At 35.6% G+C, this 72,089-nt stretch overlaps 2 protein-coding genes across 5 annotated transcripts; both read right to left on the reverse strand.

Moving 5' to 3' along the window:
* Positions 1-15,584: 15,584 nt before the first annotated feature.
* LOC105033215 (WD repeat-containing protein 26 homolog) lies at positions 15,585-37,305 on the reverse strand. Of its 3 annotated transcripts, none has more exons than XM_010907917.4 (6): positions 36,905-37,305; positions 34,843-35,015; positions 33,612-34,480; positions 31,602-31,703; positions 18,146-18,775; positions 15,585-16,031 (listed from the first exon to the last, which is right to left on the reverse strand). In XM_010907917.4, the coding sequence occupies exons 3-6, from the start codon at positions 34,404-34,406 to the stop codon at positions 15,804-15,806; spliced, it is 1,755 nt and encodes a 584-aa protein (XP_010906219.1). In that variant the 5' UTR covers positions 34,407-34,480; positions 34,843-35,015; positions 36,905-37,305; the 3' UTR covers positions 15,585-15,803. The 3 variants fall into 3 exon arrangements, with proteins under 3 accessions (XP_010906219.1, XP_019702132.1, XP_010906218.1); XM_019846573.3 differs by lacking the exon at positions 36,905-37,305 and adding an exon at positions 35,139-35,171; XM_010907916.4 differs by lacking the exon at positions 34,843-35,015.
* Positions 37,306-56,170: 18,865 nt separating this feature from the next.
* Positions 56,171-66,051, reverse strand: LOC105033214 (uncharacterized). Of its 2 annotated transcripts, none has more exons than XM_010907915.4 (7): positions 65,941-66,051; positions 64,436-64,784; positions 60,154-60,381; positions 59,720-60,074; positions 59,507-59,634; positions 59,263-59,398; positions 56,171-56,785 (listed from the first exon to the last, which is right to left on the reverse strand). In XM_010907915.4, the coding sequence occupies exons 2-7, from the start codon at positions 64,777-64,779 to the stop codon at positions 56,546-56,548; spliced, it is 1,431 nt and encodes a 476-aa protein (XP_010906217.1). In that variant the 5' UTR covers positions 64,780-64,784; positions 65,941-66,051; the 3' UTR covers positions 56,171-56,545. The 2 variants fall into 2 exon arrangements, with proteins under 2 accessions (XP_010906217.1, XP_010906216.1); XM_010907914.4 differs by having other exon boundaries at positions 65,894-66,046.
* Between the last annotated feature and the right edge of the window lie 6,038 nt (positions 66,052-72,089).

Below are 72,089 nucleotides of genomic sequence, written 5' to 3' on the forward strand. Positions count from 1 at the left end.
TCAATTAGATTGATTGTAAGCCTGCTAAAACAATCGATTGGATTAATTGTAAGTCTGGTTAAAATAATCATGCTATAGTCAAGAGGATTATAGTAGAATTTTGAAGTAGAAAGATGGAGTATGGATATAGATACTGAATTTGGCACCGAACTACTATAAATTATTATATTTATATTACTTATGTTTATTTTTATTTTGTGACTTTATTTATCATTTGTTTTGCTACGCATATTTGTTGCTTCCATCATACACTTATTTAGTTTACTTTAGTTGAGCACATACTTATTTTAAGATTATAAGAGTCTTTGAAGAAACCAATTCACCTCATCTTTGGTTATCTATCTGGCTAACATAAATTTTGACGGCCTTTTCTCTATCCAACAGAGGGAGGGTGAAAGTCTGTGCAACTATGTGGCCAGATTCAACATGGTCATGCTGAAAGTTGACAAATTCAATGAGTCAGTCACAATGTCAGCCCTGAAGAGAGGCCTAAGAAGCAATCAGTTAATCTTCTCCTTGAACAAAAATATTTTCGAAGATTATACCGAGATGATCGTGGCAGTCCAAAAGTATGAGTAAGCATAGGATATGGCGAAGGGATAATGTCGAGAAGAGGGAAGAAATCCCCCCCCCACCAAGAACAAGAAGAGGGCTCAGGAGGAGCCCTAAGAAGCCCGACGAGGGTAGAGTCTTTCTCCCCATGGAAGAACTCAAGGCTGAGAAGCCTACCTCATTAGTTCAACACCTATACTCTATCTACTCCTCGAATTCAGATCTTCATGGAGATCGAAGGTGAGAGGTACCTTCGTCGGTCCAAATTGATGAAGGCTCTGACAATAAGGTACAGCTAGAGAAAGTACTATCGATTCCATCGAGACCATGACTACGACACCAAGGATATGCTCCAACTGAAACATGGAATCGAGGCTCTGATCCAAAGGGATACCTTAGAAAATATGTTTGGGACCAATAAAATTGAGAAGTTGAATAGCCTCCCCAACACTATCCCGAGGAGAAAAATAACAATAATTATCCCATGGCTAGCATTGTCAACATGATTTGAGATTCACCGATGATAGGGGTGCAAGAAGCCAAGCTAAAGATCCATCACCAAAGAGGCGGTGAACTAATGATATAATAACTTTGTCTTATGAGGATGTCCGAGGAGTTTGAACTCCTTATGATGATGCTATCACCATCTCCATGATGATAGCAAATTATCATATAAAAAAATGTTGATAATGAAAGCTTGGCCAATGTGTTAGTTTATGATGCTTTCCAAAGAATGAGCTATTAGCCGATCAACTGAAAAAGGTCAACACACCTCTAGTCAGATTCTCTAGAGACTCAATTGCAGTCGAAGGAGAAATCACTTTATCAATTACCATAGGACAAGAGCCTCAGCAAGCAACCATATAATTGACCTTTCTAATTGTTCAGATACCATCCACCTGCAACACCATCTCGAGCAGGCTTGAACTTAATGTATTCTAGGCAATAATGTTTACATATCAAATTTTGGTGAGCTTTCTAACAAAGCATGAGGTTGGAGAAATCCGAGGAGATCATGTGTTGGCTTGACAATGTTTCATAGCCTCACTAAAGGGAAAGAAGCCAATGAAGTCCCTCCCAATTGAAGGGCTTGACCACCAAGAGGAGCTTAAGGAGATCCACGGTGAGCCCGTAGAGCAACTGGTATCAGTACCATTGAAGGAGGAAGATCCAAACAAAGTCATTTAGATTGAGACAATGCTAATATCCGACTTGCGAGATTGGCTATTGGAGTTTTTATGAGCCGTTGGTGATATCTTTTTATGGTCAACCTCCAACATGTTAGGTATATCTTCTAACATCATTGTTCATAGATTAAATATCAACTCGAAGCACTGTCCAGTTTGGCAAAAGAAGAAGAGCTTCAATCTAGATCGGCAACAAGAAATAGATGAGAAGATGGATAAACTTTTAGCCATAGGTTCAATTCGAGAGGCTTGCTACCTTGAATGGTTGGCCAATGTTGTGATGATGAAGAAAGCCAATAACATATAGAGAATTTGCATCGACTATGCTATCCTTAATAAAACTTACTCAAAGGACAGCTTCCTACTACTAAAGATCGATCAACTCACAGACAACACCTCAGGACACTAGCTTTTGAGCTTCGTGAATCACTTCTCAAGATACAACCAGATCCAAATTGCATTCCAGGATGAGGAAAAGATGGCATTCATCATCGATAAAGGTTGGTACTACTATAAAGTCATTTCATTTAGTTTAAAAAATGTAAATGCAATCTATAAGTGCATAGTAAATAAGATGTTCAAAAATCAAATCAGCTGTAATATGGAGATCTACATCAATGATATGCTAGTCAAGAGCACCAGAGCTAATCATCACATAGCCGATCTTGAAGAGGCTTTTGGAGAGTTAAGACAACATCGGATGAAACTCCACCCAACGAAGTGCAACCTCGGAATCATCTCAGGAAAGTTTTTAGGGTTCATGGTGATGTAGCATGGGATCGAAGCAAATATAGAGAAAATCCATGCCATCCTAGAGCTGAAACATCCAAACTCAAAGAAGGATGTGCAATGCCTCATGGGGAGGATAGATACCTTCAACCAATTCATCTCATAGTCGGTTGAAAGGTGCCTCACTTTCTTCAAAGTCTTGCAGCAAATAAAGAGCTTCGACTGGATGGATGAATGCTGAACTGCATTCAAGAATCTCAAAAAATATCTCGAAACCCCTCCACTGCTATCTAAGCCAAGCACAAGTGAAATCCTATACCTGTACCTTGCAATTTCACCTCTTGCAGTCAGCTAGGTGCTGGCTGAGAAGAAAGAAGGGCCCAAAAACCAATCTACTATGCAAGCAAAGTGCTGTAAAATGCGAAGACTAGGTACTCCAATGCCTAAAAAAGATGATCCTCACCCTTGTCACTTTGGTGCGATGACTCCAACCATACTTCCAAACTCACACGATGGTTGTCTTGACCGATCAACCACTAAAAACTATTTTGTAGAGGCCTGATACTTTAGGAAGAATAGTGAAATAGGCAATCAAGCTTAGCAAGTTCGACATCAACTATCGATCTTGGCCGACTATGAAGCCTCAAGTCTTAGTAGACTTTTTCATCGAATGCACAATTCTTGAGAAAGAATCAACTCTGAAGAAGTTTCAGATGTAGGAGGATCGATCCCAATATATTTTTCATGTTGATGGAGCTTCCAATTCACAAGATAGCGGAGCCGGTCTCATTCTACAGCCTGAAAGGAGTCATTACTGAATATGCACTTCAGTTTGGCTTCAATGCCTTCAACAACAAAGCCAAGTATGAGGTATTGATTGCTAGACTCAACATCACCAAAGAGCTCAGAGTAGAAAGCTTAAACTTTTACCGACTCATAGCTAGTTGTCGACCACGCACGAGGAGAATATGAAGCTCGAGAGTCGATAATGATCAAATACCTACAAAAAATCAAGGAACTCTCCTTGATTTTCAAAGCTTTTGAAGTTTGAAAAATACCGAGGATAAAGAATGCCCAAGCAGATACACTATCTCATCTAGCCATCTCGGGTCATAATGAGCTCAATCGAAAAGCCTTCCAGGAGCATCTAGAAAAGCCTAGTATTAAGGAGCAACCTGTGGTCTTACAGGTTGATCATGAGCCAAGCTAGATAGACCTGCTTGTAAATTATCTCCTAAATGGTAATCTCCCTATCAACCCAGCTGAAGCTTGGAAGATTAAATGGCAAGCCCTTGGTATGTCCTCTTATACACCTTACCCCTTTTCAAATATCTTCGATCATCTGAAGCTGAATATACCCTTCGGGAGGTACATGAGGGCATCTATGAAAATCACTTGAGAGGCAAATCATTGGCTTATAAAGTACTCCAACAAGGATATTACCGGCTAACCTTGTAATAAGATATCGCCCAACTTGTCAGGAGATATGTTCAGTGCCAATGGTATACCAATTCCAATGCCAATTGACAATAGAGATCACATCAATCTCCGTGCCTTAGCCTGTTGTGCAGTGGGGGATTGACATCCCCGATCCTTTTCCACAAGCAATCAGACAAAGAAAGTTTCTCATTGTTGCAATCAACTACTTTACAAAATAGATCAAAATTGAGCCGCTGGCATAGATTACCAAGAAGAAGGTTCAAGACTTCGTCTGAAAGATAATCATTTGTCAATTCAAACTTGCCTGAGACATTGTCACTAACAATGGATGATAATTGGATAACCCAAAATTCAAAAAATTCTACTTGTGTGATGACCTGATCCATTAGACCAGCCCATCACTAGGATGGCCCAAACCCCACCCAAACAGTAGCCAAAAAAAAAAAGATGAAGGCTCCTAATGGGAGTCTTCTTTTCCATCGAGTCTAGCATGGAATCGGACTCCTAGGGCTGCCAAATTTCTAGGAGATCTTCTATAAAGCCATCTCCCCTCTCTCCAAAGTAGTCCACGATGAGCCCAATCCTCCTCTCTTCTTCCTCCTTATCTTTCTATTTTATCGACTTTCCTAGACCCATACTCACTAGAAATTGGAGTTGGAGATGCCGTTAGAGCCAAGATAAAAACCCCACTCCTTCCTCTATCTCTCTCTTTTTCTTCTTCTCATGACTTTGGGCACTGCTGCTCACCACCAGCTTTGTCAAAAATCAATGTAAATCAAAATCCCCCATTTTCCATCATTATTTTCTTCTTTGTCTCCCTTTCTCCAGCTACCTCCACCATCAACGATCATCACTAAGGGTTTTGACCTCCCCCTTGCACCAAGCCATGGCCAATGCTGGGGGTCTGACCGCCAGCGAGTGGTTTGGGACCCAAGGAAATTGAGCAAAGGCCCTCGAGTTGACCCTATCTTTGGCTCTTTTCATCGATCGACCACTTGCTTTCGGCCATCCCCTGCTCCAGCACCATCGGCCACCTATGTCGCCACTCGCTACTGATCTCCTAGCCACCAGCCACCACAAACCACCATCTCTTGTTTGGCCAAGAAAAGAAAAGAAGAATAAGAGAAGAAAAGAAAAAGAAAAAAAGAGAGAGAAGGGTTCTCTCTCTCTTATCTCTCTCTCCTTCTCAATAGGATTTCTATCTATCCTCTTTCTTTCTCTATCTGATCCCTGAATCTTAGTATAAACTTGAGATGATCTTTTCAAATAGATCCAAATTATCTCGATATTCATGCAATATGTCAGATCTCAATCTAATTCTTGTAAGATATTCATGAAATCAGATCATTGTTAACCCCTATTGAGTCATCCTAACGAAACTCTAGATGATTTTGATCATGGATTTCTCTTTTGAGGGATATGAAGACTTTCTCTATATTTTCTCTCTCTAGAAAGATATGCATCTTAACATAGAGTCCCATCTTCTTGCTCTAAAGATCTGAGTTGACCTCAGCAGGACGATCTTGAATCATATTTATAAAATTTCATGATTTATTCATACATGATTATTTTTATAATTTATTTTATAATATGCTCTATTAAATATTTTATTTTTATAATATTTATTATTTTTAAATATTATATTATCATAAAAAATTTATGCTAAGTCTGATAAGGAAGCATAGATTTTGCTTACTAAGCTAGTATAGCTTATATCTCTTTTTTTCTTTAATAAAGAAATAAGGTTAGAAATGATAAAAGATTCAGGCCTGAAGATTTGCATAGTAAGCTTGAGAATTTTGTAGCTGAACTTAATTTATTGGATTATTATATATTATAGTCGACTATTGATAAATTTTGAGACAAGGAGTTTAGTATTTGATTTTGCACTTAGATACTCTGAACTAATCTTGATTTAATTACTTGATGAATGATAGAATTAAATCTTTAATTATATTTTATTTATGATAGATTTTAGCTATTATGATTGATTTGCCTCATGTTATCGAGGGTGATACCTCTTGGTAGCATAGCTGTATTATATTCTAAATTTAGGGTATGATATTTTATGGTATTAGATAGATCTAATCATGGGTAGAACTTAAGCTCAGGATTATAATTTGTAGAGTTGGACAGAGGAAGAGTATAGAAGAATTGATCTAGATTAGAATTGTACAATAAAAATATGGTATAGTATTAGATGAAAATTAAGTAATCCTATTTATTTAGAGAATAATAATATGTTGTGTCAAGGATGAAATTCTTCTAAGGAGGGTAGAATGTGATGGCCTAGTCTATTGGACTAGTCCATCACTAAGATGGCCCAAACAAAACCAAAAAAAAAATGAGATGAAGACTCCCAATGGAGTCTTCTTTTCCATCGAATCTGGCATGAAATCGAACTCTTAGGGCTGCCAAATTCCTAAAAGATCCTTTATAAAGCCATCTCTCCTCCCTCCAAAGCATCAATGACAAGCCCAATCCTCCTCCTTTCTTCCTCCTTTTCTTCCTATTTTGCTTATTTTTCTAGACCCATGCTCGTTGAAAATTAGAGCCAGAGACACCACTGGAGCTAAGTAAAGCCCTACTCCTCCTTCCTCTCTCTCTCTCTTTCTTTCTTCTAATGGCTTTAGGCACTGCCACTGGCCATCGATTTTGTCAGAAATTGATGAAAATCAGAATCTCCTATTTCCATCAATATTTTCTTCTTTTTCTCCATTTCTCCAGCTATCTCCACGACCGACGATGATCACTGAGGGCTTCAGCCTCCCCCTTGCACCAAGCCAGGGCCAACACTGGGCCCCAACCATTGGCGTGTGGGCTGGGACAAGGGAAACCAAGTAAAGGGCCTCAATTTGGCCTTATTTCTTGCTCTTTTTGTTGGCCGGCCACTTGCCGTCGGCCCATCCCTGCTCCAGCACCGTCGACTCCCTGTGTTGCTGCCTGTTGCCAATCTCCTGGCCACCAGCCACCGCAAACCACCATCCCCTGTTTGGCAAAGAAAAGAAAAGAAAAGAAAAAAAGGAAGAACAAGAGAAGAAAAGAAAAGAAAAAAAAAAGAGAGAGAAGGGTTCTCTCTCTCCTATTTTTTAGGGTTTCTCCCTATCCTCTCTCTTCTCTCTCTATCTGATCCCTGAACCCTAGTATGAACTTGAGATGATCTTTTTAAAGAGATCCAAAATTATCTCGAATTCATGCAGTATATTGGATCTCAGTCTGATCCTTGCTAGATATTCATAGAATCTGTTCACTATTAACCTCTATTGAGCCATCCTGACATGACTTCTAATAATCTTGATTATAGATTTCTCTTTTGAGGGATATGAAGATTATCTCTCTATTTTCTCTCTCTACTTTCTCTCTCTAAAAGGACATACATTTTAGGATACAGTCCCATCTTTCTGCTCTAAGGATCTGAGTTGATCCTGATAAGATGACTTTGAATCACTTTAATGCTTGGGTGGTCTATCGAACCAATCATCTAGTCAACAGATTTTTTTATTATTATTTAATTAATTAAAAAATTAATTATGATTTAATATTTTAAATAAATTAACAGATTTGCCTAATGAAGTTGAAGATATAGGATAAACGATATAAGTAGATCTTATGCTCCTTATTTATTTTTAAATTATCATATTTTTCATGTAAATAATTATTATTAATAAAATTATATTTTTTATAGAATAAAAATCAACATATAAGATATGAAAAGTATATTTTATAATGACTATTGATTTCATGAATATATTTGATGAAAATAGCATTTTTATGAAACATAAATTTTATTATTTTTTTATCTATATATATGTATATTTTAAAAAAAAGATATAAAGATTTTAAAGATTCTCAGATAGCTATACATGGATCCGTAAAATTGAAAAGATCAACATTGAAAGTTAGCATCCACAAGAAATATGACCTTGTCAATAGATACAAAGTTGGCATACGAAATAAGAATTCTGTCGATTAAGAAATATGATCTTATAATAGACATAAAATGGCTATAGTATGAATATCTGTGAGCAATATTTTAAAAATAATATGAATATCTGATAAGAATAATTTATAAAATATGTTTACGAAATTTTATGATTTGTTCATGCATGATTATCTTTATGACTTATTTTGTAATATGTTATATAAAATATTTATTTTTATAATATATATTATTTTTAAATATTAATTATATAAAAAAACTTATGTTTGATTAGATAAGAAAGTATAGATTTTACTTACTAAGCTTGTATAGCTCATATCTTTTTATTTTTTTTTCTTTTATAGAGGAATAAGGTTAGAAATGATGGAGGATCTAGGCTTATGGATTTGCATAGCAAACTTAGAATTTTATAGCTGAACTTAGTTTATTAGATTATTACACATTGTAGTCAACTATTGATGAATTTTGAAACATGAAGTTTGGATTTGATTTTAGATTTTTTTTATAATAAATTTAATTTTAGATTTAGATGCTCTAAATCAATCTTGGTTTAATTACTTAATGAATGATAGAATTGAATATTTTATTATTTTTTATTTATGATGGATTTTAGCTATTATGATTGATTGGCTTTGCATTATTAAGGGTGGTACCTCTTAGTAGCATAGCTATATTTTATCTCGGATTTGGGATGTAACAGCTCGGAGCCAAGCAACGTAGGTTGAGATTAAACTAATTTCAGAATGGGTTCCTTTGGTTCCGATCAGGATCTCCAAATAAAAGAAAAGTAATTGAGATTGAGATTTCGATCTCCTAGAGACACCCCAATTATGACTGGGACCTCCAAGTAAATGCAAGAAAGCCCATCTATTTGAAGGTGATGCCGCCACATTATCATCGAGCCTATGATAAGGGTCTCGACTACTTTTACATAGACATCGATATTGACATCAGACTCCAAGGGTCCACCATTTCACTAGCTTCGATGCCTCAGTCAACGATAGTGCTACTACTTCTCTCCTGACTTCCTGTCAACTGCTATAGTAGCCTTCAAGACCTCCACTTCTTCTCCTCCATGTCCCTCCAGTGCATCCCCCGCTTCTCCTCTGGGCTTCACTCTGGCCCCTTGGCCCTACTGACTTAGGATTACCCTCGCCAGTTCATACATGTCTAGCCCCATCACCTCATTGCCAGCCTCCTCTCCGACCCCTTGACGTCGGCCCATTTGGCTTCCTCGCTCTTTCATGGCTTCATCAAGCCATTACATCATCTCTATTAAGAGGCAAAAAGACTTCTAGTTTTCTGCCAATGGTGATGATGGTGACACCCATTTGAGCTCTTGTAGCATCCAAAACAATATAGTGGTTGGCAAGTATTTCGATTTGTTCAGTGCTTAGAATGGCAGTCACCAATGGGCACAAGGAAAAAGTAGGGGTTCAGAGGAGTGAGTGCCTCTTTATCAAGATCTACGATGGCTTCAATGGCCCCAATGCCACTACTAATCTTCTCACTAAGCTTTAGGCTGCTGTGCAATGAGAACTCAAAAGGGCTTCTTTGGGAAGACAAAGTATAAAGGCAATCGAGCACCCTCCAATGATCCAGTCACCTCCATCCTCACCCAAGGAATGCAATCCATTGGTTGATATAGATAATATTGGAGATAAATTAGGATCATGATTGTGTAATCTATAAATTAGGAAGTCGTAATCTGTAAATTAGAAAGTCATGATTGTGTAATCTACAAATTAGAAATATTTAAATTTATATTTGATTCATGTAATCTCTTATAACTATAATTGTGCATATCACACCACTATATAATATGAGCAGACTCACCCTGATGAATATGATGAGATTTCTATAAATTCTTTCTCTAAAAACCTTTTATGGTATCAGATCCATCATCTGGGCAACTTTTCTCAATTTTTTTCTTATTTTCTTCTATAATTTTTAAATTCTTTATCTCACACATGACAGATCTACCCCCTACTCATCCATCCGAAACATTACAATGGTTCAATCCCCTTTGCTCATAAATCTACATCCACTCTTCCTTCAACAATCCCAAATCTAGCTATTAAACTTCACGAATCCAACTTTTACATGTGGAAAAATATCATGTCAGCTCTCCTCCATGCATATCGTCTTCTCGGATATGCTGATGGCTCCATCCCAGCACCACCAACCATGATTCATGACAAGGACGACAACCTAATCTCTAATCCAGCATATGAACAATGGGTGGTTCATGATAAGTTTACACTCACGGTCCTCCTCTTCATTGATCAGAATATCGGTGCCAACCTTGTTGAACTCTCCTCTATGCATGATGTCTGGTCGACTCTATCTAAGCTTTTCGACTCTCAAATGATGGCCCAAGCCAACTTCATCGACCACCAGTGGCGACAACTCAGCAAACCTGGTAAAATCATACTTGAATATCTGAAATCAATAAAGGACATCATGAATCAGTTTGCTCAAATCGACAAACCTATTTCTTCAGCCAACTTGAATCATCGAATCACCACTGGACTCTACTCAGAATGGGAACCTTTGGTCTTAGCCCTTGCCCCAACGCTGCGCACTATGACCACCAATGATTTACAGGCTCTTCTTCTTCAGGAGGAGGCATGGCGCAACTTCACCACCATAATCAAGCAACCAGCACCCCTTTCTAGGCTTCTCGGACCCATGCCACCACCAAGTGTGAACTACACTGACGGACACAGTGCCTCCATTTATAACAGCGGTCACTCTTCTCATGGATGGTGTGGCAACTATGGCGGATGCGATGGTTCTTCTCAACGTGGACAAGGATACTTTCGTATGCAGCCCACTTCTCACTTTACGGGCCCTTCTTCATTTTCACATAGGCCTACTCACTTAACTCGGCCTAACTTGTCTGGACCTGGTGACCGCACTGTGCAACCTTATTCTTTTGGGTCTGGCCGAAATAATTTGGCCTATCACAAGGAGTCTTCTGGGCCTAATAGCACTTCTAATGGATCTCAAGTTATTTGTCAGTTGTGTAACAAGCCTGGACACACCGTCCTATTTTGTCAGTAGGGCTTTTCTCCAACATAGGCCCACTCTCTTCATAGCTCTCTTTCTGGCACATATGACTTGGACTGGTACATTGACTCCAGCGTGACACACCATGTGACATCTAATCTTTCCAATTTGTGGATCAGAGATGATCGGTCCAACACAAATCATGTATTTATCGGTGATGGCTCAGATTTGCCTATCTTTGTCTCTGGTTTTTCCACTTTACATACATTTTCTCATCCTTTACATATGAAAAATATCCTTTGTGCTCCCAAAATTTTCAAAAATTTATTGTCTATCTCTAAATTTGTGCGTGATAATACCTATTATTTTAAACTTCACCCTAATTATTTCATTATTAAGGACCTCTGTACGCACCAGGAACTACTCCGGGGACCAGTTAAAGATGGCTTGTACTGCTTCCGCCTGAGTTCTAGATGCTCTCCTGACCCACAGGCTCTCTTATGCACCTCTACTTTAAGTATTTTATGGCACCAATATTTAGGTCATCTTGCTTTTTCCATTATTGAATGAACTTTAAACTCTAAAGTTTCATTGAATAAGGATCATGCTTCATATATTTGTTCAACATGCCAAATGGGCAAAATTGTTATTTATTCCTTTCCTATTACCATGAATGAAAGTACTGAATTATTTGAACTTATTCATACAGACATATGGGGTCCTGCATCAATTCTCTCACACTCTAGTCATTCATATTATATACACTTTGTCGATGATTTTAGTAAATATTCATGATTTTTTATCATGAAACAACGTTCCAATGTCACTCGTATATTCCACACTTTCCGTACACAAATTGAAATACTTTTTGGCTATAAAATTAAATACCTACAATCTGATGGCACCAAGAAATTTTTATCACATGCATTTCAAAATGAACTACAAAATCATGGCATTTTTTATTGCATTTCCTATCCTCATACACCTCACACTCTTCTTACTCATTCTCACTTACCTCCCAAATTCTGGGATTATGCCTTTGAAACTGTAGTATTTCTTATTAATCGTCTACCCACTAAATCTCTTGATTTTCAATCTCCATATCGACTTTTACATGGTCACTCTCCAGACTACTTTTCTCTTCATGTCTTTGGGTGTCTGTGTTTTCCTTATCTAAGACCCTACACTCAACATAAACTTGAACCGTGATCTCATCCGTGCATCTTCCTTGGCTATCCTCCACACTACCATGGGTATAGATGTTTAGATCTAGGCACTGGTCATATCTTTATGTGTCGCAGCATAGTTTTCAATGAACACTCATTTTTCTTTGAATCTCGATCATCTACCTCAGTCGATATTTGTACACTGCTCTCTGCTCCTACAAACACTCCTACTACAACTCCATCTACCTCACCCTCCATTCTCCCGATTCCACCATTGGGACTATCTACTGCTCCATCAATGACTGCTCATCTCCCTTAGGCTGGTTTAGCATCCGATATCCCTGGTGTGTTACCGCAATCTACTACTCAGTCCTCTAAACCACCAGTGCCTCCTGATCATGCACATGTGGATAATATGCCTTCTGGTTCCTCCTTTAGGACTCATCAGATGGTCACCCGATCCTATGATGGTTCTCTTCCTCTGCCTTGATTTGTTATATTTCAACATTCAGCTGTCTTCTCTGTATCTACTGATCTACAGGAGCCCAAATCTTATGCTCAGGCTCACAAAGTCCCAAAGTGGGTTCAGGTGATGAAGGAAGAATATCGTGTACTTCTTCATAATCAGACCTAAAAACTTGTTCCACCCTCTACTACCTAAAATATTATTGGCTGCAATGGATTTATAAGATCAAGTAGAAATCTAATAGTATGATTGATCGGTTCCAAGCTCAACTGGTTGCTAAGGGTTTTAATCAGTAGAAAGGTATTGACTATAAGAAAATATTTAGCCCGATTATCAAACCGGTTACTATTCGGGCCATCTTATCCATTGCAATCTCTCTAGGGTGGCCTATTTGATAGCTTGATGTGAAGAATGCCTTCTTACATGTATACTTGACAAAGGAAGTATATATGCAGTAACCTCCAGGATTTATTAATACCTCTCGACCTGACGTTGCCTACTGGTTGCGTCGATCTCTTTATGGCCTTAAATAGGGACCACGAGCTTGGTTCCAACGTCTCAGTGGTTTTCTTCAGCATCTCGATTTTTTGCAGTTCTCAAGCAGATTCTTCTTTATTCATCTTATGTGGCTCCGACTATATGATATTTCTTCTAGTTTATGTCGATGATATTATTTTCACTGGTACTCTCGGTGCACCATTTTCATCCCTTCTTACTGCCCTTGGTCATAAAGGACTTGAGACGACTTCATTTTTTCCCTAATATTGAGACTCATTCTAGTTCCATTGGCTTACATCTCATGCAGTCCAAGTATATTCATGACATGCTCACTCGCTGTGCTATGATTGACTACAAACCACTAAGCACTCCTACCATCACTAGTTCTTGTTCAATATGATGGTATTCCGTTCGATAATCATTCTCTCTATTAGAGTATAGTTGGTAGCCTATAATATCTCACACTCACAAGACCGGACATTACTTATGTAGTCAACCAAGTTTGTCAGTTTATGCACAAGCCCAGCATGACTTATTGGATAGCTGTGAAATATATTTTCCGCTATTTGAAGGGTACTCACACATGGACTACTTATTTGCCCATGCTTTATTGGTTTTTTGCTTAGATTTTCTTATACTGATTAGGCTAGTAATCCTGATAACAGATGCTCCATTAGTGGTTTTGCTATTTTTCTTGGATCAAATATCATTTTGTGGTCCTCTAAAAAGCAGCGTACTATAACTTATTCCAGTACAAAGTCAGAATACAAAAGCTTAGCTAATGCTACTGTTGAACTCATCTAGATCTAGTCTTTTCTTCAGGAGTTAGGTCTACGGATACATCATCTTCCTATCCTGTGAGATGATAATTTGTCTACTATCTATCTTACAGCTAATCCTGTATTTCATACACAAACCAAACACATTGAAATTGACTATCATTTTGTTCGAGAGCATGTTTTTCAGAAGCAATTGACTATTTGATTCATTGAATCTGTCGACCAACTTGCAGATGGTCTCACGAAAGGACTTTCTTCATCTTGCTTTATGCTTCTTCGGTCCAAGCTCAATGTAGTTGTCTCCTCATTGTGCTTGCAAGGGGATGATAGAGATAATATTGGAGATAAATTAAGGTCATTATTGTGTAATCTGTAAATTAAGAAGTCGCAATCTATAAATTAGAAAGTCATGATTGTGTAACTAGTCATGATTGTCTGTAAATTAAAAATATTTGAATTTGTATTCGATTCATGTAATCTCTTATAACTATAATTGTACATATCACACCATTATATAATATGAACAGGCTCACACCGATAAATATAGTGAAGTTTCTATAAATTTTTTCTCTAAAAACCTCTTAGGTTACAAAGAAGAAAAAGCCGATGAATATTGGAAAAAAGAAAGTAGAGGATGAGGAGAATTCGAGGGTTGGCTAAGAAGTATGTTTAGGGAACTAGAGCGGGTAGTAGGTGGAACATGAAAAAGTTGAAGCTTAATAGGAGATGAAGGATACATTTGTCCTACAAGTAGAGTTATAATCAAATTCGAAATTCGAATAGGTTGGAATGAGAATCAGAACGTTCACATTCGTCAATACATTTGATTCATGATTGAAATCAGAATCAAAATTGAAATATAATTTGCATACTAAATAAGAGTCTAGATTAGATTTTAGAAGATTGGAACATATTTTTATTTTCTCTTAAAATTAAAATAAAAGTAAAATTTCTTCCAACCAAACAGCTGAAATAAGAATCATCTATCCCATATCCATTCTAAAGCCCAACTCTCTCCAATCAAATATATGGACCACCAGAAGTGCTAAAAGCCGTGCGTGGGGAAGGGTTCAAGGGCGTTTGAGGCTGGCTTTTTGAAACAGGTACGGCTAATATCATTTAAATGCTCCTAACATCAATTGAATTCTAAATCATCCTCTTTTATTATAACTTGACAGGCACATTTACCAGAGGTATAAACAATTGGGGGTTAATCATTTTTTTCTTAGGCATGCAAGTCGAGAAAACCCACAGCCCTTCGAGCGGTTCATTGTGAAGGGCGACAGGTGGTCACCGTCGGCTTCAACAAGAAGTTCAGCAACGAGTGCTAGATCGGTGTCATCCTCCACAAGGTCTTCTAAACTAACACCAGTTCCGTCCATTCCGATCGTGACCTCATGCTTGATGCCCTCCTCAGCACCGATGAGGATGGCAGCCGAGGTGAACAGCTATTGTTAAGATTCAACTCTTATATAGCTTAGGAAGAAAAATACCCAACATTGTAGAGAAAAACCAAAAATGCAAACAGATGTGATTCAAAGAAATATCAAAGAGAACATAATTTTGCCATTTGGAATGGCCAACTAACAACATCGGATGGTGGATAAGCTATAGGATCACAGCACATCAATATGGTAAACCAAATTTAAAATTTCTAACCCAAGAAGTTATCACTGCAATTCGATCAAATAGTCAGGCAAAACTGTAATTTTCCCAGAAGGCAAAAACATGCAAAGCTTTAGATTTAAACGCCACTAATGAGGAAACCAAGAACAAAATATCGCCTAGAAAGAAGTGTGAAGACATCACTAAATATGCACGAAACAACCAAACTGATTCGATTAGGAAAATAAATGGAGGAACTGAAAAATAGTCAAAGTACACGATTTATTGGCAGAGACAGCGGCCTTATATTTACAGGCTTTGTCTGCTATTGTATGTCAACCCCAAAGAACAAGTAAAAGAATGTACATTCAATGAAGGAATGATCAAAAGAAATTCCTTTTAAGTTCTCAATGCTCCATATTTGCATGTTCATTTGCTGTTTCCATTGCACTGGTGGACCACTCCGTTGCAATAATAACCAGAGTCCTTCCGCTTCAGGTTAACCCTGTTTAACCCCCATACACGTATTGTATGGTCATCACTAGCCGATGCCAACATATGATGATTTGTTGGGTTCCAGCTGACACAGTTGACAGCACCAGCATGCCCAGGTAATGCCCGTACGAGATCCCCACCATCCCGGTGCCATATATACACCTGTATTGCAGATATTACATCACTGGTGAGAGGGGGAAAAAAATCCTACATCAAGTGACAAGTATGGAAAAGCAACCATCTGCAATCAAAAGAAAGATGAAAAGAGCATGGAAGATGCAAGAAAATTTATTTTCAGGATCAAATTTGTGCATCTCTTTTTTTTTTTCAGACTATCAAACAAGCCTGAAACATAAACATCCCAGCACCATCAATACAATGTTTTTGATAAGTCAAAAAAAAAAAGAGGGAATAAATCAACAAAAAGCACTGGACTTGTGTTAGATTGAAATGTCTTCAATGGCCAAATATCAAATACCAGACAAAAATAAATAAGTCCCAGCATTCAACACAAGCATGTTTTTGACTCAAAACCAACAGAAGTCGGATTCTCAAACTTTTCTCTGATCATTGGCATCTTGTGCCTCCTTTATAAAAAAGAGTTGCTTCAAGTAATATGATTAGATATAGAATTCAGGGTTCGACCACTAATATAGGGTAGCAGACAACCAACTTCAAATACTCCTAATGAAATTATGGATGCGAAGAAACCACACTTGATAAGAGAAACAAGAACAAAAACATACTGCCTTCTATAAAGGAAAGATTGTCGATGTGAATTGACTCAGAATTTGCCGGCGGAGATGAACCAATAGACGAATAACTTTGAAAGGCTTAAGAACTTTTCCAGCAAAACCCAGAGTATGGAATTTCTTATGCAAATTTGCTAGGAGTTCCAAACAGGGGATTATCCCACCAAAGGCACATCTCCTATACAAAGTACTGTTCAAGATATGGAACATCCCTTAAGAATGATAACAAGTTTATAGTAGATTGCACAGCAACACCGTAATCATGGAATCATATCTGGAAGTATTTACATTAAAGAAAAAAGAGCAGCCTAGTGCAAGAGGCTCCCACCATTGCAGGATCTCGAGGGGGTCAAATATATGCAGCCTTACGCCCCAACATATAAAAAGGTTGTTTCCGTATTTCAAACCTGTGATGGCCAAATCACAATAGACCAACCTTACCATTACCGAGGCTCGACCTCCCTGGAAGTATTTAGATCTCCCAACAAAAGAAGAAATAGGAATCTTCTTATTTCCATTTTCTATGTTAGTCGTCATTTAAAAAATAACACTGGAAAACATGTCCAAACCAAAAAGTTGTTTCTTCCCCAAAAACATATCGATGAAATTTAAAGATAGAACTAATATGCAGTGGTGGGAAAGTCGTTTCAGCTACATCCTAAAGGAAAATACAGAGTTGATGAAATGGGAAGCTCGACTCCTCAACAAAGTGATGTATATATGGGACATTTGCTGAAAACAATAAGGAAAGCAAGGTTTTAAATACAGTAGGGTGAAGACTCCCAATTTTTTTCGTGGAACAACATGTCCTATGTCTGAATCCCGCCATTTGAGATGGTTGATGTCCCATCCCTTCCCAGTCCATTTCCCAACTCATCACATCCAAGATGGTGGGACGCCATGCTCTCCCGTTGAACCTTAACGGAAATTCTTTGTGGCATTTAAGAGATGGAATAAGAATGCGCATTGGTAAAGTTTGCACGAGTGGAGAAGGTGCTCCTTCGCCTGATACAAGAGGAGTGCTACAGAGCATGGAGTTAGATACAAAGGCAGTCATGGTCACAGATGCAGTCAAGGTGTATCCAAAACCTGCCATTTTAGGCATGAGAAGAGATTAACAGGTCAAATTATAGACTACCGGCAAGGCAAGGAAGAAGAATGGAACTATATAATTCTGGTATCTCCATATCCGAGTCCAAGTACTTTATCGACTATTGAGTTCAGTTTCTCGACTAAAGCTGATATCTTTATGCCTACCAAAATTCATGAAAGCATATCGGTATTTCTACTCATTGAAGCAGAAACCAATTGATAAATAACCTCTTTCAGCTCAGGCATGAGGTATCCAAGCAACAGAAACCATAATAAGCCACCTCATTTAGCTCATTGGACAAATGCAAAACAAACTCAGGGCAATGCATAAGATTGACATATCGTGGAGTTCCAACCAAACAGGCATTGATAAAGTATCAAATAGAGATTAAAGGATCAGAAGACTATATAAATGTGCCATGTATTTCATACCTGTGAATCTTCACTTCCACTTGCGACAAATGCCTGCTCAAATCCCCCAAAGCAGGACCTTATTACAAGTCGGCTACGCTTGTGACCTTTATATTTGGTTATCAGCATAGGCTCATCAACTATACTCCACAAATGGATCTCTTGGTTTATAAGATTTACCAGCAAAAACTTATCATGTTTTGAGAGTGAGAATGTAGTAATTGTCTGCTCCTCCTCAATTAGCTTCTCTCGTTTTGCTTCCCTATCAAGCAATGATATAGCAGTCTCCCTACACAAGCTTATAATCCATTTGCCATCTTTTGTGACAGCAATATCTGATGTTCTAGTTGCTCGCAGGCCCTTCCAACTTTCCAATTCTTTTCCATCCAAATCCCACAAGGAGATGTTCTGGTCTGTTACACCACAAAGCAACTGCTTTCCATCTGGGAACCAAGCGCAAGAAATAAGACCAAGACCGCTTTTTTCATATACGTGGAGGCATTCTCCTGAGATAGCATCCCAGCGCCTGACGACCTCTTCCATGCCACAGGAGAGAAGTTGGCAGTCATCAGGGCTCCAGGCAACCATTATGACAGGTTTTTCATGACCAGTTAGTGTGTGCTTCAGTGAAACTCTTCCATCTTCATGAACCTAAAATTTTGCACAACATTAACCATTAAATAAGAGACTGCACCTTTGCCTCCAAAATAGATGAGATAAAATCAAATCATTCCTTTGAGCAAAGAAAAGCTTCCTTTCTGAATAAATACTAGCTCTCTTAAAGCCTATCAGGACATGCAAGACCTTGTCACTTAAGGAAATAGTTGACATAACACAAAAATTGAATTGGATCTGGTTATAAGCAAAAGCAAGTCCAGCAGCTATGGTGTATCAAGGAAAGCCAGCTACATTATCAGATTCTGGGCAAAATGGCCAAAATTAAGTGTCCAATGGCAAAGATGATTAGATCTAAGAATCCTGGTATCCTAAATAGTTAAGAATTTACTACTAGTTTTCTTAAACCGGATGAAATCATCAAACTCAAATTGAAGTTCAATATACCAATAACCCTGTGAAATAATTCCAGTTTCACATGGAGTCAGCAGCCAAGAAAGAGAAGACGGACTGCAGACAAAGGGAGGGGGAGTGAAGGGAAGGTGTATTGCTCCCACCTCCTAAAATTTAGTGCTTTTCCCAATCACACATTACCAAGTATTTAGCAAGATATATATAGAAAGTTCTTTCACTCCTTTGATATGGGTCTTGTGATAACTAATGGTGGTTGTTGGGTACCTATAGAAAGATCTTTAATTCCTTTGATACAAAATTTAAAATCCTGATCCTATAAGTTAGAGTCATATCAAACTTACAAATCTAATGCTTTACCAACACAGCCAGATCCAAGGAGATATGCAGAAACTAATCATCTCTCATCCACAACTCCTCAATTTATCCTATTTGATCATGAACTCTTCTTCTATGATAGATGTTTATCTCTACATTGTTTAGCCTTCTTCTTTTAGAATTATAAAGATTAGATAATTTACTTTTTTTTTTTTTTTTTCCTCTTTTTCTGTCTTTTAACTATGCCGTGCTTATAAATCCTATAATCTCATGTATCATATGGCATCTTATTGGATCTATATCTATGATATTTTTTAAAAAAATGACAGTTCCTAAATCAAACAATGTTCTCTCTGGGTTCTCTTTGTCGTTGTTTATGCCAAAAATACCCTTCCACTTTTCTACAATATATAAATTACCCTATCATTAATTACAACCGATAGAAAGGAAGAAACATGGAGATATTTTGGATTGCTTTTGAAAACCCAACCTGACAAAAATAGAGAGATTTCTTCCAAATCAAATTGTATTACTGAAAGTACATCGGATAAAAATACAGAAAGATTTTGGAGTTCCTTTGGGAACCTAGTCTAATTTATGGATACATTGCTTCCAAATCAAGAATTATTTTCCAAAATATAATATTACTTTTACAAATAAACTTGCGATGATGCAGTTGAAAGTTTTGTTTTATCTTTCATGCTAACATGCATTGCACATATCCAATTTCAAGTGTTTATTAGAGCAACAAGATATTTGAATTTTTTTTAATAATGATAAAAATTAGCAAGTCCAATTCGGACGGCACATATATGATGTGTTGCATGGACACCAACTTAAGAATTAGATTCAGGCACAGCAAGAGAGAAAAGAAATACATAGATACATAGAAAATTGATTCTAACTAAAATATATATTTAAATATTTTATATGAAAATGTCAAAACATATTATTTGTTAGGTATCGATATGCATGTTTCTATCCAAAATTCCCAATCAGCTTAAGGATTTTAGAGAAAATCACCATTTGCAAAATTATTTTGGAACCCACATCCTTAACATCTCAAAAAAGAACAAAAGCTTACTTTTTTAACATTATTATAGAAGGTTGAGCTCATCATTGAAAGAGTCCAACAATCTACCAATTTCCAAAAATTGCAATTAAACTTTGATTAGTGTTACTTTTCCAAGTGTCTAATGTATTTCCATTATGATATGTATCCAACACGGATTGTGGGAGCTGGACATGAATGTCCAAGTAACACAACATATATCTAGCTTCAAGAAACCACAACATATGCTTTTATTCAGATGGCACATATCATTGTTTTTCCATTTGAGTTTCTTTAAATTTTAACTATCTTAGCACGTGTCATATTCACTATGTTCTACATGGCAAGTAGGAAACCTTTATTATTATAAAAAGGATGAAAAACATGTTTAAGTGTTATATTTGCATTATGACAACTACAATATGGTTATCTAACAATCACAGCCCACACTAGTTGTTAGCAACATGAACTCAAGAATTTAAATGATGGTCATGATTTTCATGTTACAGCAATTATATTCTTTTGTAATTATCAATGGCGGTTGTTAGAACAAGTTAATAATCTAACATTAAAAAAATAATGCATATATCATGATACTAGTCCATATTAAAATTACAACTGTTTAGGCATGTTATTTATAAAGCCCCAGAGAAGTTACTATAATCATGTTATTTCATTTATGTTTCCCCTTCTTTGTTTCTGCCTCCCTTCCCCCAATCCCCGCGCCGCCCCCCCCCCCCCCCAAACAACAACTGCCCCACCAAAAAAAAAGAAAAGAAAAGGAGAGAATAAAAAAGGAAACAAAGAAAACAATAGATAAACACACAGACATGCACCCACAAAGAATATAATTCTGGCTCCATCCATGTGTGGAGTCATGGCTCTACTATAAAGGTGTACTGACAACAGGGATAATTCAATTATGTATTATTAGCATTATATATTATTTTTAAGTTACTAAACATTCAATATTATGTCCAATGAATACATTAAGCACCAAGAGAGAATTTATACTGTGACACTGAGCAAACTCCCCAAGACGAATCATCGGTCATCTAATGTGATCATTAAAACATAACATCTCACATGGCTAGGCATGTGAGACAAAGAAGCCCAAATTATTATATCACATGCAAAATGAAAAGTTGCTGACTCAAATACCCTTTGAACAAGGAGCATGTGAGAGAAGATAGGGGGATGCCAGATCAGCATGGGTGAGAAAACATGGAGGGCCATACCCTGAAAATCTGAAGAAGAAAATGAGAAAACCCAGAATGGAATAGAATTTGGAATGATATAAGATGTACTCTTATACATCAATCTAACAAGAAGTTGAACGGCCAGAAGGACCAATTATCTATCCATGTTTTCTCCCACATGCAATGCACATGCTAAAACTTAGTATGCTTTACCATAAGTGTCATTCCAGACTGTATCGTTTCTCTCTCTTCTTTTCCTTCCCTCCCCTTCTCTCTCATCCTTTCCTCTCTTTCCTTCTCTCCCCCTCTCTACAGTGTCAGATCGGGACAAGGCCCATCGCCTTGGCAGCAGCAACAGTCGCCTTGCCAGCCCTCCGGAGGCTATTTCTCCCTCTCCCTCTTTTCCTCTCTTTCCTACTCCCTCCCCAGGTTCCTCATCGATGTCTCATTTTGAAGGCCAGAACCATCCCAGTCTACTGCCGGTACAATTCAGCATGCCCAAAATAGGATGGTTTGGGACGATTCAGCCTTCCTTGATCTTAACAAGTAGAGCTGCAAAACCAGAACATCTTGCCAATATCGTCATTTGATTACATCATAATTTTTCACAGATGATGAATCGAGACACAACATCCTTTTTAACTACTAACACCTACAATCAACTAAAACCTTCTTATCTATTATGTTCTCATAGCTTTAGATTCAATATGACATCTACTAAACCTATTGCCACTAATCTAATGGAAAAAGTATAAGGAAAAAATTTGCACCAGAACATACAGTTAAGTAGCCCCTTTCTAAGCAGATTTGGTTAAAAAAAGTCTCCCAATGTAATTAATACTTCAAGAGACATGAAACTGCAAAGCCTCAATAAACAATATTACATGACTTAATGTACTTTTATCTAGATTCCTCATCCTTTTTCTTCTCTCTTGTCTCAAGTTATGTCAGTGATTCAAATCTTAGATGCATGATTTGGCATGGTTTCCACAGGGAGAGGGTTTGTTCTGAAAGGCACACAGTAAAGATTCATGTATACCATAAAACATTGTAACTAACCTACAGGATGGCCATGGAGCACCTTTTGCTGCATAGTACCTCTCTGCTCTCTCCCTGCTCCCTTGGCAGAACCCCAGAACCCCACTTGGAATATCATGCAGCAAAATAAGAAGTCGGCTGCCCCTCCTCTCTTTTGGCAACACAAGCTTCATATTCTTGCATTTATGGAATTCAATTTGATGTAGGGAGTACAAGAATGGATGGATATATCAATAAAGAACACAGATTTCAATTTATTTCTGATGACTGATGGCTAATTAGGAAAAAAAAGGAATTGCAAGATATCTGAAAGAAGTGAGAACAGTAGAACACATTGACTCTATAGGAAGCCAGAACTTCCAAAAATTTTAGAATGAAATCATAAAGGAAATCCAAGAGAAAGGGACAAAAATAAGCAACATAAATTAGAATCTACCCAGAAAAATGGGAGGGTAGAATGCCATAATGATGTATCTTACAGCAGTTTGGTAAAGGTTATATAAGTTTGTTCCAGTGAATTGACACACAGAGAACAACAGTGGCATTAACCAAACACAATTGGTCCATTAGGCTCAAACTCTACCATTTAGGTTGTGCATATGGCAGTTTAAAGAATTCATTTGAAAACCTAGGTGGAACCACATGAAAGGGTAACGGGATATGTATTGGGCCATTGCATAACAATTACCTATGTCAGAAGAGGCAATAGGTACAACAAAGGGCTGATAGAACTTATAATGAAATTGTAATTCAATTAAGGTAAGGTGCCTTTTCCTCCATGTTCATCCAGCATGCTTGGTACAAAGTGCTTTGAGTATCGTACCCAATTACCATGGAATTTAGCCAACAAACACATCTTGTACCAAACATCGGCAAAAGCTTGCTATAAAAAAAAATAATAATAATCATAATAATAATCATAAAGAAAATATTAAGTCCTACCTTCTTGCTATTGCTCCAAGTCATGTTCATAGAAAGAAATGATTATAGGCACCTACAGCAGCTCTTACTCAAGTCCCATTCTCTTTTCCAATATACATGATATATACGAGTCTTTACATCTGACTGTACCACAAATCATGTTCAAATCTGGCAATGAAGACTATTTTTTGTTGGTACAAGACATGAAGACTATCGCACACATAAGGTGCCTTCAATCTGACTAAGCTTTGAAATATTCTTCTATATGGATCACCCATCATAGAACATTGTCACAATTTGAACGGTCATACGATAACTTCTATCTATGAATTGGAGCCTTTTAGATGACTTTAGAATACCATCTATTTGGGAATGCATTAAAACTGGACTCTACATTCAATCTTAAATAATCAAACCCAATAATATTAGTATGATTTAGATATTATGATTAGAGCTCACTAGAATCAGGCCAGCGGAGGTACAAGAAGCTGGTCTCTCGAATTTTAAATAAGAAAATACTTAAAAAGCAAGTGCAAGAACAAGTTTTTGAGGAGAGTTGGAAGCAGGTACACCATCCTAACAGAACATTCCTGCGACTAAGCATTAGATAAAATTAGTGTTGTCAAAGGCGCTCGCTTGGGTCACCTAGGCGCCCAAGAGAGGTGAGGCGAGAGCTTAGCGCCTCAAGGGGTACCAAGCAAGGCAATGTTGCCTAGGTGCTCGCCTGGCACCAGGAACTAGGCGCCAGGCATTTAAGGCACTCCAGGCCTTCTTTACTTCTCTTTTACTTATGTTTTGAAGTTACTATTCTATCCTTCATTAAAATAGTTTAGACAAATATATTGAGCGGTATTTTTTGTACAAGCAATGATATTATATTGAAAAAGGTAAAGGAAAAGCCATCAGTCAAAAGGAAGAAGATTCTAGAGAATAGAGAACAAGAAAAAAAAGGATGTCCTTTTTACTTTTCTTCAAAAAGAGAACAAGAAAGAACATCCTTTTACTTTTCTTCAAGAAGAGAAGAAGAAGGAAGGATGTCCTTTTGCTAGCAAGACAAGGAAAACAAGAAAGGGCCATCAGAACCAAAGAAAAAAGCTCTCTTTCTGCCAAAACCAGCGACCAGGTATTATTTTATTTTATTTCTTTATTATCTCTCTCCCCCCCCCCCCCCAACAAGCTTTTCTTATCCCTTCTCTTATTCTTTTCTTCTTCCCTATCTCTAGGCAGCAATGATTCCTCTCTCTTCTATTTGCTTTTTTTTTTTTGTTTTTTGATTTCTAGACAACAAAGTTGTGATTCATCCCTCTCCTTTTCTCTATATGCTGCCGGGCTGTTTTTTTTTTCTGTTTCTGTGGGCAGAAGCCAACAAATCTATGCTTCATCTCTCTCCTTATATTAATTTTTTATTGGTTTTTTAGTTTTCCTGCTCTCACTATGCTGTTGGGCTGCCCATGCTGTAATTTCTTTTTTTTCTTGTGATTCCCTGTTTTTGGTCCATACTTTGTTGCTCTATGCTGTGTTTTTTTTTTAATTCCAGAATTCAGATTACATATTCCAAAATTCATTTTTTTAGGACAAAGAGAAAAAGAATGGCGACAGAAGGGGGCCTTCAAGCAATAACAAGGATCCAGGTTGGAAATAAAATTATTTGAAAGATCCAAAGGATCCCAATTTTGTAACTTGTGTATTTTGTGATAAAACAACTAAAGGTGGAATATTTCGAGCAAAACAACATCAAGTAGAGAAGTTCAAAAATGCAGTAGCATGCAAAAAATGTCCTCCTAAAGTTAAGGAAGAATTGGAGAGTTATATGAATAACAAGAAAACAGAATAATCAGTTCATTGCCTGATTATGATGAGCTTGGAATTGGGGATGATGTTGATGAAGAAGATGAAGTACATGAACTGAATTTTAGTGGTAAAAGAGTGGATGGGAAAATTGGAATAGAAATGGGAAGTAACAAGAAGACCAAGGCTTCACAAAAAAGGGCCCTATGGATATGTTTATGATTCAAGAACCGGAGAAAGTTGTTCCAGCAAGAAAAAAAAGGCAAACTTAAGTAAACAAATATAAATGATGCATGTGACAAAAAGGCAAAAGCTCAAACAATTCAATGCATAGCCTGCTTCTTTTATCAAGCAGGAATAGCATTCAATGCTGCCCGTTTAGATAGCTTCAAGTGGATGATCGAAGCTATTGAGAGGCATGGTCCAAATTTAAAACCCCCATCCTATCATGAATTGAGAGTTCCACTACTTAAAAAGAAGTTGAGCTAGACTGAATTGTCCATTAGGAACAATATTTATGGAATCTCTTGATGCATCCTCTTTTATGAAAACTGGAGACAACATTTGAGTCACTTGATAGTTTTGTGAAGCAGATTGGAGAGAGAAATGTTGTTCAAAACTAACAATAAAAGTAACTTTATGGCAGCTGGTGAGTACCATTAGTTAAAAATTTATGATTACTTTTATATTTTGATTATTCATGTTATTTTACAGCAACATATGGTGACAATAGTATTTTTTTCCTTTGACATTATGCAAGTTATCAGAAGCAAAGAGACCATATTTGTAAAGGACTCCATGTGCAACTTGTTGTATAGATCTCATGTTGGAAGATATTAGGAAGATTCCACAAATCAAAAGGACACGAAAGAGAGCAATTTTTTTTATTGGCTTTGTTTACAACCATATTGGTACTTTGAATATGCTGAGGCAATTTACAAGCAAGAAAGAATTGGTTAGATATGGAGACTCAATTTTCAACAACTTTTCTCATATTACAAGGGGTCCACAAGCAAAAGCACAATCTTAGAAACATATTTGCATTAGATCAATGGGTGAAGAATAAATGGACTAAATATGCAAAGGGAAAAAGGACAATTGGGATTGTTTTGATGCCTTCATTTTGGAACCTTGTGGTTTCCATCCTTAAGGTTATGGGCCCTCTTGTTAGAGTTCTTTGACTTGCTGATAATGAGAAGAGGCCAACCATGGGATACATGTATGTAGCTATGGATAGAGCTAAGGAAACCATCTAAAAGGCCTTCAATGGTAATGAAGAGAAGTATAAAGACATATTTTCAATCATTGACAAAAGATGGGAATGTTAATTACATCGTCCATTGCATGCAGCAGATCACTTCTTAAACCCAAAGTTTTTTTTATAGCAATCCAACTACTGAGTTTGATGAAGAAATTACTAATACGTTGGACCAGTGTATCCAAAGATTAGTCCCACCTACAGATATGCAAGATAAAATTATGACTGAATTATCACTATATAAGAAAGGTGAGGGTCTCTTAGACATTCCTATGGCAGTAAGATCAAGAAACGCAAAAGCTCCAGGTAATAATATACTTGCTTTGTTTTAAAATCTGAATATGCTTTCTATTAGACAAGCAAGTAATTGATAATTGCTTATAACTTTGCAGCTGAGTGGTGGAGTTTATTTGAAAATTCAGCCCCAAATCTACAACAATTAGCGATCAAAATTTTGAGTTTAACTTGTAGTGCAGCTGGTTGTGAATGTAATTGGAGCGTGTTTGAGCATGTAAGTCCATTTTAAGGCTTGTATTTGCTAAGCTAAAAAAATTTCAATATCTAGTAACTAGTATAGCAAGTAGAAATATTCAAATATTAATTTTATTCTTAAACTCATGTACCAGATCCATACTAAGAAGAGAAATAGACTTGAGCATCAAAGATTGCATGATCTAGTCTATGTCAAGTACAATCTAGCTCCTAAGGGTCGTCATGATATACGAAATATCATTGACCCCATCTCTCTAAATAACATTGATGATAGTAATGAATGGTTAATTGGAGAGATGGGTGCCAACACTTCAGATGCAGAAAATGATTTGATATTTGAAGATGATAATTTGATATGGGGTGATGTAGCAAGGGCATCTGGGGTTGGAGAAAATATGAGGACTTACACCAGACAACAAGCAAGATTAAAAGCAAGTGGAAAGGCTTCAAGTTCTAGAATAGTAAATGTTGAAGAGGGAGAAGCTGATTCAAAGGAAACAAGAGGAAATTGAGGGCTATAAATCTAGTGAGGAGATGAGAATATAGATGATGATGATGATGATGATGATATAGTGGATCTTGATGAAGATTATAGCTCTTCTACTTTCACTTATGTTCTTTTCCTTCTTTTGTTTCAGGAACAAATTTCGTTAGTTTTACATTGATTGCAATGCATAGGCATATATCATGACATTTTGTTGCTAATTGTGATGCATACAACTAATTTTTGAAATGAAACTCTTGATTTAAGATCATGTTTATTATTATTATTATTAGGATGTAAAGTAGTTATTTTCTTTTAAACTAGTAGCGCTTCACTCTACTCGGATGAGTGCCTCGATCAATAAGAGATCTTGTCACTTAAGAGTGCCCAGCACTTTTGACAACACTGGACAAAATCCTAAATGTTTGAAAATTTCCATATTCTACATACATGAGATGGACTTTGCTCCTCTCAAGAGGAGTGAGTGTCTATATTATGTAAATTATGTAAATATATAGATACACATGTGCATACACACATACATACATACATAAAAATATGTTATTCCTGAACTATATGGAAAAAAAGCGATAAAAATTGAATAGTTCTAATTTTGCATATGCATTTAAAATTCAAAAGAAAAGTAATTTATTACAATGCCAGTTTAACAAATATTATTGTTATTTATAGCAGAAAGTTTTAAAATGTGTTATTGTTATGCTCAACAAATCTACAAGCACTCAATCAAAGTCTTTTTAAATTTACATAATAGATTTTGAAATCAAGGTTAATTTGGAGCATTTAAAATAAGGCTCTGTTAGCTCTATATGGATGATGTTAAGGAATTGGTTTAGAGGTGATTATTCACTTAACCAGTCAAATACAAGCAAAAGGTGATATTAAAGATAGCCAGTCAATGCTCCAAAGGTTCCTTATGGGAGGGTATGATTAATCCACAAAACTCACTCTCTTCTTTGTTTTTACCTTTTAACATTTTCCATCACTTCATACACTAACCCTCAAACTCAAACATCAACCAAACAAGTGATATTAATAAGCCATGGATAACTGAACAAGGGATGGCTACTTTGACTTAAAAGTACCTACCCGCTGGTTAGCTATTTGGCTTCCAAAAGAGCTAAGAATCCACAGCTATTCTATCTGGTATCCAAGTCTTAAAGCTGACGATATGCTCAAGTTGCTGCACAGGCATATGCTAATGCATCTGGTATATACATATATATAAAAAATTCATACACACACATGCCATAAAGATTACACTTAGAAAACTTAGAGGGCAAATACAGAACAGGTTAACTACAAAGATTTACAGAGATGAAGCAAGCATAAAAGCTAATTTAATCCAAGCCATTTTTCAGAGTAATACTCTGTGCACACTCAATGAACATTAACTTAGAAAAAATAAATATTAAAACAAATCTGAATAAATTTAGATAATGCAATGTTGTAGCCTAAGAAAGATGGAGAAAAGAGTACACACAAGAAGGAAAAAAAAAGAGCAATATAAATACCCAGAGTTTTCAAGATTTTTCATTTTAGGCAGGGAAGAAAGAGGGGAAAGAGGTAAACGGACATTTGTCATGAATGACTTGCATAGAGATGGATAAGGATGTTAGGAGGGATAAGAGGGAAGTTGGACTGGAAGTGTCTGATCTGTCATGAAATTCTGCTTGGGGTTCTTTTCCAGTTTTGGCTTTGCCTTTTCATTGTATAAATTAGGATGTCAACATTCAAACTAATGATTCTAAGAAGGGCAAACGCAACGGATACAAATAGTTCAATGCATGCTTCTTGATATCCTCTACACATTTATATACGTCAATATATATATATAGATATATATATATAGAGAGAGAGAGAGAGAGAAGTCCGTACCTATATATAACACAAGGATTAAAATTAGTGCACACACCATAATATTATGAGTGACCTTGCCATAAAGCATGAACATGGAAATACCATGAAATATTTTAAAAATTAAATAAAAGAATACACAATCACACATGCACACACAAAGATGGGGAGGGGGGAAGAAAGAGAGACTTAAATAGCTCATACAAATTTATCCCATTGTAATTGCAAAATTTAATAGAAGCAACAAAATTTTGGTTATTTTAGCTTCAGATCAAAATAAGGACATTCTACTCCAAAGGATCACCTCAATCAAGCTGACAATCTGATAGGTTGAAATGAGTAATAATAGGACTTTAGCTACTTCATGAACAACTTAGCTCAAAACTCAAAATTGTTGTAAAACTCATGCATGAAAATAATAGTGGAGAAAAAAATGTTTTCAAAAAGAATGAGCACAAGCTGATAATATACATACCCATAATTATAAATGTTTTGAGACAAAAGCCAAGCCTAATGTGATGTAGGATAAATTAGGGATGACCTACATACATGTTGAAGGTCCTAGGAATGAGTTTCAACTGGTTTGAAATAAAGTATTTTGTTCATTGTCTAGCTTTCAAGAATCAGGAAGAAGAGAGAAAAACTGGCTATTATGATCAAATAATGATTCAAATAATCTACCATAGGCAGATAGGCTTTAGGTGATGGTAAAGGATGGAAGAAAAAATATTCTAATGAATTTCTTGACCAAGGTTTGCCGTCTCGGTATTGGGCCTCATATCGGTACCAACCTGTTACTGTGTCGGTACAGGGCTGGTTCAGCATACCAAATATTGGCACAACTCGCTTTACCACATACCGGTACCAAACCAGTGTGATACAGTAAGCTCCATACCATCTGGTTTAGTATGGTATGGCAAACTTTGTCCTAAACTATACAAGAGGGCTTGTTCCTAATCCATAAGCAAAATTCAACAACCAGTGCATGCAGATTCTTTTAACAAAAGATAGATAACATATGTAAAAGAGTACAAGCCTTGGTGCAAATGTAAGGCTGCTCCATTTTGACCTGGGCATCATAAGTTTGAAATACAGAGACAGCCTCTCTGCATGTCGGGGTAAGGCTGAGTACATCTAATGCTCCCTCCACCCTACAGTGGTGGGAGCCTCGTGCATGGAACACTCTTATTTATACAATAAAATAAAAGGAAATCAAACAAGGACTTGAAATTAGATGAAACAAAGAGATAATAGATTGGAGACAAAGAATTGAGAAAAGAGGCTTATGAGGGCCCGGACCTGGACAATCAGAAATCTCTCACTCATTCAACAATTTCACATACAATGATTTTCGAAGCCAGACTAATAAGCCATTCTCTAATTTAGTATCAATTGTTTCCCAAGTAAGACTATCCTAAAACCAAGAAACTAACCTCAAAAAACTATCTTTAATGGAAAATTAAGAATCCACAATACCTTATATAAAAAGACACCTAAAAGAGCAATAAATCAAATCAGAACAACTACATCACTTACCAACCCAACATATACCTAAATTAGAAAACTATTAAACTAATCTCACTCAAATCAGGACTCCAAATCCCACTCGAAATTGTATAGAAAAACTCCAAAAATACAATAAAATACATGAGAAACTAAATTTTATTCACCAACACCATCACAGTATCAGATTTCTGCACTGCACTGTCAAAGTTCAAGAAGTTCCAGCTGAAACAAGTAATATGCCAAAGTTCAAATGAAAAATATCGACAACTTAACATTTTATCTAGCCAACTAATTAGACATCCAACTAGCTAATTTACAGGAAATTATCACGTTTACTCTCATATAGTGCTTGACAAAACCTAGCAATAGGTCATGTGTTAGCATTGGTTAAAGGCAACACATGTAACTTTCTAAATGCATGCTAAGATGCTAGAACAAGGGACAAATTTTTGTCATCAAGTTTACATAAAACTGGAAATAATTGCACAATATCAAATCAACATCCAAAACTAAAAAGTTACCTCCCATATAATAACAGATCTATCACTTGATGATGATGCTAAATATTTCCCATTATTTGAGAACTGCAAAAACCATATTTCATCGTGGTGTCCATGCAGTACCTGTTACCCACGCAAGCGACAAATTAGTAAATTAGCATACTAAAGCGTCCACACCAATGAGTGAAAAATTGAAATCAGTATAAGCAAATTAACCGTTGTTGAGGTAGAAATATCAAGTGGAAGTTCTAGCAAGGGATTCTTAACAGGGCCATGTTTTCAATGGGTTGTGTCAGGTAATAGGGAGGTTACAAAAGGTTATTCATTGCATATAGAAGATTCTTAGGTCGATCCTTCATTGCATAATACAAACTATGTAACTCATAATATAAAATTCCAACCCATCAACTTTAACCTTGGTTTCACGGCAGGCATGCTCCTGCCTATGTTACCTCAGGTAGTATACCAAAACAAATCACACAATTTTTAAAACATCAACATGAAGCAAAGAACTGATAATAAAATTTTCTCTAACTTGTAATGATACACTTTGGGCCCATAAGGCAACACAAAATTGATGAGACAAGGATTCTTGGCATCTGATATTTCAGCTCCAGTTCAATGTTCATCAGAATCTAAAAAAAAAATGGTAAGTTATTTGAGCCCAATAGCATGTATATTCACACCATAAAGAGCTCTATGTATGCTTATCAACTTTGTTCACAAGTGATGAAAACATATGGGCATGATGTGCTAAGATAAATGCACATGAAACTATGATGACCCCCTAAGCCCGCAAGAAAAAGAAAAGGAAAAAGAAAAAGACAGAAAGAACACCGACTAACAAAACACATGAAGATACAATCTGAAGGAACTTCTAATGTTATATTTTTACTCCATATTAACAGCTTTTCCATTTTCTTCACATCTCTAATATCCATTGTCCTTAAAGGATTAAAAAAAATTTCCAATAAGAAAATATGCAAATGACTATTACATTTTCAAAACCCATAACTTTTTAAAGACAACAACAAATTTGTCACCAATCTAACTGAATGGAATACAAAGCTGATGCCATGTTTTTATTTCTCTGCTCAGCTCCAGTCTCTATCATCCTCATAGCAAAATATATGAACTCTCAATAGAACGGAGAACATCAACCATAAAGAAAAGGTTCAACTCCTCTATATATCTCAAATCAACAAAATACAAGCAATTAAGTTACAACCAAGTATTCGTACGTCCATAAATGCATAATAGATTCCACTAAATTCCTCACAAGCTTGCAAGTCAATTTGCTGAAGAGCCACGCAAACATCTTACTATCTACATAACCAAAAAAAAAAAAAACAATAACGATCATCTTCTGAGTTAACCATTATTAGTAAATCTAAAAGTTTTACTCAATGCTTCCCCTCCAACTCACACATTACCTGAAAGAAGATAACTTAATCATATGACCAGATAGCACCCACCTACCCTCATGTCTCAAGATTGTACAAATAATTGGTCACAAAAGGATTTGAAAGATAAACTTCAAATTTTTTTTACCACACCGATATCATCAAACTCATTTTCACCATTCGTTTGGCGGAGGATCTGATAACAATTTCATGTTCTATCAATTCATGGTTCATTATAAATATATGAAACTTGCTTAATTAACAGGATCATTAGATGACACTTTTGAATAATATATGATAATCAACTAGCAGCAGCTTTTGAACAAAAAAATTTAAGGTGTGACTTCCCACAGTTTAGAAAAGGACTGTACATAATATAACATTTCACCTGCCCAGGAATGTGTTTTAAATCATACCTTCTACATACTTAGACTTTAAATCAACTTCAACTGTTTGCATATCGACCACAAACGGAAGTGAATGGACTATCTGCCAAATTCTATGCAGCTTCTGAAGCATGATGCTCAGACCAATTGGTCAGGAATGCAAGACAAGACAATATATAGTTTCCACATACATGCAACAACATAAGCTATGAAATAACTGACCATCACAGGAAAGTGCTAACCTGTGTTGTTTGAGAAGGTATCTGCCCCGTTCCACACTGATGATCAGTGTATAGCGACAGTGTACTATCCAACGAATTGTGGAAATAACAAGCATCACGCTGCACATTCAGAGCTTGTTCAACCAGATGCTCCAACCTCCTCTCAGGTATCATAACTGTGGGGGGGAACAACTTCTGCAATTCCTCTAGCAGCTTCATCCGTGAGTTTGCAGACTCTGTACTCATATTGGCAGATCCAAGTAAAGCAAGCTTTGAAGAAGAAACGATACAACCAGAGAGCTCGTGTACCCGCTTTCTCTTGATGCCAAGAGGAGTAATCTCACTTCTCAACATCTTTACAGCATCAATAATTCTATTCTTCCCCAGAAGTTCAAAAAATTTTTGCTCTAATATCAAAAAAGATGCAGATTTCAGAATATTCTCATCCAAGTGATCTATTTTCCGCAATGTAACCAAACTTTCATCCCAATACCCATCAAGCACTTGTTTCCTAAAAAGATTTACCGCAGATGAATGCAAGTATATTCCTGACTCGTCCTCCAAAGCTGCTCCACTTCTCTCATAACCAAGAGAATATAGAGCTTTTGTAATGATCCTAACAAATTCCACTTTCTTAATAACACCTTTAGAACCAATTATGTCTTCTTTTCCTTCTGATGCTAAGGGTCTGGCCATTAGGCCTACCAAAGAAGTGACAGGCTCTGAAAAAGATGAGTTCTTCAAGAGCCTCCCTGATTCCACTGTAGGCACTCTCACACGTTTCAGTGGTGGTTCATTGTCATCTACACCTCCCATGAAATTCTGGAATCAGCCCATATATCTCGACTACGTAAAAGATAAACTGTAAGAAAGTGGATGGTTGCTTTCAGCTGTGAACCAAAAGAAGCAAATGTGAGAAATTGCTGCATAAGATAATTAAGAAAGTTAAAGCTCACAATGTGGTAGGCAATATTTAGTCAATTTTCAAGCAGGCTATGTTGGCATATTCACAATACTTAATCACTTGAATTAGAAATCTGTAAGATGTCTATTTTTCTTAAAATAAAAACACAATCAACTCATGCGGAAACCCAGATGATCGACTTGGAAAAAATATAAAATTGAGACAATATGTCGGTAAATAATTCACAAACTAATGCACAGATAAACTCTAATATGCTAAGTTGCGGTGGGCGCCAAACAAATTAAAGCAGAGACCAAATAGTGCTACTCGCAGTCATTTATTACTTACTAAGATTTAAAAGGGGGAAGGAAAAAGGCACCCCACGTAAGGCCAGCAATAATCTTAGCTTCTAAAGTAATTCATAACAACTGCTGTCTGGCAAGCACTTTTAGTCACAATTAGCATATTGTATTTCAATCCATGTCTCATATTTGCTACCAGTTGTCAGAAAATGACAATCACTGCAAGGAGAAAATAAAGGCATGGATAAGTTAACATGTTAGAAACAGTAAAAAATCCATAGGCATGGACAAATGATCAGAAAGGATTTTCATCCTTGCACATAATTTAATAGGCAAACTCACATAGGAATAGAGAAAGAGAAGTGAATGCTGCACCTCATCCAATGAGACAAATGTTATGTACAGCAACGTTGGTTTCAAAAGACAAGATAGGAGACAAAAAGGGAGAGGAAAGAGAAGGGGTAGTAAGTAATCCTTTTCCTTAATTCATGAAAAAAAAGGATAAAATAAATGGTTGATCACAAAAGAATAACTAGATGGAAATGCTGATTATGATGAACCAAAGAACCCTTAATCCAGTTCGTTCCTTTTTTTCCTTGCATTCTTGGATATGACGGAGAATAACTCCACCAGATGGCTTGCACCAAAAAATAAAATCAATTGACAATCATCTAGAACAGGCTAAAAAGCTCCACTGCATGAAATAAACTTCCAAATGACCTACAAACACTTGCTCACACTGAAATTATGGTTATTATGGTTCATCTTGAGACAAAATGCAATCAATAAGCATATTAAATTGGTCCCAGGCAAAAAACAACTACTACTGAACTAAGAGGGTGTTTGATTGGGGAGAGTGGGGGTCTGGAATCGGAATCAGAATGGATGACTCCCATTCCAACCGTTTGGTTGGGAGGAGTCCCATTCCGATTCCGATTCGATTCCGATTTCAGGGTGGAATGGGAATGGCTCAATCTATATAGAACTCAATCCCTACTCTCCTCTATGGATTCAAATTTTCATTCCAATTTCGATTTCGATTTCGATTCCGATTCCGGTCACGAACCAAACACTTCGAAAGATTTGGCCATTCCGATTCCAAGCCATTCCGATTCTCATTCCCATTCCGATTTCGATTACGAACCAAACACCCCTTGAATACTTTCCAAAAGAACATGTACCAATCCAACCAAATAAAGAGAAACAAAAACATGTTGGGGATCACTATGTTGTCCAAATGGATACCCCATCAGAACATTCCCAAAAAAAGCATGCACAATAGCACCAAGATCATCTATATATAGTACCCTTTTGTGAGATATGATTGTCTTTACTGGCATACTTCCAATAGCAGTGCTCAAATTCAAGAAATGTAGCAACACCCAGTAGAAACAAATACAAACCCTCCCCAAAACCATTAATTTCATAAGCACACTACAAATTCCTTCTAAAGTAACACCAAAAAAAGCTAAGTGTCAACAAAGCCCGCATCAAGAACTAAGTAACCCAGCTGAATTAAAACCCCAATAGAAGTTGCGAGAAACAAGAAAATGAATCATCAATCACAACAGAACAAACTTCTGAAGGACCCTGCAGTGCTTCCCAAGACCAACATTATTGTTCCTATCGTGACAAAACGAAATCATACGAAATACATTAATTCAGTCCCGGCAAAGAACCAATTCTATTGAACTAAATATTTTCCATATCAGCATTTGTCAATGTAATTGAAACCAATGTTTTCCAAATAAAGCCCCACCGAACATGCCTAAAAGAGCAAGTAGAACACTACCAAGATTATCAGCACAAACCAATTTCTTCATGAGATATGATCGTACTCGCTAGTGTATCTCCACAGTATAGCAGTACTCTAATTCAAGAAAGGCGGTAAACCTGGCAAAAACAAACTGAAACTCCCCAAGAAAAACATCAATTTCATTATCGAACTATAAATTCTTTCCAAATCAACCACGAAAGGCAGCAATCAGCAAGAATCCAAAAAAACCCCATCAAAAACCAATCCAGCTACCTCAACCCCAAACTAATCGACGAAAACAAGAAAACCCATCAAAGAATCACAACTGTGCGACCAGTGGTCCAATCCTGACCTCCGATGTTATCCGATAAAAGGAAATTTCACGGATCCAAGACCGATCGGAACCGCCCAAATCCAAAAAGCCCCCAATTTCGGTCGATTCCGGTCGCGCCGCCTCGAATCCAAGAGAAGATTCTATGAGGCGGCGAGGGAAGACGGAGAGGCGAGGAGTCCCTAAGCCCTCTAACAGAGAAAGAGAGAGGGAGGCTTCCTCCCCGCCGAATGGCTCACGCTTTTGCCTGGAAGCAAGCAACGGAAAAGACGGGGACGGAAGTGGGAGGGGAGAAAAAAATAAAACCAGGCGCTTAAGAGAGAGAATATGACGGCCTGAGAAGGATTGGAGGGGTGGGAATAATAGTTTTAATGTGGGAAGGCATCTGGGTGCCTGAAGGCAAAAGATAGGCTTGGCGTAGGGGAAAGCTACTCCATTCTAAAAGCGGTCGGAGTTGAAGACCCGAAATCCTTTATAATCCGGAGCATTTGAATGAGGCCACGTTAGGTGTTTCGGGAAACTGACTCATTTGCAAAGAAATGGTCAATGTAGTTTCTTTTCGGATTCAGGAACATGCCCGGGTGCTTGTGGTGCTTATCATGTCTCATAATTGACAAGGGATAATTTCTTGATGTTAATTTGGATGAGCATCGAGTATTGGATGAATTTGACTCCAAATTTACGTTTCACTTGAATGCACTGAATTTATAGACCTTTTGGTAGATACAATGTATATTGCATTATCCTATTGATGATGTATATTTGGAGAACTTTAAAGTCAGCACTCATTTAAGCCTCAGGTCGATACTGAATGCAACATGCAATGCATCATTTCACTTCCTATCGTTGGGTAAGCACAGAAGCACCAAATTGGAGGTTGCAAGAGATTCTTCTATTAAATCCGATCCCAAGAGTATCGATATATTAAAAACTTTAGTAGCCAATTTTTAGGATAAATTATATAAAAGATCATCTTCTTTGCATAATCGCCCACTTTTAGTGTTTCTTCTCATCATGCCAGGTCGTATAAACCTATTGAATCATGTTATCCCTCAAAATTTATTAATGTGACAGCTAGGTGCATCATGGAGTAGGCTCATGACCTCAATTTATTGCTCTGTTGTAATGGTGATTGGTTCAATTAATAGATTGTGCAGGAGCCCCTGCTTTTGTTTTGAGCCTAATGCTCAAAAACTATTGCTGACTGTGTCAGGTATGAAATCGACAAACATGGACACTGACTAATGTTCCTATTTTGATCCCACCCATCGGCAAAAATATTGCCGAGGTGCTATATCCATAATTGTTGCTCATGGGAAACACTGAGGGCATCTTTCTAATCCGTCCATTCCGTTGATCCAATAGTCTAGTGATAGCTTAATTCCAGCAAATCAAGATTGAGATCTAATTAATGGTTCACACACCTTTAATCTTGATCTCAGCATGCCTTGTGAGTTTTCAACAAGAAAGGATGATTACTTTTCAGATCCAATCACAGATCTCATGACTCTGTTGTTGATGACCATGTGTTGGAAGAAAGTAAGAGAGAATGGGGTGGAGTCAAATCTAGATGTTACCTGTTGATGAAGATGAAGCAATCACAAGCTTCGTGATGACCACACAATGTTGATCAGGGCATTGTTAAGGGCCTTAAGGCAGACCATGATGTTTGGCATGAAGCGTGAGCATCGCTTATTAAGACATACTAATGACATCCCATCTGGATCGTTTATTAGATCAATCATCATATCTTCTGTCTTAATTAGTTGATAGATCAAGACTCCTAAACAACACCATTAACACTAATCCTATTGACTATTGATTTGGCCAATTATCATCTCCTTAGTTTCGGTACACTGATAAAATAGGGGTGTTAAACAATCTGAACAACTTGAGCTCATCTCAAAAGAAGCTTGTTTCAAACTTGGTTAGAAGCCAAGCAGACAAACCTTAGACAAACAATCTAGGCTTGAAATTAATTTCAAGTCTAGCCAAAAATAGACCAAGCTCGGTAAAGCTAGCTTGGATTATGCCTATGTGCACACATGCATGTGTATATGTGCATAAGTACCTTTAGAATAAACCATTATTGCCCAAAAATAGCAACCTAAGAGAGGAGATATATTAGATTATTTAAAATCTAAATAATTTAAACAAATATGTACACCAATTTTGAAGCAATATGTAGGTGAAGGGTATGCAATGTATTGATCCAAGGATTAATTTTGATGAGTTCAAAATATTTGAATATCATACTAATAATTTTATGCCCTTAGAAAAATTAATTTATGTTATAGAGAACATAATAAGCTTAAATATTTAAAGAAATAAGGAGAAGTTTAAAAGAACAAATTCTAAAGTTTGAGAAGTATTTAAAGTATTTTTTAAGCAAAAGAAGATGATTGGATAAAGGTGCATCATAAAAAATTAAGAGAAAGAGACTTAAAGTCGACTCTTAGATCCAAAGAATCGACTCTAACATGTATTTTTCAAGTAGCACAGACTTGGAGTCGATCCACTTAAGTACCAATTGGCTCTTATAAAAAAGATAGCAGAGCATTTCTTCGAGCTGACTCCTACTTAACTACGAGTTGACTCGTAGTTACTCGAGTCGACCCTTACTTGACTCGAGTCGACTCGACTAGCTGACAGCAGTAACAACTACTTTTATAAAAATTTTAAATTTTTTAAATATTTTTAACGGCTAGTTTTTGATCTCCAATAGTTATAAACGACTAGTCTGGGTTCTTTAAAAAATTTAAAAGCTTCTAAATATAATCAAGAGTAAAGAGTGTGGCCTAAGAGAAAAGAAAAGAGAAAAACTCAAGTTCTTAGTGAAGGCATTGAATATTCTTAAACAAATCAAAGAAAGAGAAATAAGTATAATTAATTAAATAAGCTTCTAAGAGAACATACTTAGTAATTGTTGAAAAGTCTCTCATTCATTAGCGAAGAGAAGTCAAAACTTCAACAAGCATTCATCATCGACTTTAAACGAGCTTCAACAAGTTTTCTTCTTATTGTGCTCTTACTTATTATTTCTAAATTCTATTGTAGATCTTTTTTCTTTGTAAGTTTTTGAGATAGAAATTTATAGGATAGGCTTGTTCAAGCCCATAATTAGACATTGTATTGATAAGTCTAGGGATGATCACTTAGTTAGAAAATTTTTGATTGATTTTCTCTAGAAAATCAACTAAATTAATTATGAGCCCACTAAAATAATTGTTGGATTAATTGTGAGGCCATTAAAATAATCATACTATAATTAAGAGAACTATAATAGAATTTTCAAGTAAGGAGACTTAAAAAGTGACGTGGATATTGGATTTCGCACCAAAGTATTATAAATTATTGTGTTTGTATTGCTTATGCTTGTTATTATCTTGTGCCTTGATTTATCATGTGTTTTACTATGCACATTTGTTGCTTCCACCATATACTTATTTAATTACTTTAATTGAACACATACTTGTTTTAAAATTATACAAGTTTATGAAAAATTCAATTTACCTCCCTATTGGGTTGTCTATGTAGACAATAATTAATATTAGAGCAGATGCTCTTTTATCTTTTGAATACTTAGCCGTCTAGAGCTGAAGATTCATGACAACCTTTGGAAATCTTTTGGATGAAAGACATTCTCTTGTAAAACCACCTTCTTTTTGTAGATTTGATTATATTTGTTGAAAGTTAGAATAAAAATTTTTATTCAAGCATAATTTTATGATTTATAGAATATAATAATTTATGGCATACACACACCTAACTAAAATTATTGATGAAGTTCAACTACCTAAACATGAAAATGAATGAGATAATAAAAAAAAGAAATTAGCTTAATTGAATGCAAATTAATGAATATGTTTTATTGACTCTTGATGAAAATTAATTTAATAGAATTTGTACATATTTTTCTATTAAAAAAATTTGGGATGCATTGAAAATAATTTATAAAGACACTAATGAAATGAAAGAATAAAAAATTAATATACTCTCACATGAGTATGAATTATTAAAAATAGATTATATTGATATATTTCTAATATATTTTCAAGATTTACCAATATTATTAATAATCTAAATTTATTGAGAAAATCTTATACTAATATTGATCTTATAAGAAAATTTTTAAATCTTTATTTAGATTTTGGAAAGCAAAAGTAATAATAATTAAGAGACAAATGATCTAAATCAATTATCCTTAGATGAGCTCTTAGGCTCTCTCACAGCCCATGAGCAAACCATGATGAATTGAGAAGAAGAGGACAATAATGACAGATAGAAAATTTGGCATTCAAGTCCTCAAATTAGAAAGATTACATAAAAATTAAGGAATCCAGTGAAGAAAATAAAAATTATCATTAATTATATAAAAATTCAAAAATTTCTAAAGATGAAGAATAAGAAACAAGAAAGAAGAAAGAAAGCTTTGACTAGGAGAGCCAAGTAAGAAAAGAAAAAGAAGACAACTTGGAGCGGTAGCAAAGATTTCAAGAAAGAAGAATAAAAGATAAATAACTTATGCTTTATGGCACCAGAAGATAAGGTACACTACAGTAAAATAATAAAATACAGACTCTAATTTATCAATGCTAGGTAAAAGCGTTAGTAAAATTTAAATAGTATAAAATATTATCGATGCTTTCAAGGTGCATCGATAAAGTATCGACGTTAGAAATATTTTTTATGAATCCCCACCAACCCACCCCCACAGCCGCTCCTGCATTGACTACTACTCACCACCATGCCCTCTACCCCATCTCTCTCTACGAATACCTCACTTCTCCACTACCTTCTCCACACCACCACATCATCCTCTTTATCCGAAACCATGACATCGGCCAAGATCCCCCTCATCTTCTTTGCCATCTCCTTCCTCCCCTCCCTTGAAGGCTCCATCCCCAATGATGACATCTTCCTATTCTCCACCACGGACTCTAAGTAGGGCCCATCGGAGAACACCGATCGGATGGCCACCATCATCCTGCTCGATAAATCACTTAAAGGATCCATCTCTACTGCCATAGAGCCCTTCCATCGTGTTGACCTCTCCCACCATTATCCGAACGACCGCCACATTCGCCATTCGATCAATCCCCACTTCTCGCTCCATCTCTATCACGATTACTGTGGCCACCGCCATGGTCACCTCGGTGGGCAGAAAATCCCTATAGCGATAACATGATAGGATTCCCCAGGGGGGCCAAAATAGACAAGGGGTTTCCCAGTGAGATGCGCTCAATCCCGATAGGGGGGAGAGAGAGAGGGAGAAAGAGAGCGATGGGTTTTTTCTATTGAAAAATATATCCTAAAGCCAATTATTTATCCAGGATGATTATGCTCTTTGTAATTTGTATATAAATTATTAATATATAAAAATTATTTTTGATAAGTTCACCATAAATATGCATCTTCTTTTGAACTCTTGTGTTATGATGAAGTCCTTAGAAGTATAATATAATCGATAAAGGAAGATTTATCAAATGGTTCTTAAACTTATTTGCGATCAAATGATACTTTATAAAAAAGGACTGACAATAGCATTTATCGAGTATAGATCGTTGTGTGCCATATAGATTGGTTGTCTTCTTAACTAAAGAGTGTGGAGACGCTGGTATGGTATACAGATGAGATGTAGAAGTACATTATCACTGAACAGTGACTCACTTATGGAGCGCTTTACTATCAAAAGTAGCTCACAAAGGATATGGCATGAGTATCCATCCAATCTGAGATCACCAAGGTGACTTACAAACAACTCACTGTACTTTGATGTCAGACTCTCTGTATTTCTAATACAGTACGAAAGGCTACTGGATATAGTCAAGTACTTGTGAAATCGGTGTGTGAGTCAAGATGAATTGATCACTCCGAATTATAAAAGTTAATGCATCACTGTATTTCAATCTAATAAAACTTTGGTCAGGATAATTCTTATGATCTACACAGCATTTGAGAAAGATTGAAATATAATATGGATAACTCATCCAGGGTTGACGGTTTAATCCTTGGCCATCCAAAGCATTATGGTCAAAGGAATGAATTATGCGGTAACCATATGCCTAGATTCTTGAATGTCGCTTTATAATTATTCAACCTATCTGGATGTCAGATATCATTGCTAGATGATTACTTCGATTAGTACAGAAAATAGTTTCTATACTATCGACTTAGTGTTCGAACCTATGGAGTTACGCACAAAGTCAAACAACGTAGGAAAAAATTGACCTAATATCTATGCGTTCTATTTAGAAGTATGAGACTTGATCGAATATATAGATTTACTTAATTAAGAATTAAGTTACAGGTTATACGAATTAAATACTGATTATGTCTGACTAGCACTATACATGAGGTACAGATTTAATTCTGAGGATGAATTTTATCAATTCTATGATCTAAGAAAATATGAGAGATTGGATTCAAGTTATTATTACTTTAGATCAGATCTATATTTAATAGACTTTATTTTATTAAGGCTAATTGGATTAATTAAACTAAGTTTGACTTGGATCAGAATCCTAATTAGATTAGGATCAATACTTTTTCAATTTTGATTCGAATCATATTCGAATTAGATTCGAATTGAATCCAAATCTGAACCAAATTGGATTTGAAACACTATGCCTTAAAATCCTAAGTTTCTCTCTCTTTATGGCTAACTAAGATGGAAGAGGGGCGCTGAAAATTATGCCCCTCCCCTTGGGCATGCAGCAAAGGACGAGAGAGGTGCAAGTTGATGCCTCTCCTTTCTTCTTTTGGGTTCCTCATGGAAAAAAGAGTTTGGATTTCATTCAAACTTGGAGAGTCTTATTTCATGAAGAAACTTGATTTGGTTTAAGACTTCTTATCTATTTAAGAAGGGGCATGGAGAAGGAGAAAGTAAGCAATCAATCAATCAAGACGTGAAAGGCTCCCTCTCTTAGGCATGTGCATCCCCTTGGCGTGTCCTCTCTCTTGGGCATGATCTTCCTTCTTGTTGTGGCATGTGTAGTGCTTCCAAGGCATTGAGATCAAATCTCAGAGCTCTTTCCTTATTGCTTTTTCAAGAAAATCCTCAAGTTCTTCATTCCTCTCTCCTACGTTGCTTGGCATGCATGTGAAATAGAGGATCTACACATCCAGATCTTGTGAAGCAACTCATTTCAGGAACTTCTACAATCTTAATTATCTTTCCACTGTGCATCAAGATATGTTTCATAAAAGTTATTAAAAAATTTAAATTATAATCTATTCAATTTTTTCTTCTGGCTATGTGATGTGGATCGCATGTTTCCTTCACTTCCAATAAACTCCAAGCGGCCTTCAAAGTCCCGAAGCAAGAGCTCCCACTACCCTTCCCCCCTCTGATTCAAGCCCTAATCTTGTGAGCTCTTCGACAGTGGCGGCAGAGAAGGGAGTGACAGTGGTGGTGGTGGAGGGGGCAAAGGAGGACGAGGTGTTGCAGGATGTGGGTGCACTGTCTTGGGACAAGGTGCCCACCACTGAGTGCGAGTGGGTGAGGCAGCTGAAGAGTCTCTACTGGCGGCAATACTGGGTGCTGGTGGAGGAGATGTGAGTGAGGCACCGAGACTATTACTTGATCTAAGAGTTTAACATTTTTATTCTCTTTCTTCTTTCATTTTATCTTTCATGATTTTTGTGGATTAGCAGTTTTGATTATGATTGAGACGGGATGTTTTTAATTTTAAGCTTCAATTGAGGGTGCTTTGGTTTTCATCGAATTTTTTTTTTCTCTTTTTCAAATGATAGATCTTGAGCTTAGATTTAGTTCTTACATAATTTTCCTTGTATCTAGTTTGTTGGAAGCACACTCAATAGTGCACACTCAATGTGTGACATCTCGATGAAGGAGAAGGTCAGAGAGAAGCACAAGGAGAGATGGGATGGGAATTTGTAAAGCAGATCTAGGCACTCTTTAACCACTTTTGAGCATTCCAGAATTAAGAAATATTTTTTTTTATGAAGTATATAATTGCCGACACTTTAAAGTGATGGTAATGTAAAAAAATTATCGATATTTCAAAGTGTCGTAGTGAAAAATAATTACCGACACAAAAAAAGCATCAGTAGTTATTAAAACTTGCCAATGCCTGAAAAGCATCAATATCTACCAACGATGCATAAAAGCATCGAGAATATTTATTTTCACTCTTCATCTATCGATGCTTTTTCGATGCTTTGAAAAGGATCGGAAGGTTATTTTGCGATGCTTATAAGCCTCGATAATAGCTGTATAATACATCGGTAATGATCCAGTGTACTGTAGTAGTATGTCTTGAAAACCAATCTGAATTTACTTTTGAAGAATTACAAGATACATTTTATGAATTGATAAGTGATTTAAAAAAGCTAGGGTATAAAAATAAAGAGCTTAAAGAGAAAATCATATTCTTACTGAAGAAAAGAAAAGATTTCAAAATGAAAAGAATGATTTGATAAAAGAAAGTATTAAGCTAAAAGAGAAATTAATAAACTAAAACCTATAATTAATAAATTTACTTTGAATTCTGAAAAACTATATATGCTTTTGAATGATCAAAGAGTTAGTTTTAATAAAATTGGACTTAGATTTAATCCTTTAAGAAAATAAAAATTTTGAAGAATATGTTTGTTAAAACTTTGAAAATTCTTCAATAGCTTATCTCAAATGCAATGGATTAGGCCATAAAGCTTATGATTATATAATCAACAAATAGATCATACTATAATTAATATGATTTGGATTTCGAAAGAAACTATGCCTATTAACCCAAAGGATCCCAAAAAGCTTAGGTATCAAAATTAGAAAAATGATTATTTTGTATGTGTGCCTAGCATTCCATGCATCAAAGAGAAGATGATACTTGGACAATGGATGCTTAAGCCACATAATGAAAGATGAATCTCAATTCATCATCCTTGAAGCTAAAGATGGAGAGATAGTAATATTAGATAAAAAAAAGTCATTTAAATTAATAATATTAGAACCACCTCTTCTATATTGATTGAAAATATTATGCTTCTAGATACTTTAATATATAATTCAACCTAAATTAAAATAAAATATATCAATTTATAAATAAGTTAGTTAAAATTAAAAGTATTTAATACTTTTTTATATTATCATGGACTGATTTTGATGAATCTCTTTGTGATACTTTATATGTTCTTTATACTTAATACTTTGATGCATGTTGTAATGCTATAATACTTACTGAAATTTATCAATAATATCCTTATATTAGATTTCAACTTTATTTTTTTTAAAATTTATGATACCTTTTGAAATAAATATGATCTTATACTTTGAAATATGAATTTTCATGTTTTGCTACTTTAATATTTCATGACTCAATTTGTAATAAAGAATAAGATCATAATAGGAAGAGAAAGAATATATAAGTAGTACATATAAAATAAAGCATTAATTGTAAAGTTAAAAGGAGAGTAATTAAAAATTTTATTAATATGGAGTATTTGAACAAAAAAATTTAAATTTGAAATTGACTCTGATATATTTTGTAAAACTTGAAGCTTACTATTTACTTGATACATCATATACTTCAATGCTTACCATTACTTTTTATATTTTTTATCTTGATCAAATTTGAAATCTCATACTTGTTATTCTTAATACCAATATGCTTGATTTTAAAAAACTTTTGAAGAAAATGAGCAAATAAATTTTTCAAGAAAATGTAGAAATAATAAAGTAATTTTTACTTGATATCTCGACATTATATAAAGGCTAAATCTTTCAAACAAAATTTATATTTGAACTCAAAATACGTTATTGCTTTACATGCTTTGAATTTTATCTTTAATATCTTGTGCTCTTATGCATTAATATTTTAGTAAAAAAAGAAAAGATAAGTTTAAATCTAATCTTGCATGCTTATATCCTTAAGCTTTTAAGATTAATTATTTTGTAAAATTTTGAGTGAAATAAAATTAATTTTTTGAACCTTTTGATGTATTTTTTTAGAAAAAAAGGAGGAGAGACTATTTATGAAAAAGAAAAGAGACTATCTTTTGAATAATTTGTAATGAAAATTATCTTTTGAGCTAAAAATGATATGGTTCATTTACTTTGAAATGATTCAATACTCTAATTCCAAAATTGATATAAAATTGATTTTAATGATTTTGAAAATGAAAGCTTTTGATGCTGTCAAAAGGGAAAGAGGATAAGTTGAATATATACTTAAGCTAATCTGAATATTTTATAATTTATTTATGAAGTATGTTTTTAATGCATCTACTTGTTTACTTCATATTAATTATGTATAAATTGGCATAAGTCTTAGAACCACCCTATGCTTTGTTTTGCATATACTTAAAATTTTATCATCATAAAAAAAAAAAAGATTATTGATCTAAAGATTGATTTTAAAAAATATAAAATATTTGAGTATGATACCAATGATTGCGTATTCTTGAGAAGTTAATTTGGTTTATAGGAAGCACAATAAGCTTGAATATTTAAAGAAGCATGAAAAAGCTTAAAAAAATAAATTCTAAAGTTGAAGAAGTATTTGAAATATTTTAAAAGTAAAAGAAGATAATTGGATAAAGGCACATCATGAAAATCAAGAGAAAGAGACTTAGCATCGACCCCTAAATCAAAAGAGTTGACTCTAGCACATATTTTTAAGTGGCACAGATTTGGAGACGACTCCTACTAAGTACAAGCCGACTCTCTTAAAAAATAGAAAGAAGCATTTTTATGGATCAGTCTTCGAACTGACTCCTACTTAACATGAGTTGACTTATAGTTGCTCGAGTTGATCTTGATCTCGAGTCAACTCAACTATGGCTAACAGCAGTAACTACTAATAGTAGTAACGATTAGTTCTATAAAAATTTTAATTTTTTTTCAAATAACTTTCAATGGCTAGTTTTTGATCTCAACAGCTAGAAATGGCTAGTCTGGGTTCTATAGATGATTTAAAGATTTTTAAACATAACCAAGAGCAAAGAGTATGGATCTAAAAGGGAAGAAAAGAAAGAAACTCAAATTCTTGATGAAGGTATGGAATTTTCTTGAGCAAGTCAAAGAGAAAAAAATTATGTATAATTAATTGAGTGAGCTTTCAAGAGAATATTCTTAGTAATTGTTGAAAAGCCTCTCATTCATTAAAGAAGAGAAGTCAAAGTATCAACAAACATTCATCATCAATCTCAATCGAATTTCAACAAATTTTATTCTTATTATGCTCTTACTTATTATTTCTAATTTCTATTGTAGATCTTGTTTCTTTGCAAGTTTTTTGTGATAGAAATTTGTGAGATAAACTTATCCAAATCAATAATTGGACATTGTATTGACTTAGTCTAGGGGTGACTTAGGTGGAAAAATTTTGATTGATTTCTTACATAAAATCAATTGGATTGATTGTGAGTTCACTAAAATAATTAATTGAATTAATATAAGTCTGATTAAAATAATCATAATGTAATCAAGAGTATTATAGTAAAATTTTTAAGTAGAAAAATTTAGAGAGTAGACGTATGTGCTAGTTTGGCATCGAACCCTATAAATTATTATTTTTATGGTATTTATGCTTTTTTTATCTTGTACCTTGATTTATCATTTATTAATTTATTTTAATCAAGTACACACTTATTTTAAGATTATAAAAAATTTTAAAAAATCTAATTTATGCCCCCTCCTCTTAGGTTGTCTATCTAGGCAACTCAATGAGAATAAACATAATTAACTAAGAAATATAAATCAATGAAGTAAAATAATACATAATTATAAATATACTAAATTTATAGTGGTTTGATGCCACACTCCATATCTACGTCCACTATCTAAGACTCTTTACTTAGAAATTCCAACTATAATCAACAAAGATTATAGTGTGATTGTTTTAAAACAAACTTATAATCAACTCAGTTGATTTTGTATAGAAAATTAATTAAAATCTTTCTCAACTAAGTCACACATACACTTAGTTTCACAAACTATCTAATTCTAAACCCAATCGAACCTATTCCACAAGTTTCTAACATAAGAAACTTGTATCAAATACAAAAAAAATAGTAAGATATAAAAAAATTGAGCACAAGCTCAGAAAACAAAATGATTGCTTGATGAAGCATAGAGAAGTCGAGGAAGAATCTCTTCGATGGCTTGACTTCTTCTTCTTGAAGATTGAGAAGGAGTTGACTGATGGATGATGAATTCACTCTTTGGTAGCTCAAGCAATATAGGCTCTTAACTCTTCTCTAGCTCAAAAAAATTTAATGCTTACTTATTTCTTACTTGAATACTTTTTAAAATACCTTTCTATTCTTTTCTTGCTCTCTAGAATTTTCTCTTTGTCCTCTTGACTTCCTCAATTAATTTCATGACTTAAATGCACTCAATTTTGGCTGAAACAGGCAAACTATCCATTACGAACAATTTCTATCCATTAGATGTTTTCAGAAAAATAGCCATTGGGCTATCATGCAGAGAGGTTGACTTGTCTTCTCTAAGGGTCAATTCGTCACTATCTAAGATAGACTTTTCTAGCTTCAGATCGACTCTTGAAGCACTTCTATTTTTGACTCTTCTTTATCTTGTGTCCATGGCTATTCTGAGAGTGACTCTTGTTGAAGCTAGACGAGTGTTGAGTTCGACTAGCATCTGCCATAGGTCGATTCTTGAAGTGCTGAGGTCAACTCTCAAAGAAAATATTTTTTCGAGCTTTTTATCTTTTCTCTAAGACCATCCTAGGTTCGACTCATCTGGATCTATGGTCACTCATCCATATTTGGGGTCGAGTCATGCTACTCTAGGGTTGATTTTTAAAATATCATTTTTTTTTGAAATATTCTCTATCTTTAGCTTGAGATTATTCAGAGTCGACTCTTGAAAAATTAGAGTCTCTTGAAAAGTGTCAATCTACTCTAATATATCAGAGTCGACTCTTGAATCTTGCAGATTGACTCTTGAAATCTTCAAAAAATATGATCGTCTATCTTTCAAAAATCGATACCTAACTTTTTAGAATCGACTTCCCTAAACTGAAACTTGGAAGAACTCTCTTTAAAATTCTTTTGCCTTAGTTCTTTTGAGAGGATTCTTCTTTAATTTAATGGGTCATTTTGAGCATCTCAGAGATCCTATAGCCAATCTTCAAAATATATAATTAGTATTATTTAAACTCAGGTATTTTATTTCATAAAAATCAAATCTTAGGTTAAAACCATAATGTTAGATATGAAGCTGATGAGCATCTCTTGAAAAAATATAGCAATGACATCTCATCCAACTCATTGATTGGATCGAACATCATCTCTTCAATCTTAATGGCATAATAAATCAAGACCTCCAAACATCATCATTAGTGACCCAATTGATTGCTAATTTAGTTAATTATCATCTCCCTAATCTCAATGGCATGACAAATTTTGGTGCTAAACAATCTAAACAACTCAGCTCATCTCAAAACAAGGCCAATGCAAGCTTGGTATGAAGCTAAATGAATGAAGCTTGAACAAATAATCTCAGCTCAAAATTAATTTGAAGCTAAGCTATAAAATAAACAAAGCTCAATTAAGCGGGCTTCATTAGCAACACCCCCCCCCCCAATCTCCACACACACATAATATGTATCATGTATGCATGTATGGAAACACACACACAAGCTTATGATGACAACAACAATGTTGATTAGAGTGCGACTAAGGGCATTTTAGGTAAACCATGATGTTCAACATCAAGCTGGTGAGCATCCTTTAAAAAGACAAAGTAATGACATCTCATGTGGCTTATTCATTAGATTAAAAATCATCTCTTCTATCTTAATAGGCTGATAGCTCAAGACTCCTAAACAACACAATTAACATCCTAACTGATTGTTGATTTGGCCAATTATCATCTTATTAAACCCCACAACTCAAAATTCTCCTCCAAAATCAAGAACAAATCCTTAGTACTTTTCAAGTACTTAAAGATATTGTTCACAACTGTCTAATGTCATACATCTGGATTCGATTGATTTCTGTTTGTAACACTCATAGCAAAATCAAGTCAAGTACATTGTATAGATTTATGAAGCTGCAATATAATTGGGCTGATTAAATTATGGATCAAGTCGTAATTAATTTAAATCAGATTTAATTTAATTGAACTTGATTTAATTTAAAGCTAATTGGGTTTAATTATTCAAGTAGGATTAGATATTAATTCTGATTAGATCAGATTTGACAGTCTTTTCAAACTTGATTCGAATTGGGCTTGAATCAGATTCAAATTAAACTCAATTTGAAACCCAATCAAATCAAGTGCCTTAGGATCCTTTTACTGGGCTTCTCTCTCTTATTTGGGCATCTAATTGAGGAGTGGGGTGTGAGATTTTACGTTGCTTCTTCCCTTGCATGCGTGAAAGGAAAGGGGGCACAATAGTTGGCGCCCCACCTTTCTGGGAGTCTCTCTTCCAGGACTCTTCTTGATAAGAACCTGTTTGATTCAAATTTGACTTGGATCAGAACTTATTAGATGAGGGCATGGGAATTGATTTTGTGTGACAAAAATTAAAGGAGAGGGGTAAGGCATGCGTGGGGTTTAAAGGCATGCGTGACTTGTTATGTGAGTTTCTTCTTGCCGCACAACCATCTCAATGCCACCCCTCCTATCCTCTTCATTCCCATGCCCTATATTCTTCTCAGATAAAATCAGGGAGAGAGAAACTAGAGAGAGAGGAAGAGAAGAAAAAAGAGGCATCAATGATCCTCTCAAAAACTGAAAATCTCCACCATTTTGTAGCGTCGATGATCATGCGATATCATTGGAATATCGAATCAAAAAGATGGTTATTTAATGTTACAGTCAGTCAGATAGTGAGATGATTCGATTGATTTGGTTTTGACCAGTCGGATGCCACCATGTGTCCGATAATTGTTGGCTCCCAACTATTCACACGGATCATATCAACGTGTTCTGATCAGGCAGTAGGTGCATCGAAAGGTCTAATGATATTCGACCCGGGCGTTAAGGGTGGCAATCAGATTGGATTGGGTCATAAATGTATCGAGTCAATACGGATCAGATCAGAAAATCATCAACGCAAATCCGATCTATTTATTAAATGGATCAAAAATTCAAATTTAAATCCGACATGTTTATTAAACAGGTAATCCGATCTGATCTATTTAATCCATTTATTAAATGGATCAAATTAGGTTAAACAGGTTAAACGGGTTAAACAGATCGGGTTAAATGGATCAGAAATAGGTTAAACAGATTAAACAGATCTTACATGGGTTAAATAGGTTAAACAGGTCGGATTAAATGGATCAGAAATAGATTAAACAAGTTAAATAGATTATCTGACTCAATCCAACCTGAATATTAAATAGGTTAAATAGATTAAACGAGTCAGATATCTAAAATCTAAATTCGACTCAATTATTAAACGGATTAAATGGGTTGACTCATTTATGATCCAAATCCATTTAGCCTAAATCCAAACTTATTTATGACGGATCAAATACGGATCGGGTTGGTGGGTGGGTCATATTTTGCCAGCCCTATCTAGCATTACCATGTGTCAAGATCTAGGAAGATCTTGATTTGAATAAGCTCATCTCGACCATCGATGAGCTCTATATAAAGGTTGTCTTCCTCCATTTGGGTCTTCTATTGCAATGCTGGGAACCTAAGGGCTCTTCAGTGGGTGTCGAGAGACACCACCCAAGGAGACCAGTAATGAAAGATAGATCCTTTCTCGACCTAAAGAACCATCAACCCTCGGTCTTAAGGTGTGGAAGAGTACGAAGAAAGCCCGAAAAAGAGACACTCTAAGGTTGGTCGGAATCATATGGCATAACAAAGCAAAACTAATGAGAAGCCGAATAAAATTTGGTGTAAGCTGGGCTGGACAAATCCTATAGTAATCAAAAATATTCTGAACAAAGTCTAGAATCGGGAAGCGAAGATCGACCTGAAGATTTTCTACAAAAAAGCTATTAGATCCGGAGGAGGAGAAACCACTTGGTCATTCAGACCAGGCACAAATAGCCGAAACTACTCCAAGATGTATACTGCTCCGGAGTGAATAACTAGGGATTCAATCAGAGAAGAAGGTTCTACTGTCGGACCTGGAAGACAGTCATCAACCGACCTACCCGATCGACTACCCTGAGAAGGACTAAGAACCCTATCTACAGGTCTATCTTCTTCTCTAACCTTAGCTTTATCTTTTCTATGCTACTAGCCATCAACAATGGCAAAAAAAAAAGTGACAAAAAAGCAAAAAAGGGAAGGAAATTAGGAGAAAGGGCCAATCTGAAAGCTAAGGGAAGCCCTAGAGACCACGAAGACACTGGGAGGAAGAAGAAAAGCTCTCGACACCCACGGAAGAGCCCTTAGGTTCCCAGAGTTGCAGCAGAAGATCCAAACAGAGGAAGACAACCTTTATATAGAGCTCACCGACGGCCAAGATGAGTTCATTCAAATCAAGATCTTTCTAGATCCTGACACATGGCAATGCTAGGGTTGAACATTATTCGGACCTTTCAATGCACCTATCGCTGATTAGAATACGTCGATACAATCCACATGAATAGTCAGGAGCCAACAATCGTCGAACACGTGGTGGCACCCGATTGGTCAAAACCAAATCAATCGAATCTCCTGCCGTCCGATCGATTGCAACATTAAATAACTATCTTTTTGATTCAATATCCAAATGATATCGCATGATTATCGAAGCGATAAAATGGCGGAGATTTTTAATTTTCGAAAGGATCATTAATGCCTGCAATCAAAATGACTATAGAATCGGATAACAAAAGATACGCTGACCCCATCGTCTAATACGTTAAGCCACCTCAGACTTAGGAGTAGGGGACAATTGTTGGTACAATCGGATCTGCTCCCCTTGATTCAGGATCGGACCTCGATTATGTATGACAATTGATGATGGACCATCAAAACGAAATCATCAAAGAAGTTACCGATTCGACTATGACCTCTACAAGGTTCGTCATCCGACATTCTATCGGCATTGCTGAATACGGATGGCCGACTGTCTATCGATATGCCGACTATCTATCGATAACTCCGAATGTACCTCAGACAGCAACTAATCTCGACGACTCGATCGACCGTATAGCCAATGGCCAATCGGTATATCAAAAATACCGATATATAATCAGTATATCAAAATCACCGACTGCCAATCAGTATATCAGAGTCAACAATCACGATACTACAATCATGGTAATAACTACATACCACGACGTTAGTGGGCATAAACTATCTACTAATCCCATGATCATGGTTCGATAATAGAAGTTAACTATCCTTTCATGCCACAATAAATGGAACTCCACGTATTCGATGGTTACATTTGAAATATCTATAAAAGGAGGTAAGGAGACAGTAATAGTAAAAGGCTTTTACTAGGCTAAAACTCTGTCGAATTCTACTTAAAATCCTGTTCATCACTCCTCGCTGATTAGGCATTGGAGGATTCTCACCGAACAAAAATCTGGTCAGTGGACTTTTTTTGCAGTTTCCCTTCATCGGAGTCAAGTGCACTCGGGATTGGCCGCAATAATATCAAAATAAAATAGGGATATTAAATAATCTAAATAACTCAAGCTCATATAAAAATAACCCCGATTCAAGCTTGGTTTGAAGCTACATGAAAGAAATTGGAACAAACAATCTAGGCTTGAAATTAGTTTCTAGCTGAGCCAAAAATTGATCGGGCTTGATTAAGCTAGCTAGATGAGTTAGAGGACTGTTACCCTTATTGAACAAAGCCCCTTTTCTTTGCCATTCTGCCTCCCAATCCAAACAAGCATGGAGGTCAGAGGGAAAAAGCCTTCGATCCGAGGCGCACCAATCGAAATCATAATATGGTATTTTACATCCCCCATGGTGACAAAAACCATATTTTATATTACTTCGAGCTTTTCATAGAGAATTATTACTTCGAGCACGAAAAGATCTATATCCACCAGAGAATGGGGAACAATCCTCTTGAGCAAGCCAAACCTCAAGATGATAATTCAGGGTCTCTGGCGGAAGGGGGACTCCAATGAGGGAGCTTTTTGCTCTCATTTGTAGGTTATGGGGAGCCCCACCATCACAGATGGACCATGGCTTGATTGAGATGCTCGATCCAAATGCATGCATCTCACCTTGCCGACAAACATTGAGAAGGCTCTGTGGGATGGGAAGTAGACAATGTATGTATTATAGCTGTACTCCACTGGATGCTAGCCATGCCAAAGGAGGAGTCATTGTAGAGCTTTAAGCACTTGGATAAGAGAGGAAAAGGGGTGCTGCTCCTCCTCGGATAAGTATGGACAATGGCGGCTATCTCCAGTTCATGGTATCTTCTGATGTGGGCATCTTCAACATTGGGGAAGACATTGAGGGATTCCGGCCTCCCATGGATGTATAAGGCTTCATCTAAATCATCCTCTATTTTCAACGCCATGTTCTAGAAGAATGGCCAACCCCTTACAAATGAAACAAACCAGTACGTTTCGACAATCTCTCTAAAAATGACCCAACTCCCCACATCTGAAGAAAGCCCCTGGATTGAACAGGGGTCTCTGCTCCGACCGAGGACACAGTGGAGGGGCGAGGTTTATGGCCAGAGGAGTGGAGCTTCTCAGCAACTTCTAGTCAAGGCAGGTGGCGTTTGAATGAGGATTCTTGAACAGGTGAGAGCATTTAAAATAGGCCTTAAACTCTTAGACACAGCGTTGATGGTATGCTTAAAAGTTTCAAGGACCAAGTAAGGCAGGTTTCTTAATTCTTACCAAGGACACCCTCCTAACGAGGAGGAGAAAGAGAAGATATTTTGAAGGAGCATCCACCCTCAACCCTCTCCAGCAGACCTTGAGTTCCGCCCTTCTCCCGTCTTCCACCACCTTCACTTGAACTTGGATGTCATGTATATATATTAGCATCGCATATCGTCATTAAGGAGCCATGATTCATCGTCTTGATGTTATAATTATAATAACAAAGTGAGTTTAAGATATTCCAAACTTTCTTTGCATCTAATAATTCCTTTCAAGCTTCAAAATTTTCCCAATGTAGCAAGATATAATTAATTATGCAATTCTCATGAGGTATTTCCTCCCGTGATCATGACAGAAACTGTAAAACCCTTGGGTCAAGTAGTTTCCCCGCAACGTAAGCCCTAATAAATGAACTTATCAATGTCTCTGCTGTTAATTGCACAGGCCCTCACGAGGCATACATGTGTAGCACAAGAATGCGAAAAGGCACAATCTGCTCATAGGCAGCTGCAGCATCCCCCAACAGAAAAAACATTGAACTGATGAAAATTACATGGCATCAAGAATAGATTTAACGCTAAAAAGCAAATAAAATCAGTTGTTGATATCAAGAAAAGATAAATAGAGCCTTGCAACCAATCCAACGTCACAAAAGTATCTATCTGCAACTAAATGAATTAAAACACTAGATATGCTATCATCTTTCCCTGGAGATAATTATGCAACCTCTTCGACTTGCTTTCCTAGCTTCTGTACTCCCGTGACAAGGGTAAACGAATTATCACCATAAAGCTGGATGGCTGTTGGCCTAACACTGAAGTTAGAAAGGCTTTTTCTGTTATCACCAGCAAAATTGCTAGAAAGCCTTATCTGAAGCCACCACTCCAAAGTTTCCCCAAGTATATCACCAATAAATCAAAGTCCAAAAAATCCAAGCTCAGTTGCCCTCTCCTTCTCAAATGTCTCAAAATATTGATAAATAATTGTCACAGCAAGCAAGATTCCAGTGCCTGAACCAATTGCACCCATGAAATCAGCGAGCACTGTCAGAGCACCAATGCACATCCCCCCAAAGGCTGCTGCCGTGGGAATATACCGATTCAACTCCTTTTGGAGGTTGGACTCACGGTGACCTGGCATCACCATTTGTTGTTCCTGCAACCAAAGAACAAGGATATGAAGTCATTTTATTCTCAATAAGATGCAACTACCTAAAGCACTTGCAAAAAAGTTATAATGAAAACCATCAAAATACATAGTGAAGCTTGAAATTTATGCCGAAAGAGAACTGAATATGTGAGGAACCATATGGGCATATATTTAGTCTCACTTCGATTATTTATCAAAAAGATCTTGGATACTTATACACAGTAAAAGAATATAAATAACGCTTTCCAACTAGCCTTTGGGTAAGATCCTAGGTCATTATAAATGATATCAGAGCTGATCCGGCCTATAATCTATATGGATTAAAAGATACTGCAGTATGGATTGATTGGGGACTGACCACAGACGATCGTGGTGTTTATGAATGGATGCATAAATTTGGACCTTTAGCCTAGTAAGGATGACAAGACTTAAATGGGGGGAATATGTGAGGACTCGTGCCGATATGTCTTTAGTCCCACGTCGGTTATTCATTGAAAAAATCTTAAATACTTATATAAAGCCAAGGAATCCAAATAATACCTTTAGGCTAGCCTTCCTAGATAAAGTCCTGAGTTGTCATAGAATAAGCAAAAAAGAATATTACAAAAAAGGCAAACATATATTTCCTGAATCCTAGTCATACTATTTGTACGGTAATACTTAAATGATGCTCCTATAAACCATGGGTTAGCTTAAAGCTGTCAATGGCTTCACAAAGCAGACATCCATAAATAGTCCAAAAAGGGGGAAAAAACTAAATTCATTTAAGTGGCTGTAAACTCGAGCCAAAAGCCAAAGCTTGAACACATACTCATGGTGCGGCAAAATCAGTGATGTTTCTTCATTACCTCAGAAGTACAATAAAATTTGATTTATCAGAAGGCCTATCCATGGAAGGGTAAGAGTTCAGTTAGTGAAGGTCACTGTTTAGGGACTCTAATGTGTCCTTGTTATCTAAATGGTGGCAGAAATTTCTTATTGGTGAAGGGAGTATTAGGAAATCTCCAATTGAGAAGTTTGATTATCACGATAGTAGAATATGATATGCTGAAATCAAAGGTGACGTTTCCAGTTTTTGGTCAGGTTTGTTGAGAAAAAGGTTTGTTTCTTGTGTGGTGTTTCATGTATGGTGGGGAATGGTAAATTGGTCAGATTTTGGTTGGATAGATGGCTGGGCAATTCCCAGTAGCAGATCTGTTTCTAAGCCCATTTACCATTGTTCAAGTCAATCCAGAATTGTGGTTTTATACTGGGCTGAAATGAATGGTACTTGTTCTTGGGTCATTCCTTTAGAAGAGTACTTGATGATCAGGCCAATTTTGAATACTATCAGTTAATGGACATCCTGGCATTAATTAGTCCCTCTCCTAATAATACAGTAAAATAGAGATGGTCTGCATCATCTACTTTAGCAGTCAAGTCTTGTTAAAGGTTCACTAATTTTGGAGGGAAGCTGCAAGGATATATCACTAAATCATTTGGAAGATTTGCATTCCCAAGAAAGTGAAAATTTTCTTACAGCTAGCATCCAAAGGAAGAATACTTACAGAGTTACAGATCTTGGCCACATCCTCCTTCATGTGTTTTGTGTTATGATGCTGAGGAGTCAGGTACTCATCTTTTTCTATCATGTATGCATATAGCGAACAGATATGGGATTTGTTCAGAAGTAAAAATAACTGAATGATGAGGCTGGGTCCCTTCTATATAATCCTTCTGGGGATTTCAAGCATGAAAAGGATTAAAGAAGCTGAGAAGAGATTGGGATATTCTAGCTGCAGCAATTTGGTAGATGATTTGAAAGGAACATAATGCAAGAATATCTAATTTTGCAGCAAAATCCTTTTCATTATTAGCAGGAGAAGTAATATCAAGTGGCTAAATATTTAGTGATATTTTGTACTTTAAATCTCCATGATTATTAGCAGGACTGTAAAGCACATACATCTTTCTAGAGTAGCCATCTTCGTAATGACTTGCATTGAAAACCAATACACCACAGATACGAGCTAAAAATCTCAGATATTTCCTCGAGTATCCTCTTATTCACTAACAATACAAAACACCAGATACAATGACAAGAAAACAGTCTCGGTCTTCCTGAACATTACTTGACCAGTTTCTAGGGATGTCAGGCATGGGTCAAGTCAGATCATGTAGGTTCAACACCTGAATCTATGATCATCAAGGAATATAAACATACTGAACCATCATCATGAGCCATGTCCTAACTGAAATGAAAAGACTTGTATAAACAGTGGAGAAGACCTATAACTATGGAATTATAATGTCCTAAAAGAACAAATACGAATAAAATATTTATTTGTAAAAATTAAATGTTATTTATGTATTGTTGCATCATAGTCATAGAAGCACCCTTTTCTTCAAGATTTGCCAATATATCTGTGTCATATCAAGTGCTATCCATGTTTTATAGGTAAAGATTGCTGCTAAAGACAAAATACAAGTAGACAGGTATGTACCTTAAGTTGCTTCGCTACATCTCTTGCCGATGAGCCAGAAACTTCTATCCAAGTCTTCGAGAAAAGTGCACAAGCCGACAACATAAAAACAATATAGAAGAGCGCATGGAATGGATTGGCAGCCAGGTCTGCCAGGCTGCATTGTAAAAGTTCCAACCAAGAAAATTAGCAATAAAAATGATGCATGTGAGATACATAGAGAGAGAGAGAGAGAGAACTGACAATGAAAGGTTTACTTAATCACCTAGATGGTGCTGTAATGTAGTAAGCAAGACCACCAACAGGTATGAATTGACCACCAGAATATTCAGATTCCTTCCACTTGCCCAACAGATTCACAAAGAAGTTTCCACTGAACCTCCTGTAGAGCAGCTGCATTTAGCATTAAAAGAATTAGACTTTTATGAAGTAGGGAAAATAGAATCATAATCCACCTCATACGTCCAATGCTTAATACCTGGGAAATAAAGTAAAGGTTAGAAACAAGTGCAGATTGTAAAATGATCGGCATGTTAGAGGTGTAGAATAACTTGATGGGGTAGGATCCTTGTTGACCTCGGGCATTCTTTGATCTAACAGGTAGAACAACTCGAAACCCTTGAAAATAGATGACAATGAGAAAAACCAAAACTGTAGCAAGCAGATTTGTCACATTTGGAAGATTTTGACGGTAAAATGCCTCACGGAGAGCACGGACCTTGTCTGTCCGAGTTATCAGTAAATGGAACAAGGCAATAACAGCACCTTCAAATTCAGCACCTCGGCCAGAATTGATGGTAGTGGGGCTAAATGCCTTCCAAATGATATTTTCACTACAGGAAATAAAATTTGAATGTAAGTGAATGCTCGTATACATTAGAAGCAAGAAAAGAGATAGAACCACTAGCTTACCAAATATTGGTGGCAATGAATAGCGAAATGCCAGATCCAAGACCATATCCTTTCTGAAGAAGCTCATCTAAGCAGATCACAATGATACCAGCAAAAAACAGTTGAAGAATTATAAGAATAGCATTTCCAGCACCAAGTTGGCTGACACTGCCATACATCCCAGATAAAACATAAGCAACTGCCTCTCCAATTGCGATCAGGATGCCCAGTAATTTCTGAGCGCCATTTCTGGAGACCAAAAAACAAAAATACATTGAGATCATGTATAACACTGTATTTTCACAGGATGCATGCATGCAAATAGGAAAAACTCAGCATCATAGTCTACATAGTAAAGGTTCAGTGCCACATAAAAAGGATCCAAAATCATGCAGCATGATCAATCAACATGACAAAATCAGAAAAGAAGTACCACCTAGAATTATCGATACTCCTGAAGGAATTGCAGGTGAGCAGTATATATTACATATGCATGTGTGTGTGTGTGTGTGTTATCAGAGAGGAAAATTAGTGAAGTTACAATTATCTTTATTAGCTCTCATTTGACAACCTGTGTTGTCATGGATTCAACAAATATAATAAACTTAGAATATTATAAAACAGCAGCAGATGCATCCCTGTCAACCAGGTGGAGCTCAATTTAATGTGATCTATAACTGAATAACTGAAGCAAAATTAGTTTCTCAAATACACAGCGAATTAGTTTATGATGAAAATGCTTAAGAACTTCATGTTACATGATTCAGACACCACGATTGTTTATCACAAAAGCCCTATCATGTTGTATGAAGATGACACAGAGCTAGTTAATGATATTTTGAAAAGAGTGAATGTTAATTTGGAGTTACAGAAAGAAGCTCTAGACAGAAATGCATACACAGTAAAATGTGATATTTAGGGAATAAAGGATTTTTATTCTGAAATGGTTCAAACCAAAAAGTACACATGGAGTAACCATAGCAGAAATATTTCTGCTATCATTAAGTGGCTAAAACTCGGGCAAGTGAATTTAGTTATAACATACTTTGTTCTATTAAACAAATGGGTAGACAAAGATGTAGAATTAATACTGAACTACAACTGAAGGCCAGACAATCAAGATGCACCTACATGGATTATATGATTGCTGATTTCATTTGAGAGCTTCGAGAAGATTTGTAATTCAATTGAAGGCCAGCTTGATTACATGGATCAAAATGCAGGATGCTAATAAAGGCAAATAGGTTAATATGGGAGCAACAAAGATAAGTATTTTAAGGTAGATTTCTGGTGAAAAGAGCAGGAATATCCTGCAAAAAAGTCAACTGGAGAATATCTCTATAAGAAAAAGATCTCAAATATGCATTAAATGACATAATGGGGAAAGGAAGGAAAAGAAGAGATTTATAAATGTAATGTTGGAGACCAATATTCATATCAAATATTTTAGGAACACAGTACATTTTCTTCAGTACCACTAATTTATGTGATATAAAGTTGTTTTATTTATTTAGTGTTCAAGGCATTAGAGATCTACTGATCTAGTGATAGCTTTCCTGGGTTACGTTTGGTACTCTTTGCTTTCCAGTAATTTTAGTGAAACAGATAAACAGGGAACCTATTTTGTGCTTTTGTGTAAAATAAGCTCAAGGAAAGAGAAGGGATAAGGGAGTTGCAGTTTTTCATAAACCTCATTTTCATATTTTATGACCTGCGATTTCTTCCAAAACAGCTTTACTGTAAAGCTGTGAAACAAGTGCTTATAGAAAATTATCAATTTTAGCTTTTCCGTACACAATTACAATAAAATTACCAATCCTGCCCCTTTCTGTCTTGTTGTAATCCCCTTTTAATAAAGCCTATTGAACAAATAATCTCTTAGTAACTAAATATACTTTGAACAATACAATATTAATTATAAATCCAATGACCACCATACTTAACTTCTCTTAGAAATGTAGGTGAACCAAGCTCAAGCAAACAAAGCTATGCTCAAGCTCAGCTCATTTTGTAATCCAGCCAAACTCATGTCTGATCAATAAAAACTGAGCTGAATTCAAGCTAGTAGTAAGCAATGTATAAGAGATTTTTTGAGATCCTCAGGCTTGCCAAAGCCTTCCTATATAATTTTTGATCTAATTTCCATGGTTAGGTCTCAATATTACAGCTAACATGCATTCTTCACTATGTGGAATCTATTAGTGTTTGATAAATAATTACTAAAATCACTTTTCTTTATATTATATAAAATATATAATGTGTCCTTATTTATTCAATTTTGAACTCAAAGGAGCCAATGGACATGAGAGCTTGTCAAACTTCAAGCCTAGCTAATCAATGCATATCATCACAAAGAACAATTTGCAGCATGTTGCTATTTAACTTATTTCTTTAAAAGCAACTACCATCACCATATTTCAATGAAAGGTCAATTTTGTGATTGCATGCATTAATTGTAAAATGTGTGTGTGTGTCTCTCTCTCTCTATATATATACATATAATAAATTAAAAGGAAGATTTTATATATATAATATATATATATATATATATATATATATAGTTCAATAGGTTCACACCCTAACTATGTTCCGAATATTGGAGCATATTAATAAGTTGTTAAAGGCATATTGCCTCAATTTATGTGATTCTAATAAATTAATATAATAATTAAAAAATGAAGATAAATCTGCAATCATCATTCAAATTGGTGCTGGACCTATGTTGTATATTATACCAACATAAATTTAAATATAACAAAATTCTATGAAGCAGGGACATGGATATTGGATACTGATACAACATGATATGAATATGCTGATAGACAAATCTTGAAAAGGTAATATGTAATACGGTTAGGGATGGCAAAATCGACCCGACCCGATGAGTATGCACTCTACCAAAACCCGGTCAAACCCGAAAAATAGGGTTTGACCGGGTTTGGGTTCGGGTTTGGATAAAATCCGAAAACTGTAGCACGGATATGGGTAGTGCTGTTTTCTACTCAAATCCGAACCTGAACCCGATCCGAACCTACGGATATGGGTAATATCCGAACCCATATCTGAATATATATGTTTATAATTCAGTTTTGATAATTCTGTTTTGGTTGATAATATGCATAAAATTATTTTGGTTATTTATATGTTCTATATGAATTGTAATTCTATTTCTATGTTTGATTTTTATAAATCTGGACTTATAAATTATGTTCTATGTTGAATTGGTAATTTTGTTTTGATTGATAATATGCATAAAATTATTTTGATTGTTTATTTTTTTTGGGTATGGGATAGGCATGGGCGGGTATGGGTTGGGTATGGAAAAATGGATTACCCATGGGTATCCCCGAACCCATTGGGTATGGGGATAGGCATATCTTTTCTTACCCGATCGGGTATCGGGTAGGGATTGGGTATAGGATATTAAGTTCGGGTTTGGGAATGGGTATTACAATACCCGACCCAAACCCTACCCATTGCCATCCCTAGATACGGTTTACATCACTAAACATATATATCATATACACTAGTACATATTTTTATACATAGAACATGCACTTATTCATACATAAGGACATATAAGTATGTGGAAGAAAAAATCTATAATGCATAGCAGGCTATCAAAAATCAAATAATTCATACTTTTTATGATAGCAACAACTTTTTCAAGCGCTTCGTTTAGTCATCACTCAAATATATTAACTGTAATCCACACTTAATTATTTTAATATCAATAAAACAGATTACAAAATTGACCCCCCAAATACAGTTTCGGATGCATCAAGAAAATATTCAAAGTATTTAGGAAGTATCTGGTATGTTTTTTAATTTTGAAAAATAGGATATTAAACACAAGAAACAGACATATATCCGAGAAGTATTCGACCAATATCAGTATCTGATACAAACATGGCATATGACTTGAAGTATCCGTGCTTTCTACACAAGATACAAAGCAGCTGAGTCAAAATTAGCAATTGCCTATTTATATGATAGATCTTCTGCATGAGACAAGAATATTGTAGTTCTAGATTGCAGAGTCAAACACATTGGTGAATGTGGAATACTTTCTTATGTCCACATACTAGCAACATTCTAAGTGTTATATACTAGTAGTTCATGTATATTGTCTATGTAAATCAGCAATATGCAAGAAGAATGGATTTTCAACTTTCATTGTAAGATATAGCCAATTCCTATCACATGAAAAATCAATAATTCCACTTTCCTAGATAATCATCACTAATATCCACCACCATTATCATCCACACATTACAAAAGTATCATGCAGCAGAGTACTTACAACAGAGCACGGTCCTCTCTCACACTGTTGTCGACTTCAATGATCTTTGACCCAACCAAGAGCTGCATCACCAGTCCTGAAGTCACAATAGGAGTGATCCCCAGCTCCATAACAGTTCCACGATTTGATGCGAGGATGACACGCATCCAATAAAAGGGATCAGCACCAGTTGTTGAGTGAATCCCATATAGAGGGAGCTGGCTGCAGACAAGAAAGATAAAGAGAGATATCACAGTGTAGATCATTTTCTCGCGAAAAGGAACATTCCTGTTTGCACTTTCAACTTCTGGCAAGATTGCCAGGAATGGCCTGACAAGATGCAGCACTCTGAACCCTCCGGCCATTGTTCCTGCATTCACCCACGTAGAATTATTTTTCAGGAAAAATGCTTTATGCGGCCCTTGGCATGGCCCTTAGCAGACCCCGACCTGGCTATTGGCAAGCAGCCAGAGCTAAAATAAGCAATAAAGCTCTACTCAAACCACCTACCCTGTGTATGGTGTACAAAATCCCGGTTTGGCACTTATTCAGGATATGCTAGGGGTACACAAAGCAGCACACTCATTTTTATTTAGGAAAAAAATATAACAAAAACAAGAAATCTATAAATGCAGCATGGAAATGCATGAATTTTAGTTAAGAATAACGCTGTAGTGCTCTGCACACTCAACCTATCAGTTCCTCATCCCACCACAGCATGAGTGAATTGATGCGATTCACGATCCTATCAGAATGAGGAACTGGCAAGGTGACCAGGTAAGTCCCATAGCAAATTTTTTTTTCGCAATCTCAAAATTTTGTACAACTACATGACAACTCCAATTCATTCTAAACATGATTCTTTTCTAAAATATGCATTAGACAATGATTTCTTGGAAGGCACTTTATTCGTCCAACATCATGAGCAAAACAACATTCAGTTAATATGGAAAAAAAAAATGCGATGGAATATAAACAGGAAAAGAAGCTTTTGATCGCGATCACACAATTCAAAGATCATCATGAATTTCAAAGGTATTAGGAACTGGACAAATACAACACTCGTTCATCCAAAGAAAAAAAAAAAACTAGGGCTTCAATCAAACAAGTAATAATAGCAATAGTAGGGCATAGATCAAACGGTAGAATTTAGTTGGCGGAAAAAATAAATCTATAACAACAACAACCCGGACCACTTGAGAGAGGGATCAACACGAAGTCAGCATCAATGCGAGAGCGATAAGAAAATACCGATAGAGATCTGATCAAAACAGAAATCGAAATCAAAATTCTAAAGATAACAGATCAGAGCTCACATACAGATCTACGATACCATTCCTAAGTTTCTTTTATAAATAAAGATACGCGATTCCTATCGTGTTCTCTTCTTCTTGGAAATTAAAGAAAAAAAAAAAGAAAATGAAATCAAGACGTAATATATAGAAACCAAGAACAGCGATACGTTCGGTGGAGACGCACCAGCCCAACCGTAGCTGATTAAGAGAGATCAGCGAAAAAGAGCTTACGACCGGAAGGCGTAGCCCGTCGCTTCTGCGCCGAGGGAGAGATGAGGAGGGGAGGAGTGCTTTACCTAATTATAATTTTTAATTTATTTATCTTGATGCAAAAAAAATAAAATATTATTTTGGATGATCGTCGTCATGTTATCCACCTTCTTAATATGCCGCATCATAAATTCAATGTTTTTTTAAAACATCATTCCAAATCACATCATATTATTTAATAATTTTAATTTTTTTAAAATAAAAAAATAAAAAAAAAATATAATTTTAAATTTATAAAAAAATAAAAATTATAATTTTAACAAAAATAAAAATTATCATTTTAAATTAGTATCTCTATTTTAAATTACTTTTTAATAAAATATCTAAAAAAATTATTGTAAAAAAAATTAAAAATAATACTAAAAAATTAAAAAAAATAAAAATTATAATTCTAAAATTTAAACAAATAAAAATTTTAATTTTTATTCACATAAAAATCATCATTTCAAATTACAATCTTCTTTTCAAATTAATTTTTTTAAAAAATATCATAAAAAAATAAAAATTATAATTTTAATATATTTTAAAAAATAAAAATTTTAATTTTAATTCAAATAAAAAAATAATTTTAAATTATTTTTTCTATTTAAAATTAATTTTTTTAAAAAAATATATAAAAAATCTTAAAAATAAAAAAATAAAAAATATCATAAAAATGAGAAAGAAATGAGAAAAAAATAAAAATTATAATTTTAATTTAAAAAAATAAAAATTTTAATTTTAATTCAAATAAAAAAATCATTTCAAATTATTTTTCCCATTTCAAATTAATTTTTTTAAAAAAATATGTCAAAAAATAAAAAGTGTTATAAAAAAGTAAAAAATTAAAAAAATTAAAAAAATAAAAATTATAATTTTAAATTTAAAAAAAAAATTAATTTTAATTAAAATAAAAAATATCATTTCAAATTACTTTCTCCATTTCAAATTAATTTTTTAAAAAAATATTCCAAACAAAGAAGAAAAAAATGAGAAAAAAATAAAATATAATTTTAATTTTAAAAAATTATAATTTTCATTTTTAAAAAAAAATAAATTTTAATTTAAATAAAAAAATATAATTTTAAATTATTTTTTCCATTTAAAATTAATTTTTTTAAAAAAATATCCCAAAGAAAATCTTAAAAAATTAAAAAATACCATAAAAAAGAGAAAAAAAAAATAAAAATTATAATTTTGAATTTAAAAAAATAAAAATTTAATTTAATTTAAATAAAAAATATCATTTCAAATTACTTTTCTCATTTAAAATTATTTTTTTATAAAAAATATGCCAAAAAAATAAAAAAATAAAAAGTGCCATAAAAAAATAAAAAATTAAAAAAATAAAAAATTATATTTTTTAATTTAAAAAATAAAATTTTAATTTTAATTAAAATAAAAAATATCATTTCAAATTACTTTTCCATTTCAAATTATTTTTTTAAATATTCAAATAAAGAAAAAAATAAGAAAAAAATAAAAATTATAATTTTAAATTTTGAAAAATAAAAATTCAAATTTTAATTCAAATAAAAAATATAATTTAAATTATTTTTCCATTTAAAATTAATTTTTTTAAAAAAAATATCCTAAAAAATCTTTAAAAATTAAAAAAACCATAAAAAAATGAGAAAGAAATGAGAAAAAAATAAAAATTTTAACTTTAAATTTAAAAAAAAAAAATTCTAATTCTAATTCAAATAAAAAATATCGTTTCAAATTATTTTTTCCATTTCAAATTAATTAATTTTTTTCCATACCGACTGTACGTAGCTGTTCGTGCCCGTACCAGATCGAGATATACCAGTGCGGTCCGATTCATCTCATAATTAAATTATCCGATATATTATTATTATTTATGTTATAATTTTTATAGCCTTTTAGCATAACTTTTTTTCTCCTAATGTTCTGAGATACATTAAAGTATGTATACCATTCCACAAAGCATAATATCCGATCACTTGAAATTAAATAATATAAAATAAAATTAATAATTAATAATATTAAATAAATAAAAATATCAAGTATACAAAAAATAATACAATAAAAGTTTCAAAAATACTAAGTATAAATCTAAAGAAGATTAAGTCCCACAAAGACGTCGTGGTGCCCGTGGTCGCTTGGACCTTCTCAGGAAGGTCCTCAATGGCTTCTCTGCTCCTGCTGTGATGGCTTCTCCCCTATATCAATGGAGAAGGTCTGTAGTCATGCTGTTCAGGAATAACTAATACTGTCGGATCATCTACGGACTGAGCGACCCACTCAACCTTCTCATCTGGATATACGGATGGGCCTAAAAAAAAGTATCATACTCATGTGGGCAATGGTATCGATGATATCATCTAGAGGATGTAGGAAGAAGAAGGTGCTGCCATCTGTGGATCAAAAGGTGGTGGCATCTGTACAGCATCTAGTGATGACATCTGTGGAATATGCGGTGATGATATATGTGGAACATATGGTGACGGCGTATATCTCATATCTGACGCATTGACAACTCCATACCAAGGCGCACAGCTATATGGATCAATACCAATCGCCACCAATATTCAGAACTTGTTCTCTCTATCTCACACAGTATTCGAATCCGTTCGTCCTCATCAGTCGTAGATAAAGCACGACGAGCGTCCAACACAAGACCGACATAGAATCAGTCTACAAAATAAAAATAAAACAGTCAATATACTGTAAAATATAAAACAAACAACATAAACTAATTTTCATAGTCTTACCAAAAGATGCACAGCAGAACTCTTGCCCTCGTATCCGAGAACTGCATACTGAGGCTATCCAATGACTCACACTGTAATACTAAAAAATCAAACCATGTAGTCCTCGGTATATGAACGACCTCTCAAAATAGGATCATCATGAACAATGTGATCTCGACGTACATTCCAAATATTGATGTACTCTGTATGTCTGATACGTCAGTCAATACGAGCTCTTCCTCATCGATCAATACGATGAAGTCCCTGACTGGTATCAAACTGCTCTAGGATGCCCTGAATCTGACCAAACTGCCGCAGGACACGATCGAAAGATGTCATTCTACCACATCAAAACAAATAAGTGGCACCCTAGCAGCCAATCCGATATACTCCATAAAATTCAAGATATCGTAAATAATCCAGCACTCTATGTGGGATATCCTCTGTCCTCTAGAAGTCAGCATCGGATCGTCGTAGACGAAGGTGTCTGGGCTCCTGTAATAAAATATAATAATTAGATAATATATATAATTTTTAAAAAAAAATTTAAATAGTAAATAGGATTGGAATGCTTATGCCACCATCTAAAATAGTCTGTGATCGATGGTGCTCCTGCAATGTAAGAATACTGTTGTCTCGAGGATCGGGATGCCGCGATCGTAAGCCATAATACGTTAATGAATCTAAAATAATGATATTATCAAAGTGTATTAAAAAATAAAAAATATAATAGCCATTCATTTTATGAGAAATATATTTTAAACACAATATTGTCACATAATATAATTTAAACACAAAATTCAGTTCATCTCTGGATATTAAACACGTATATTCAAATACAATCTCATAGAAATACATAAAACAATGACGAAAATATATCTTCGGAGCTTTTAATTTCTTCCACTACTAGAAGTTGAAGTGTGTTGAAGTATCTTAGGACAGCGGCGAGGTTATGACCCTGTTCCTTACAAATGCCATAGTGGTTCTTACTTCTTATTTGCCTATCATCCATCTCATTTTGTAGTCTTGTTGACTTTGGTCTACCTTTCTGCTTGGGTCTCAAACGATGATGATCAGGAATATATTTGAACATATGTATGCATCCAATAATCTTCATGTGGTAATGAATTAAAGTCACCACTCCAAGCATTCATATATACTGTAATTGTATAGCATCATCTACAAAACACTAAAATATACAGCAATTTCTTGACACACAGCTAAAACGTATGAACATGGATATCTGTACATGCTCCACTTTTCACAAGAATATTTTCTTTCAGCTAAAGTAACAGTATGAAAATTTTCTCCACATCGTAACCCTGCACTTGCTCTCCTCGTAAGCACTTCGTATATGCCTCTTTGAAGGTTGAATGCTTTTACTCGGTGCTGGTTAGCTTTAACTTGATCTTCAGCAATCTTAATTGTAATATGAAGAGTAAAAAAATTATTTGGATTCTCCTTTACATATCTCAAGCTTGGGCATACCTCGTATTGAAGTATTTCATAAGATGATAAAATGTCATTTGAACACAAGCTGTAATGGCACATTTCTAGCTCCCGTAAAATACTGTTAAAAACCTCCAACAAATTTGTAGTTAAGATACCATAGCGCAGGCCATCATCATATGCCAATGTCCACTTCTCCTTTTCTATCTCGGATAACCAGCTCCAAGTTCTTCATTCACTGTTCTGATCCTATCATGATAAAGTTGAACTTGCGAACTTGATGAGTGCTTCCTACTTGCATACAGCTCTTTTCAGCTGCATATTTTTAAAATGAGTGTTAAATTACTGCAGATATGTCTTAAGCAGTATGGTGATAGGCATGTGGTGGACTTATCCAATAGACTCATCTGCGATGGCATTTAATATATTTGGATGCCTGTCAGAAATTAAGCATATTCCATTTATATCTTTGACGATATGTGTTCTGAGCTGGAAAAGAAACCAACTCCAACTTGCAATCATCTCCTCATCCATAATTGCATATGCTAATGAAATATCCATTTCTGCATCAATTCTGTTGCAATTAACATCTTATCTTTAAACTTTCCATACAAGTGCATGCCATCAATGCTGATTACAGGACGGCAATGCGTAAAACTCTGGATAGATGGTTTGAAAGTCCAAAAAATATAATTTAAAACTCAGACATTGGAATTCACAGTTTAAAAAAATTTCATGAAAAACTGTACCAGATTTACATGTTGAAGTGCAGCCATATAATAGGGTAATTTAGCATAAGATGGCTTCCATTCTCCATAAATATCAACCAATGCCTTCTGCTTTCCACACTATACTTTCCTATATGACACTGTATATTGAAATTGATCATTAACGATTGTCACAATAGCTTCAACTTTAACACCGGAATCTTTCTCAATAATATGTTAGACTAGTGTACTAATTATCCTTCCACTGACATGTTTGTGGTCTCGACTCAACCCTGTAAACAAACAAGTGTGAGGACCCTCATATTTTTGATTTGAAATTGATCATTAATGATTGCCACAATAGCTTCAACTTTAACACCGGATCTTTCTCAACAATATGTTAGGCTAGTGTGCCAATTATCTTTCCACTGACATGTTTGTGGTCTCGACTCAATCCCGTAAATAAACAATGTGAGGACCCTCATATTTTGTAATTTGAAAATATCTATATTTTTTCAACAATGCAGCATGAAACCTCCATTTAAATTTTGAACATTATCTGATGATATGCATCGTACGGACCAATTGGGGGGGCGCGCGGGCCCGCCGCGGTGGGCCAAGGAAAAAGAGGGAGAGAGAGAGGAAGAGGAAAAAGAGAGGGGGCCAGCCAGGGGAAGGGGAGGGCGGGGCGGCCGCCGGTGGACCACCGACGGACCAACCGATGAGGGCGCGCCCACCGCTGGCCGTCTATCGCCTGCGGGCCAAGGAAAAAGAGGGAGAGAGAGAGGAAGAGGGAGAGAAGAGGGAGAAAGAGAGGAAGAGGAAAAAAAGAGGGGCCAGCCAAGGGGAGGGGAGGGGCGGGGCGGCCACTGGCGACCCACCGATGGACCAACCGGCGGGGGCCGCGGGCCCACCGCAGGCCGTCTGTCACCGACGGGCCAAGAAAAAGAGGAAGAGAGAGAGGAAGAGGGAGAGAGAGAGGAAGAGGAAAGAGAGAGGGGGCGGCCAAGGGAAGGGGAGGGGCGGGGCGCTACCGGTGGACCAATGAGGGGGGCACGCGGGCCCGCTGCCGGCCGTTTGTCACCAGTGGGCAAGCAAAAAGAGGAGAGAGAGAGGAAAAGAGAGAGAGAGAAAGAGGAAAGAGAAGGAGGGAGCTCACCACCGTCGGGAGCTGCCCCGTGCCACCGGAGAGGAAAAAATGCGGAGAAGAGGAAAAAGAGAGAGAGAGGAGTTTTTTTTTGGGTTTTATAGTTGAAAAATG

The sequence above is a fragment of the Elaeis guineensis genome, chromosome 2 (genome assembly GCF_000442705.2).
Source record: "Elaeis guineensis isolate ETL-2024a chromosome 2, EG11, whole genome shotgun sequence".
Classification (NCBI taxonomy): Eukaryota; Viridiplantae; Streptophyta; class Magnoliopsida; order Arecales; family Arecaceae; genus Elaeis; species Elaeis guineensis.

Excerpts from the sequence above, each read along its gene's own strand:
- LOC105033214 (XM_010907915.4), bottom strand. The coding sequence starts at position 64,779 with ATGGCCGGAGGGTTCAGAGTGCTGCATCTTGTCAGGCCATTCCTGGCA. Across the intron at positions 60,382-64,435 it reads AGAGAGGACCGTGCTCTGTT|AAATGGCGCTCAGAAATTAC; the intron begins GTAAGTACTCTG and ends TTTGGTCTCCAG. Across the intron at positions 60,075-60,153 it reads TTCATTGCCACCAATATTTG|TGAAAATATCATTTGGAAGG; the intron begins GTAAGCTAGTGG and ends TATTTCCTGTAG.
- LOC105033215 (XM_010907916.4), bottom strand. The coding sequence starts at position 34,406 with ATGGGAGGTGTAGATGACAATGAACCACCACTGAAACGTGTGAGAGTG. Across the intron at positions 18,776-31,601 it reads GATCTGTTATTATATGGGAG|GTTCATGAAGATGGAAGAGT; the intron begins GTAACTTTTTAG and ends GCAAAATTTTAG. Across the intron at positions 16,032-18,145 it reads GTGGAAGTGAAGATTCACAG|GTGTATATATGGCACCGGGA; the intron begins GTATGAAATACA and ends TCTGCAATACAG.